The sequence below is a fragment of the Gallinula chloropus genome, assembly GCF_964237585.1.
Source record: "Gallinula chloropus genome assembly, chromosome: 5".
Taxonomy (NCBI): Eukaryota; Metazoa; Chordata; class Aves; order Gruiformes; family Rallidae; genus Gallinula; species Gallinula chloropus.
The window spans coordinates 17,527,824-17,596,672 of NC_140090.1; the positions used below are offsets into that span (position 1 = coordinate 17,527,824).

Sequence of the window (68,849 nt, forward strand, 5' to 3'; positions counted from 1 at the left end):
TATGGCTCCGTGCGCGCAAGAGCGGCTCTAATGGCCTTCGCCATCTGGAGGAGACGGCTCCATGGGGGACCTGCCGCCCGCCTCCCCGCCCACTGCCAGGGCCGCACGCAGAGCCAGCACCTTCCCGGCACCAGTGCCGGGCTGCCAGCACCTGGGGGTGACACAGCGCCACCGGCTCTCTCAGCACAGCCGGCTGTGCTTGGGCCCAGCGGGATCCTGCCATGGAGCAGATGACCCAGACCCGGCCCCGTGGTGGCTGGACCCAAGCTTGCATGGGTTCGCAGCCCTGCCTGTGCCCACGTTGCGGCAGGGTGATGGGAGGGCACCCCCAAGTGCCTTTTCCCCCCACTTGCTGCTCTGCTGCTCCACAGGGCTGGGCTGTGGGTGGGCACTTGCTTTGGTGCTGCCTGCACCTCCAAATGCCACGGCCTCCAGCACGCTCCCCAGCACCTCTCTGCCAGTGCTGTGCCGCAGGGAGCATCCCTTGCGGGAGCAAGCAAGGGCTGCGGGGTGAGGCTGTGCTCTGCACGCCTGGCTGCCCCTGAATAGCCGCCCTGATGCCTGCTGGCTGCTGATTGTGACTGGGACGTGGCAGGGGGGACGTCATGAGGCACTGGCACCAATTAGCCCCCACAAAGGGCTGGTGGCGGTATCACTGCGACCCATGCAGGGATGCTGCTGAGCTGGCGGTCCAGGACCACATAGGACACATCCCCCTCCTCTAGATAGGCGGAGGGATGGATGGGTGCAGGTGAGGACACGAAAACCATCACCTCCACACTGCTAACCCCTGCTTTTCTCTGTCTCCCATGGTGCAGAGCATCCCTCTGTGGGTCAAGCTTCCTGCTGTGGGGAGCCAGAGCAGTGGGTGTGCAGCTGCATGGTGGCTGCTGGTGGGGCAGGGGGGCTCTGGGGTTGCCAGCTGCTGGCCTGGTGCAGCAAGCGAAGGAGCGGGGGCTGGCGCGGGTGCTGCGGCAGAGGATTAGGTTTGGTGCAGGGGAGCCAGGCGAGATGCTTTGAAGTCTCATGAATATGAATCAGTGGCTTGGGGCGGGAGTGGAGGGTCTACAGCTAATCTCTCCCTTGCCATGGTGACAGGTGTGACAAACAGTGTGGGGGCCGGGAGGTGAGAGCAGGGACCAGGCTGGGGGTGCCCTGCTGACACAAAGGGCAGCCTTGGCAAATGGGGACGGGTACCAGGCGGGTGCTGGGACAGAGGTGGTGGCACAGCAACTGGCAGTGCCCAGATGCCATGGCATCGGGGATGATGGAGCTCACTGCTGGCAGCAGAACCAAGAGGGCAACATGGGCAGGGTGCAAGCCCTTGGGGCCAGTCACGTGGGCAGCAGGCAGTCACTGGGTCTTAACCCCACAGGGAGCATGGGCACAGCCGGGGCTGGGACACCACAGCTGGAACAGGGTCCCAGCCCTGTGCCCAGCTCATCCCACCAGCAGCCCAGCTCCTGTATGAGCTGTGGGAGCCCCTGCGGGGCCTGGCTGTGCCCCATCGATCCAGCCTCCGGTGCCATCTGCTTGTCCGCACTGTGTCCCCGCCTGCCGCATCCCGGGCTCCATGGAGATGTCATGTTTGGGTCTGCTCCTCCTGTGACAGCCTGAAGCCCTCAGTGCTCTCCTAGGAGACAGTAACTAGACCGGACGCTTGCTCCTAGCAGGACGTGACTGGGGCTTGCGGAAGAGTCTCGGAGATCGATTTGGAGGTTGTTTTGATGTTCCCCTGGTTGCAGGACTGTGGTGGCAGCTGCTTGCTCAGCCCAGGGGACTGTGCATGGACAAGCACTGGCTGGCAATGTGCAGTGGGGCTCAGTGAAACTGTTTGGGCTCACACGAGCCCCAGGGCTGGCTGTCAGCTTCGCAGCCCCACAAAGGCTGCAGGTGCTGGCAGTGAAGCTGCTGTTAGTTCTGAGGGGTCCCGGGAGCTGTCCTCTCTCCCCCAGCACCCATGGCCTGGGATGCAGTGCCTATGGGCTGGGACAGCAGCGAGCAGGGAATGCCATCCCAGTCTGGAGTGCTTTGTGGCAGGAAGACAGACAAATGCAGAGCAGATGTTTAATTATCAGCATAGTGTTCCTGGATCCCTGGAAATCTCTGCATCCAAATGTAGATATTTTACAAGAGCTCAGGCATCTGTGGAGTGGTGGAGCTGTAGCTTGGTACCCACAAGCTGGTTGCTCCAACCTTTGTGTATCACGGGGGCTGGTGCAGTTTGCCTCTGCTGTGGATGGGGCATCTGTGGGGCTGGGGCTGGAGCTGGGCTGGAAAGAGCCACCAGGAACTGTGTGCACCAACTGGTGATGAAATTCTGCCGCAGGCTCATGGCCCTGGAGGCAAGGCTCTCTGTCTGTCCTGCTGCATCCCACTCTGCAGGAACACCCTTGGACGCAGTGCCTGGGAGCCTGGCTGAACACAGGGGCTGGCAGGGGCTGGAAACTGCCTTCTCCTTACATCCATCACCTCTCACAGCTGGTCCTTACTGGTCCAGGCAACTTGTAGAGAGCTCTTAAAGTCCTCTGAGACCTTTGAGGGCTCTGTTTCATACTGTAAGAACTGTTAGGTGTAGGTGTGTGTGTCATCCCTGTGCACAGGCTGCCTCTTCTGTATCTCACATCGCTCCTGTGGCTCCTGCTAGTTCCTAGGAATGCCTGGGGCAGGCAGAGGGCTCTGCCATTGGCACAGCATGACTTGGGGGAGGCACAGGAAGGTCAGACAGGGGAGCCTCCTGGGGCTCAGGGCTGGCCTGAGCTTTGTGCACCACTTGCATCTTTTCCTGAGCAGGAAAGCCTGTCTTGCCTGCTGCAGGCCATATGTCTCTGCAGGTCACCCAAGACGGGGATGTGCTGCTGTAGGTCCCTTAAGACACCCCAGCTTGAGGCTGCAGCCAGATGTGGGGCTTGTCTCCAGCACAGAACCCAGTGCCATGTCTCCGTAGTAGCATTTCCAGGCCAGGGCTGGCTTGAGGGCAGCCCCAGTCGTCCTGCCTGGGCACGTGGCCATGGCAAATCCTGCTGTGTTGAATAAAGGAGTCGGTGAGAAGATACAAGTACAGGCTGGTCCTCACCCATGGGCTGAGGAGGGGTTTAGCCTAGGTGGAAGGGGTTGAAGAGCCCTCTCTGGCATCACTTCTGCAGCCCAGGGGAGCCCCCATGCCAAGGCTTTTCCTCAGGAGCAGGTTTGGCACGGGGACACTGGGCTTCCCCGAGTCTCCCCCGTCAGTCCTTCAGAACCGCTGGGGAGATGCCTGCGCCAAAGGAGGGATTTCCAAAGGCACATCAGGGATGCTGGCGGTCTTTCCCCAGCATGGCCAGCTCATCCCAGGCAGCCCAGCCTCCCTTCCCTGCTCCGCAGTCACCGCGTCCCCCGAGGCTGTAAACATTTTGGATTCCCTGCCTCGCCTGCTCAGGCACCTTGCAGATTCAGGGCATGTTGCTGTCTTAAAACCTATCAGGTTTCCCATCACCTCCTGGGGCCCATGAATCTGCAGTTGGTGGCAGAGCTGGGATCCAAAACGACTCTGCGGGGGAACTGCTCTGCGCACCCCCGGCACCACCTCCAGCCCCTCAGCCTGCAGATTGATAATTGCCCCAAACCCGCAGGAAACTGCTCCAGCCCTGCGGAGGGGAGAGCACTCCCCAGTCTGCTGAGCTGGCTGCTGTGCCCTGGCTCAGACAGAGAGTTCCCAAGGATCCCAGGCGTTGGTGCTCACAGGGATCCCAGGCATCCGGTACCACCTCCAGCCACCCCCGGTGCAGTGCCTGAGCTGTCAGCTCTGCCTGCAGGCTCGGAGCTGGGGCTGGGAAAGGGCCCATCGCTCCTGCCAGACTAATAAGCCAGGACTTAGAGGCTGGGACGTTTTTCTTGCCGCTGTCATGCTGCTTGGACACACTGGCTGTATCTCTGCCCCTGGGGAGGGGGGAATTAGCGATGCCATGAGTGCCGGAGTCCCCCTGGGCAGCGGCGAACGTGGGCTACGCGCGCAGCCGACAGCCCCAAGCCCTCATAAATCTCCCTCGCATGGCCCGTGGCTCACCTAAGTAGATTTGATTTGTCAAATATTAAAATTAATTTAGGATTGAGTGGTGGCCTGCGTGCGTGCCCCGCTCTCCCGCCTTCCCCCCCCCGCCGCCACCTCTGCTCCTGCCCAATGCATCATCCCCGGCCCCGCGCTCTCGCCCCAGCTGGGGTGCCAGGAGCCGGGATAAATCATCCTGCCGCCGCGCTCAAAGACGAGCCGATTGCTTGCTCGGCAGCCGAGGATCACAGGGGAAATCACGCCGCGTGCCGCCCGCTCCGTGCCGGGGGCGGGGGAGACGCCACGCTTAGGCAGAGATTTATTTATTTGATTTCACTGGGCTGGGATTTTACCTTTTTTTTTTCCCCCCATCTCTCAAACGCCCGCCAGGGAATTGCAGCCCCTGGAATATTAATGCCACGCAGGACGCCGGCTCGTTAAAATGTCACCTGGCTGTAATTTCTCCTGTGCTTATTATTCCCCAGGGAGCACGGGCTCCCATCCCTCTCTGCCTGTGGCGGTCTCGGCACGCGGGGCAGCCCTGCCCGGCCCCTTTGCCGCAGCACAAGCACCGCTCCATCACGTCGCCCGAAATGTTCCTGGCCCTCTTCCACCACCGCAGCGGTGGGCTGCACCGCCTCTGGCATCTCCTGCTGAGTCGAACCCTGGGGAACGATGCTGGGAGACCCTCCTGCTGCCAGCCAGTGATTGGTGTGGTGCTGACCCAGCCTAGCCAGCATGAGGGACGAGGGGTACAGGCGTTGGGCAGGGGTGGGCCGGGCAGGGGGTCGGCCAGCGGGCAGTGCCAGCACAGGCTGGGGGCAGGGTGGCACAGGGAACAGCTGCCTTAAGGAAACTTTGGCTCAGTTCCTGCAAATTAATGTTTTTTTCCCAAACAGTTTCCCGGCGCTAAGCGCGACGCGGGGAGCAATTATCTTTAGTGTCGATGTTATTACCATAAAAATTGCATTGAGGACTTTTCTCCTCCGATTAGAAAGTTAACGATCATCACTGCCTTCATTGTTCCCCGCACCGTGCTCGCTCTAATAAAGAGTCTGTGCACTTTACTTTTCACTTAGCATGAAAATTACCCAGCTGCTGCCGTGTGCGGCTGTGCAGCCCCCGCGCTCGCCTCCCGGTGACGGGCCCCTGGCAGGTACTGCTGGGGAGCACCCAGTGCCACACCAAGGATGGACAGATGGACCTGTGGGTTTCCCTGTGCAGCGGGTGATGGAGGTCAGCTCGGGGCAGGAGATGCTGGCATCCAGGCTGCCTGCCCCACGTGTGTGCCATGGGAGTGCCCAAGGGATGCTTTTCCATTCACTCTCCTCCAGGGATGTGCTGTCAATGGCCCTGGCCCAGCCACTGGACATCCCCAGACCCCCAAAACGCAAATCTATGGGTCACCTCGACAAAAGCTTGAGGTGTCTGGATGGGTCCAGCTTCACCATGGCAGCTGCACACCCAGAGCGAGCCCCTACCACACCTCTCCATCTGTGGCCAAGCTGGGTGTCCCTACTGTCCACATTCCAGCAAGCGGTGGGTCAGGGGGAAGCCCTGGCTGCCAGCTGCTTGCCTGCCCTGGCGTGCCAGCAGCGTGGCATCACTGCTCACAGCCAGCACTGTGCCTGCCTGTGGATGTCCGGGCTCCCGGGCTCACTGCTGGTCCCACCGCCTGGGATTTTCACAGGGAATGTTTTTATTGTTTCACCCGGTGCTGCCGTAGCTCTTTAAATTCTCCAAGCGCTGGAGAAATCTTAGCTAATCTTCAGAGAGCTGCTTTGCCTTTTTTTTTTTTTCTTCCCTCCAAAGCTCTTCATTACTCCCTAATTGTTCAAACTTCTCTTCTTTTCCTTCTGATTAAAAGCAGATTTTAAAAGTGCAGTTCGGTTTCTCAGCTATTTTCAAGTCAAATGGATTCCATCCCCCTCTCCATGTATTAATAACCTGTTCTCGTGCATCCCCCAGTGAGCCAGTAAAAGCCCTTCTGAGCAGAGACAAGGTGACAGCAGCGCTCCGGAGGGAGCGATTGGAAGGGGGTTACAGCTTAGAGGGAGAGAGATCCATCCATCCAGCTATCTATCATCCACCCCGCTATCATCCATCTACCAGAGAAATAACATTTGCAATTCCGCTTTAGCTCTTCCTAATAATCATTAATATTTTTTATGATTTCTTTTACCTTCCCGACTGGCAGCAGGAGCCGCAGGGGTTTTGGGGTGCAGGCAGTGCCGTGGGGCTTGGGAGGTGTGGGTGGGATGGGGGGGTACGGCAGTGGGATGGGGTGCGGAGGCTCGTGTGGCTGCGTGCCGGTGCCGCGCGCGGGATGGCTGCGCCGGTGGGGAGCCAGGTGTGGGGAAAGCAGGAGACCCAGTGTTGGTCCCCAGCACGTCCTGCAGCGGGAGGGAGCGTGTGCCAGGCTGGAGAAGCATTTTCCAAGGGGATTGGGGGGATGTAGGGACTCTAGGGGTGACAAGGCTCTGCCAGGGTGAGCCTGCCACTGGCCCCAGGTGCAAATGGTGCGGCATGGTCACAGATGGCACCCGAGGGTGCAGTGAGTATCCCCCTCAGCATCCCCCAGGACCAGCTGCAGGGAGTCCCGCTCCCTCTGGCTGCTAACACAGACCACCCCCCCCGCAGAGCCCTGTCCCCCAGCTGGGCTGGGCTGCCGCGGGAGACAGGACAGTGATGGATTGCAGTGCTTACACATCTTCCCGGGGAGGAAATGCCAGCTACTGCAGGGCTCCGTCAGCTCTCGCGGTGGGCAGGGCAGCACCGCGGCTGTTCCGGGGAGCGGGTGCCAGTTTCTGATGAGCGATGCAAAGAGTGGAAAGGGGAATCCTGGGTGCCCCTGCCCAGCCTGAGAGCTTCTTCCCTCTCTTGGGCACTTTCTCTCCTTGTAGTTTCCACCAGACAACCTCCCTCAGGCTGAGGCGATGTAACGCACCCGTGCTCGTCTGGAGGTGCCTGGAGGAGACCCCAGCCCCCAGCAGGGCCCAGGGGATGAGCTGTTGTGATAAAAGGTCCCACTCTCCAGCAGGGACCATGTTCAAACCACTTGCTGCTCTTAGATCATCACCTGCCTGTGCCAGTGATGATAAAAGTTTTAGAGATTGTGAGCATCTCTTTGGCCACCAGCATTCCTCAGATCCGGGCTGAGGGATTCCTCTGCAGCTTTGAGCTTTGGTGCCCTCCTGGACAGGCATGCAGCAACCCTGGACCCCAGGGCACATCCATGGCAAGTTCAAGCTGTCTCCTATGCCCCACTGGAGAGATCTCTTCAAAGTCTCCTCATCCCTCTGGATGGCTCAAGTCACCCATCATGCTTGTCATGGAGCAGCGTGGGGCAACAATAGGGAGCTGATAAGGCTGGGAGGTGGGAGAGCCAGGGGCGGTACCAGGTGCTGGCACCTGGGAGAAGCAGCGGGCAGGGTCTCCCACACCAGCCACCAACCTTTGGGAGATGCCAGCAGGCTTGTGGCTGTGGCAGTGTCATGGGTGTAAGAGATGCTGGCAGGCCAGGCACGGGCAGAGCCACTGTGTGCCAGGGCGCTGGCATCCCCTCGGCTGGCCTGTCCCGGCAGATGGCAGCAGGGACACGTCACAGCCTGGCAGCATGTGGGGACCTGCCTTGGGCCCCGACCTTGGAATAATCTTCAGTAGGATTAAGAGCTTAAACGTATCCGTGTAATTGCCAGGCCCCTGCTGAGCTGAGAGAGTGCTCGAGGAGTGCCAGCACAGGGACGCAGCGCCCAGGTGTGCCTGGCTCCCTCCTGCTGCCTGCTGCTGCCTGCTGCTGCCACTGCCACTGCTGGGAGCCACCACCCTGAGCATGGATGCCAGTGGGTTGCTAGAGACAAGAGGGTGCCCAGCATGGAAAGGGCTGGTGCCCGGGCACAGCCAGGGAACGGGCCCTGCAGTGGGCTCCAAAGGAGAATGCCCAGTGTGCAGAGCCCTGGGTGTGCTGCCCACACCTCGCATGGCCTTCATCCTCCCGAGCACCCCTCCGGCACCCCTGTGCCCAGGGATGGATTCAGGGCTTCTCCTGTGCTTGGGTTGGCTGGGGTGCCAGGGGCTGGGGTCCTTGTCCTGACAGGATGAACCTGCCTGGAAGGATTTGTTCTCCTGCCCAGAGGGAGCAGGGCACATGGCAGGCAGTGTCTGGAGCTGCAGGGTGCTTGGGGTGGGTTTTCAGCATCCACCAGCAATCAGAAGACATTCAGGTTTGGCAGAGGTGCCAGGTAGCCTCAGACACCCCAGAGTAGCACCCAGGCACCAGCTAGGGGCACCCAGAGCACCAGCGTGGTCCCAGACAAGCCATGCCAGGGGGGTGCCAACACCCTGGTCCCAGCCGGTCCGGACAGTGTGGAGCTTGGCAGGGAGCAGGGAGCTGCCATCCCAGCCCCCTCCCTGTCTGCCTAATGGTCCCTGACATTTAAATGAGATTTAGTGCTCAGCCCGATGCTGAATATTCATGAGCCCATGCGGCCCTGACAGCCCGGCTGGGGCTGCTCTCATGATTAATAATTTGTTTTTCCCTTTACTGTAAACCTCACCTGCACTCGCTGCTCTCTCTGGCACCACCAGCCCCGGCACTGCCAGGGAGCGCCCGTGCCCTCGCCCAGCGTGTCCTTCACCTCCCTGCCTGCTGTGGGGCACCCACCACAGGGCCAGGCAACCCCCCCTGAGACCCAGACAGGGGGCATGGGGCATCTGCCAGGCACTGGGAACCTTTTCATTGCTCTGAGTGGGCCCAGCCCTGTGCGAGGGGGTGGAGAGTCCTGCCGGCTCCTGATGCAGAGGCAGCCCTGAATGCCCGCCCTTTGCAAAGGAGTCCCAGGGGTCCTGTGTGGGCCACCCCAGGGAGGGGTCTGCAGCCCGCAGCAGTGCTGCTGTCCCAGACTGGGGGCTGGCACAAGTCCGTGGCAGTGGGTCCAGTTCCCATTGCCACCAGATAGAGGCGTCCTGGAGAGATGTAGCTAATCCTGTGCTGCTTGCAGGCTGGGGTCGTCTCTGCTGGCACCAGCCCAGGGGATGTCAAGGCTCCTGGGCCCTCCTGGGTGGACAGGCAGTGGGCAGGCATCCCCCAGCTGCAGCACAGCCAGCATCCCACAAGCCCGGCACCTGGGACCTGCTTTGGCTGCTGTTTGTGTGGTTTGTGGCTGGCAGAGGTGCTCCCACTGCAAACCCAGCACAGCAGTGCCCAGCCCCACCTCGGACACTCTGCCTTCCTCTGCATTCAGCCCCAAGGTCGCTGCTCCCAGGACACTCACTCGCTCCCCATCCCAGCTGCAGCACGGAGGTGTCTGCAGGGGCGCAGCCAAGCCGGACCAGCCCTGGGGAGGTCCCATGGGACCTGGGGGGGAGCCAGGGGGCCGGGATGCCGCCTCCCCTCAGGCTTGGCAGCTCTCAGCTCCGGCAGCTCTGCACAAATTGCATAAATATTCATGGCAAACCAGAGGAAATGTGACTGTCCCGGCTGATTACGCGCGCCCGTCCTGAAGACTGCGGCTGCTCCCCAGGTACTGCTGGCCAAGCGCCTGCCGCATGGCAAGAAGCAGCCAGGGCACCCTGCGCTGCCCACCTGCGGCATGGCGTGGGGCACGAAGCCTCTGGGACCCCGCACAGTGCTGGACCAAGGGCTTCAGCCTGGGGACATGTTTGTCCTCAGCCCTCCTGCAAGCTCAAGCCAAGGATGAAGTTTTTCCAGGGAAGGTCCCAAGACACCCAAGGCTTTCCCAGGCTGTCCCACCAGTCTTACTGCTGGGCTCAGAGACTGTCCTGAGCGTGGTTATGGGATGCTCGCACCCCAGTGACGTCACACCCACTTTGGTGACCCTGGCATGTTCAGTGCTGCCTCCGCTCCCCAGTGCTTTGGGCAGGGAGTGGGATGGAGGTGCTGGGAGGAGCCCAGGGAGGCAGCCCGGCCGGGATCCCTGCATGCTGCAGAGATTAATCCCCTGCAGACCTGAGCAAGGTGCTGGGCTAATAGCCTGATTTATTCCTTCCCGTCTCCTCGGAGCACGCGAGGTTCCCCACTGTGTCCTGAACGACCTCATGCATAATACCATGCACAATCCTATTAACGCCGCCCCGCCACGCGCTCCCTGCTTAGCGCCGCCACTCGCCAATGCAATTTCCCCATGATATATGGGAAAAATAATTGAACTATATTTGAAAATATATTGAGAATTACGGCTCGCACCCGCCGGGATTTATAGGGGCCATATTTCACAAAACCACAGCCCTGCACACCAGAGCGCCCGGTGCTCCCGGGGAGAGACCCATGGTCACAGTGGGTGGGTGCCCAGGGCAGGCAGCGGGGACAATGGGTCCCACCGCCCTTATGGGCCTCAGTGCGTGCCCGTAGGAGTGTGTGCTGGGCACATGGGTGTCTGGCACAGCCCTCTGCCATGGGAGCAGGACGGGGGTACCAAAGGAGCAGGCGGTGGGTGCAGCAGGCATAGAGCACCCAGCTGTGCTGGAGCCAAGGCAGCAGCTGCAGCCGTGGGTGCAGCCGTGTGGGCATGGCTACTGCCAGCCAGAGCCAGGCTGAGCTTAATCCCCTCCCGGTGGGAGGGAGGAAACGCTCCTGGCATCATACTGCCTGCTCAGCTGCACGGCTCTGCTCACTGTGCCAGGCAGCCGGTTTGCTGGGCCTGCTGCGGGGTGTCCCCTCAAGGGGCTGGTGGCTCCCTGGCTGGGCCAGCCGCTGTGCTGAAGGAGGCAGGGAAGGGGATGGGTTCTCTGTGCAGAGATCCGAGACCTGTGACCCTCCACAGCTGTCCTTCTAGCGCCTTTGGCCCAGTGCTGCCCTGCTTGCTGGGTGGCATTTCCCTGCCCGGCTCTGCATGCCTGATGCTGGGACAGTGGGTCAGTGGCCAGGGGACACATTCCTTTCCTCCTCATCCTCACCTCTGCTTCCCACACAGCCCCCCTGCTCCCTGCCCACATGGCCCCCAGCTCCCCCAGCCTGGGTTGCCATGCCGGGCACGTCCTCAGCACCCTGGGTTCTGCTGGAACCAGTGCCACAGGGAACATTAATCTTTAATTTTCTGTCGAAGCCTCTTGACAGAGAGAGCAGTGCCTGGCACGGGGGTGCAGCAGATGCCTGCTGCAATGGGGGGTTGGGAGGCAGGCTGCCCTGGGGCATGTGGGACTCATCTGGGGTACCCAGGCCTCTGCCACATCCTGCAGCTGCACATCCCTATGCCTGAGGCAGCGATGCTGACAGATGTGCGTCTGCCTGCGGGGAGGAAGAGGAGAGAGGCAACAATGCTGCCCAGATGGAGAAGCTCCCACAGGGACATGGGCTGCTTGAGCTGACCCTGGGGAGGGCGGGGGGAAGGCCACCGCCCACTGTCTCACAGGCCCTGGCTGACCTGGCTGCCCTCACAGCTGATTCTGTGAGGGGAGTGTGCCAGGGGTGGGACATCTCTGGGAGCAGCTCCCAGGGCAGTGGGTCTGGAGAGCCTTCATCCCTGCGACCAGTTGGAGGGATCCCAGGGCATCTCTGTCTGGAGGAAACTCCCGGCGTGCCCTGGGAAGCAGAGCTATAAATAGCCACCCAACGCAGGGCGGAGGGGGACTGTTTGGGAAGCCGCTTTGTGATCAGGACAAAGAAGCAGCGTCTTTGCACTTGCTCTTCATTAGCTGCCTTCCTCTGGCTGGCCGGGCCAGGATGCGCTCGCATCGAACGACAGCAGGATGTAGCTGCCGGTGTCAAGGACGTGAACAATAAGGGCTTTAAATAGCAGCGCTGCCTTTGAAACCCACTCGCCTGCGCCACAGACAGAGCCCGGGAAAACTGTGCAGCATGAGGAGCCGGGGGATGCAGGAAAAGGGGTGTCCTTGTCCCCAGGATGGGCCCACCCTCCCCCTGCCACACCTGCTGCCGGTGGGCAGGTGGTGCTGTGGCTGGGACACATGGACCCTTGCCCAGGAGCAGTCTGGGATGCTGGTGCAGATCCATCCCGGCCCCTCTGGCAGCTCCTGGAGAAGCCGAGTTCAAAGCTCCCCCTGCACGGATCCCTGCAGCCCTGGGCACGCGGTTAATTAGCAGCACCTCCTCGCACTGCCAGAAAGGTGCCCCTTGGTTGCCGTCTGCTTTCCTCTCCCTCTGGCTCCAGGGCTCTGATCTCCTCCCGCCTTCCCCCAAGAGATGAAAAAGCCCAGCCAGGGCTGCCGGCAGCTCCCGCTCCCCACGCCAGGCGTGGAGCCACCTCTTCACCCCTGCCAGGATGAGCCAGGCAGCCCAGCCGCATCTAGCCGTGCTGGTGGGGATTTTGAGATGGAGAAAAGAAGGTGCTCTGCTGGCTCAGCGAGCCCAGCTCCATGCTGTGGCGGCATGGGACGGCCCCGATCCTGAGTCGGACATGGGGTTGGGCGTCCAGGATCTGCACATCAGGCTGATGGAGAGAGATCGGAGCCAGCAAGCCACGTGCGGGCACGTGCATGTGCACGGGGGGGCCCGGCTGCGCGTATTAGCAGGCCCTTAAATCAACACAGCACTTCAGACAGGAAGGAAATAGGCTTTGCCGACGGCAGGAGCGGCACTTGCTTTGTGCACATTACAGAACATCAGGAAAATGTCAAATTTACATAAAAATGATACAAACTCATTGGAAGAAACATGCATCCAATTATCGGCCCCAGCGCTGGCACGGCTCCGCAGCCAGAGGCTGGCCAGCCGGCTGGCTGTGAGGGACCCAGCCCCGGGGCAAGCATTTCATCTCTGGGTGTTTAACATCAAAGCAACAAACAGCCTCCGCTCCGCTGGCTGCCCTGCTTCCCTGCTCCCTCCCGCCAGCTGCCCGCCTCACGCAGCCCCGACGCGCCAGATGCTGGGTGGAGGGATGGCATTGCCTAGCTGTGCCTGGGACAGGGTTTGGTCCAGCTCCTTGCTGGGGCACGATGGGACAGGGGCGTTGTGGGGAAGGTGGGGGCACTCACGAGCAGTCTGGAGTGGCAGCGATGGAGAGCTTGTTCGTTCAAAACCTGTCGGAGATTTTGCCGGCTTGGGGTCAGGATCCTGTTCCTGGCTCTGTGCTGGGCTGTCCCAGTGGCTCCTTTCCACCCTCCTGCTCCCAGCTGTCCCAGAGAATGTTCACTGGCATCCCCAGTGCTGGGAGAAGCTACATCTGACATGTCCTCCCAGCCAGACAGCCTAGGGCTAGGAGCACCCGGGGGGCTGGACATAGGCAGGGGTGTCCCCCATGGGTGCCCTCCAGCCGTGTCTCCTCCCTGCCTGCGCTGGCACCCCTGTGCCCAGGATTGATGGTCCGTTCTGCGTCCCCTTCCCGGCACGCTGAACACTACGTTTCTATTCCTGCTGCCCGCCGGGATTGATGTCTCACTGAGCACAGGCAGAGCTGTAACTCACGCCTGGGAGCTGGGCTCCCGGCTCGTTACTCACTGGGCACCGTCACCCCGTGAGTTACGGCTCTGCCTCACACTGGGACACCTCAGCATGGAGAGATCAGGTCAGGGGGGACATAGCTGAGGCCAGGCTTGGACAGGGGGCAAACCTCTCTCTCCAAGCATCCCATGGGCTGGAAACTCCAGTGCACCCATGTGTGACCCACTGCCTGCCCCTATCCCTGGCAGCAGGGTGGGAGGTGAGCACATACTGGCTCCAGGGAGGAACGCTGGGGTCCTTGCTGGGGGTGGAGGGTGACACTGCAGCTGGGATTCCCCGCGCCGCACCCGCTGGCTGGTGCCCGGGGGTTGTGGTGCGTGGGGGATGCTGACGAGCTGTTAATTACAGGTGCTGCTTGGCTGGTGCAGCGCGTCTCTGCTGCTCGGCTGGCAGAGCCGTGCGGCGGGTGACACACTCCATGATAAATTGATATCCCGTTTAGCATCAATTTTCCCTTCTCTGGTGGCAGACAGCTGTGCTAATGGGATGGGACAAGTGAAAATGAAATAACAGGCCCTGAGCACACCGGCACGCGCCGCACCACCGGCCCTCCTGCATGGCTGTCGCTCCCGGAGAGACAGGCAGGACCCCACGCACCTCAGGGTGGGAGAGTTGGGGCCGGCAGCCTGAAGGCAGGCCAGCCTCCATCCCCTGGCAGCGAGCTCAGCCAAGCAAGCTGCTGGCTGTGTTGCTGTTGCACACCCAGGGCAGGTTCATTACACGCTGTGAGCCAGCGCCTCGTGTCACTGCCGAGCGTGATGTTTGCAGAGCAAGAGGTACCTGGGGGGAGCTGCTGTTTGGGGGCTTTGGGGAGGGCATTGGAAGAGGTCTGGGTGCTCCGCTCTCAGCGGTCAGCGTGGGGATGCCTGCATCTGTTTGGTGTTCACAGTGCATTCAGAAGGTGGTGCCTTGGCATGTTTCCTGTTTAGAGTGCAGCACATAACAAGGAGCATGAAAAGCCTTTGGTTGGCATTTGATGCCCACGCCATGCTGGGTATCTGCATCCCAAACTGATGGAGGCAGCACCCCCAGCGCCTGCACCAGGTCTGGCGTGTGCGACAGCCCTTGGCACCCTGTGCCCACGCTCACACAGCTCTTTTCAGTATGCTCAGCACCAGCCACACGCTTGTTATCAGGAGTGTATTTGTCAAATTGGTGCCTGCAGTGTGTTTGCGGGCATGGCATATGCAGTGCTTGATGCCCACGGTTTGCTTGATAATTGCAGAGTGCTCAGCACTTAGTACCTGTGGCATCATTGTTGTTACCACAGTGCTTGTACTCAGTGTCCGCAGCGCTCGGCACACTCGGTGTGCTCGGGGTATGGGACCTGCTGCCACTGATATTTGCAGCGCCTTCAGCATTTGGTGTCAGCTGTGGCTTCGTGTTTGCCAGGCACTCAGCAGTCGCTACAGGGAGCATTTCACATTCAAGGTGTGCCTGACACCTCTTAGATTTGGCATTTGTGGCATAGCCAGTGCTCACACCGGTCCACTCCCTGCGGTGGGCTCAGGGTTATGGTCCCCATGGTGTGACTGGTGTTGGCAGCAGACTCCTGGAACTGCGGCTGGTGCTCAGTGCCAGCGCTGTGCGCAGCGGGCTCGGCCTGCGACGCGCTCCCCGCTCGCTCCCGTGGGCAGGCGTGCTCGCTGCTTGCCCCACATCCAGCCCCCGGTGCCTGACGCGCTGCTCGCTTGCTGTGATCGCAGCCCGCAGAGCGGTTGGTACAAGCTTCCTGTTGCTTCTGCTATTTACAGAGCTTGCTGCACAGCGTTAGCGGTGTGCCTGCTATTTAGCCTGTGCTCAGTGCCAGATGCCAGCCCGCTCCGGAGCAGCAGCGTGCTCTGTGTGCACTGCTAGTGCCAGCTCTTGCATTAGCGGTGTCGTCAGCCCGTGCTTTCCCTGCTGAGCCTTGCTCTGCAGCACTCACAGCCCGCCACGCACCCCAACTTCACGGTGCAGTTTTCAGTGACCGTGGCACACGTGGTGCTGGTGGTGCCCTCAGCGCTTGGCATTACCCCCTTTGCCAGGAGCCGGCACTGGGTGCATCGCGTTTGCTGCCGTTCAGCTCATGTTTGGGAATAACACTTCCAGGTCTCTTGGTGGTCAGACACCATCCCTGTTCACAGCACACCCGGCATGTGACCCAGCAAGGTTTTGGGCGTGTGCAGTGTGTTCTGTGTTTGGTGCCAGCAGTGTGCCCGGGGTTTGCAGCACATGGGGTGCCGAGGGCGCCCAGCTCCGCAGTGCCTGGCACAGCGCACATGGCATGTTTGCTGTTAGCTATGTGCTTCGCAGCAGGCGGTACCCATTGTGCTGTCAACGCTTGCAGCCCGCGCTGGGGCTGATTGATGTGGTGTGCTTGGTGGCCATCAGTGTGCCATGCCCACAGAGCACTCGGCTCTGGGGTCTGCTGCCAGGCTGGATCGCAGCCCCAGGAGCTGGGCTGTGGAGCTCAGGGCATCAGAACTCCCTGGTGGCATCCTCCGAATTACTACCTCCCCCATGCAGAGCCGGCCTACCCACGGCCTCTCCCCCAGTTGACAAAGGGCAGGGCCAGTGCTGGGCCTGGTTCCCAGTCCCTTCGGCCCATAGCCTGGGGGGTCAGGCAGGGTGCCCCCCGCTGCACATGGTGTTGGTGAGGCCATGGCATTAAGGTTGAGGTTTTAATCACACAGATGTCAGGAAAAGGGGAGCAATGGTTCCCATGGTAACACTAACTCTGCCCCTTGCCCGCGGCACAGCGGCTGTGCACGCACCAGGCCGTCATGGGCACCACGCGGCTGAGCTACGGCTGCTCAGGGACCCATAACTTCCCATCTCCTGACTTGGGTGCATTTAAAACCTCAGCCCTGTCACTGCACTGAGGCAGCTCTGCTGGCGGTTTATGGCTCTGTTGTTTTTAGGAAAGGCAAGCGGCAGGCAGGAGCTGCCTGGGCGAAGCGCTGCGGGTGGGGCGGGAGGGTGCTGCCCGGGCATGGGTGCCCATGGATGCAGGGGATGGGGCAGGACAGGCCCTGCAGGTACAGCCCAGCGTGAGGCAGCAGCTGAGCGATGCCTCTTGGAGCATGAAGAGCAGATCCGCATGCTCCACTGGCTGGGCACGTTCCCATCCGGCTCCTCACATCCCCTGGGGCCAGGGCCGAGATGGAGGAGCCACAGTGGGTGTAGTGCCAGCATTACCTGTGCCTGCACTCAGGCTACTCACAGGCTGTGCCTCTACAGAGGTGCCAAGAGAGCCTGGTGATAGGCAACTGGCTGCTGTGGCATCCATCGTCCTTCTGCTCCCGTGCCAGTGCAGGAGAGACCTGCTCCTGGGTGCAAGGCTGTTCAGGGTGGGATGAGGCTCCCATCCTCCCTGTTCACCCCAGCGAGGCCTCACCCACGGGCACCCTGCCCCTCTGGTGTGGCACAGCTCTGGGCATCTCCCCTTGGCTATAAGATGCCCCCTCCCAGATGTGCCAGATGTGCCCACCTGGCTGTGATCAGCAGCACCCGTACCAGTGCATGCAGCTGTACATGCTGGCATGCCAGACCTGATGAGTGTACACTTTGGCCCTGGTGCCGTCAAAGCAGGACAAGGATGCCTGGTACTCAAGGGCAGCATGAGGCACCTGGGGCTCATCCCCTCAAGGAGCCCAGTGCAGTGGAGGGAGGCTGCCATCACTGGAAGCAGGGTGGTCTCTCAAGTTCAGCCCACTCCATCCCTCTGAGCATTCCCTGCTCATGAGACCGCAACTGTGGGTAGGCTGCCTTGGGGGTCCTGCTTCCCCCAACCCCTTTCCCTCTGGAGGCCTCCTGGCCTGGCTTATGATCAGGGAGGACCATGACCAAGGTGGGCTGACCACACTTGTCACCTTTGCTCCCAAGCTGTCGCTTGGGAGGGCCAGGGGAGGCTTGACCATCTCCCACAGCGCTGGCTGGAGTGTCTCCCAGCCCCGATGCTGCCCTCCCTGCTGAAGTGCTGCAGCTCCTGTAATGTATTCATCCCAGGGTGCCTCAGTGCAGCTGCAATATCATTATTGGAGTTTATTACACCATTAGCTTTAAAGTTTTATAAACCACCAGGCAGGTGACGAGTGGTGTGTGTGTGGGGGCTTTCCCGCCGCGGGCAGAGGGGATGTGCGAGGATGGTGCCGGGGACCCTCCTGGCAGGGTGCTGAGCCCAGCTTCCCTGCTGTGCCGGTGCTTTCGGTCGCCGTGCAAGCCCAGCGGCACCCCAGGCACGTGCCCCACTGCTGAGCTGCTCGGCACAGCGCAGCCACGTGCCAGCCTGCCCGGCTGCCCTCCTCAAGATGGCAGAGACCGGGGAGGATCAACCAGCTGCAGCAATAAAAGGCTATAAAACCAAACGAGTGTCTCTGCTTGCTGCAGCGATGGCTCCCAGGACACCTTCCCCTTCCTGCCGGCGCACAGGGCAGGAGGAACCGTGCTCGCCCCAGCGGCCTGTGCTCAGAGCCAGGGCTCCTGCTGCCACGCAGCCACTCTCCGGTCACGTCTGCGACGCCTTTCCAGCCGCGGGGGATGCTCGGAGGGCACTGAGGCCAGTTCCTCCACTCCTCCCGCTCAGGACTGGAGGGCAGCATTAGCTGAGCCTGACCTCCTGCTGGTCACAGGCCGGCAAGTGCTGCCAGACCCGGAGCCTGGAGATAGGTGCTGGGCTGAGCATCCCCCTGGAGATGCTGAACACCTTCTGTGCTGAAACATGTGTCCATCCTGCTAGGAAGCAGCTCTGCTTTGCTCTCCTTTGTGGATGCAGGAGGCTTTCAGATGTGTGTTTGCTCAGTGAGGATGTTTGTGCAGGAGGACAAAGTGACTGGCTTGGTTTTGGGGTGGTTTGTATTGACAGGGTCAGAGCGGAACACGGGTAGGGGACACTGGTCACTGCTGCTCCTCTTGCTTTCAGCCTGGCAGAGCTGGGGTGGTGCAAGACTGTGGCATGTCAGGTGTCTCAGGTGGAGAGCAGGAGCAGGGGCTGCTGTGCACACATGGGCAATCCAGAGCAGCCACTGCCTGCTGCCTCTCCCTGGGCATGGGGGCAGCAGGGACTGGCTGGGGTGGGATGGGAGTATAGTTGCACATCTCTAGGTGAAGGAAGTCAAAAAGGCAACCAGCAAGCTCTCAGCAATTCCCCAGGGTTAAATACCATGGAATCAGCCTGGGCCCAACACAGATCCTTTTCTCCTATGAACCGGGCTGGGATTTTACCCATTATCCCTTCGAGAGGCCATGGGATCTAGACCTCTCTGACATGGGCAGGCATTGTCCTCTCAGCCATGCTGGATGCTCCTACACCCAAATCCTACTGAAACCCACTCTTTAAACAAATCCTGGAGGCTCAGCAAAGACTGCAGGCAGCGAGGGCCATATAAACCCAGAGTTGTTTTTCTGGCAACAGCAAAAGGTGTCCGGGGCACCTTGTGCAAGCTCATGCTCATAGCTTACAAAAGAGACTTTGTAATTGAGGTTTTACGCTTAATGAAGGAATAAATCGAACGGGAGTGTTGTCCTTAATTGGGGTGTTGCATTAATTAAGGTGTTGCACTTAATTGGGGTAAAGCATTTAATACGGTATTGTGTTTAATGGGGGTAGTTTACGTAAATGGGGTCAGCGCGTTAATAGGATGCTGCATGGCCAATGCGCCTGTCAGCCCCGGCAGATGCATCATCTGCCACTGTGGGCTAAAGGTTCCCGGCACCTGGGGGAGCCCAGCCCGGACACATCTGCCCAGGGGACCAGGACCACCACTGAGCTGCAGCACTGGAGCTGCCCTCCCCATCACAGCGCCATGTGCCTGGTAGCAGCATTCCCAGGGACGGCTCCGCTCCCTGCCCGGGTGCGTACGGCTCCCTCCCGCCATTCCCAGTCCTGCCGATCCCCGCGGCCACAGAGGGATGGAGTGGAGGTTTGGGTGATTGGGGTCGATTACCGCTCCTGTGGCCACCCCACAGCCGGCTCCATGGCGGGCAGCAATGCCTGGCATGCTCGTCACACTGTCGCCAGTCCCACTCTCCTGTAATTGGAGTGGACACCTTGTCATCCCACATCTCCCCACAGCCGAGGTGCTCGCTGCAGAGCCCGACCTGCCAGGCAGCGTGTCAGGGAGGCCGGGGGAGGAGGCTGTGCTTGTTAAGCCGACGTGTTTGCAAGGGTCTCGGAGGATCTGACCGGTGCAAGGCAGAGCTCAGCGCTCTGGCCAGCTGGGCTCTGCAGTCACGTTTCCTTCAATTAGATCAAAATTAATGATCGCCCCAGATCCGCTTCCCTCGGGGCACAGGGCTGCAGCCAGCGCCGGCTCCAGAGCGTGTGGAGCTGGCAAGGAAGACATGGCAGCCAACTCATGGGCTTGGCCTGGCGGCATTAATGCCCAGCAAGCAGGGTCTGTGCCCCGGCCAGCCTGGACTGGCAGGGGATTGGGTGGGGGCTGCCTGATAGGTTTCCTGGTGGGTAGATGCCTGCTGCCTGCCTGGGGCTGTAACTGTCCTGTCGCCTGTGTTCTCTACCCCCTGGGCTGCCTGAGCCACAGCACCTTTGGTGCCCAGGGCTGATCTCCTGTGCCCATGAGCTGCAGCCTTGCAGAGTGGCTGGGAGGCCTTCATGGTAGCACAGCACCAGTGCTGGAGCGTGGTAGGAGGTCACATGCAGGTACAGCAAGGCTCAGTGACAGGGTAGGGAAATCACAACCCAGCCCTCACCCAAACTGGCCTAAGAACAGGAACAGGTAGCATCGGTGTCTTGTGAGGATGGACCTTCACGAGGGTGTTGGAAGGCACCACGACAGGATCAGTCCTACCAGCACCCCCCAGGCTGTGGGCCAGCTTCTCCTCTGTAGAGACTCCACCTAATCCCTGTTGTTGTCTGTGGTGTGTCAGGGACCTGGTCTTCTAGAAAGTCCCCCCTCCTCATGTGCTCACAGCAGTTATTTTGTCCTGCAGTTGCCTCCTCTGCCCTCATCCAAACCCTCAGTGCCTTCAGCCAGTCTCCAGCACTTCTCTCTGTTATTGCCATCCCCTCTACTCTTTCCAATTAGTTTGGATTTTTCTTGACGTGTGTTCCTGGACCAGACATAGGGCTCCCACTGAGGCCTCGCTGCCAGCAAGTCCTTCGGTTGCCTTGTGAATGATGCTCCTTCTCATGCAGCCCTGAGCAACGCCCTCCTTTCCACCTAGCTCAGAGCAGTTGCAGGGCAGCCAGACATCCCATATTAAACTGGCAGATCCCATATCCCAAATGAACTAGGATTCTCCTCTTTTTTTTTTTTTTTCCTGGCTCCTGGCTGCTTTTCCTATCAGCTGCCTGGCTGCTGGGCATCTGGAAATGTCTGGGCACAGATAACCACACCTGCACTGGGCATCCTGCCCAGGGATCCTACCCTCTGCACGACTTGTTTATCCACCTGGGACCGTCCTGGGTGTCCATGTTAAACTCGGACAAGCCGCCCCTGCTGCCCACTGCCAAGCTGGGGCTCAGCCCTACCCTCCCGCCCGCTCAGCAGCCCAGCCCTCCGGCTGCTCACCCTCCGCTCACTGGGCAGATTTGCTTCCCGCCCCAGCCCAGCTCTTGGCGCTTGTCCTTTTGAATTGTATCTGATTGTTTTCAGGCCATTTCTCCGATTTGTCAACATCATTTCGAATTCCAGTCCTGTCTTCCCCGGCGCTCACAGCCTCCCCCTGTCATCTGAGCGTAGCGCGTGGGCCCTGCGCCAAGCCCCCGCCGCTCAGCATCCCCCCAGGCTGGGGGATGTGGGGACGAGCAGGGGAGACTCTCCTTTCCCGACCTACCGGTGAGCTCTTGGCTGGCTCTCCCATCCTGTCAGCTCGCTTCCATGGCAGCTAGTGAAGCTGGCACCCAGGAGCCCAGGGCACTGGTGTCCTCCTGGCTGTTAGTATCCAGCCCAGGGGCTGCATGAGGGAGCATCAGCAGGCAGACAGGCTCTGCAGCTGCTCGTGGCCCGGCAGAGGGGCAGATGAGCCCCATTGCATGCTGCAGAGTCCTTCCTCATGGCCTCATGCCCCACCCTGCACAGGCCTGCGGTGCTCAGCCACAGGTGGGTGGCTCCGGTGCAGAACCATGAGCTGTAGGTCTAACCATTCCCAGCTGGTGCTGTACTTGCTGCCTCTCCCAGGAGAAAGCAGTTCCCAAATCCTGCTGTCTCCCCTCTCAGCACTGCTGCTTCCCTGCTCCCTGCCCCTCCAGCCCAGTGTCTCTTCTGGCATCTACTCTCCTGAGAGCTGGTGGCCATGAAGCCAGAGCTCACCCCGGCTGCGTGGCTTGAAGGAGCCTGCAGCCACAGCTGGGGATAGGACTTGTGCCTCGGGTGCTGCTCACTTGGGCACAGCTTGGTGCCAGCCCTGCCTGGCTGTACCTCAGCCCTGTGCCTTGGGTTATCCCATCTGCCCTTGCCAGGTGTCTAAGCAGGACCAGGGCAATGCAGAGAAGGAGAGGAGGAGAGGAGAGAGGACACATCTCTTTGGCCATGCAGAAGAGGATCACGCTGCGGGGAGTGTGCTGAAAGGTGCTCACAGCCCAGGTGGCACTTGCTAATGGAGCAGAAGATGCCCAGAGCAGGAGTCTGTGGTCCCCACGGTATGAGGGCCAGGGCCATGCAGGGGGCTAGACACAATGCTGCTCCTATGTCATGGCTGCCAGCACACAGAGGACACCGGGCTCCTTCTGGTCTCACACTCACAAAGCCGAGTTTGCCCTGTACCTCAAGGTCTGCACTTACAGGGTGGGCTTGCTTGGCAGATCCACCATGCCATCATGCCCCTCACCCCCACTGCGCTGAGCGATGCAGGCAAGGACTCCACAGCGGGCTTTGCAGACTGAAAACCCAATGCTGGCCATTGCCTTGCAGGGCAGAACCTCCTCACCACAGGCACAGCCCTCACTGCCCACAGCCTTTGCGAGCCAAGCACCAAGCATCCCCCCAGCCCTACAGAAGCAGCTCGGGACCTGCGCCAGTGCGGCTGGGGCCATCCGTGGTGGCAGCAATGCTTTGGCCACCTGCCCAGCCCACTGCCCACCGTGCCTCTTGGAGCAGGGGATGTGGGGCTGGCACGTGCGTGTTGCATCCCCTGGGCAGGGTGAAGCAGGCGGCTGGGGCTGTGTGTGCTCCCTGCCGGAGGCAGCCTATCATGCTGTATTGACCTGCACAGAGGCAGGAACATGTGTGCCATGCACAGATCGATGGGAAGATTGAAGATGTGTGTGTGCTTGCCGGACGGCTGGGGAAAGCTTTGCCGTTGGCATCAGCAGCGCAGTGAAGGTCACGCTGACCTGCGGCGCAGTCCCTGAGGAGAGGCGAGGCATCTTGTCGAGCTCTTGGGCGGCTGTCTCACCACTTGTCCTCCGGGGACCCCGGTTTCCCAGCCAAGCATGCACCTCCCCAGCAGAGCTAAGTCTCCTAGGGAGGGTACCCAGTGCTGGGCTGCTTCTGGAGGCAGGGAGCTGGTGTTTCCCTCCCCTCTGTGCCACTCGGCAGGGTTGCAGAGGGTTGTTTGACTTGCGGATATGGGGTCCAGCTCAGCCTTTCTAGTAGAGCTAACCCTCCATCACCAGCTGGGGAAACTGAGGCAGGAACCTGAGCGAGACCATGACTTGCTGGCAGAAGGTGCTGCGCATGGGGAGCAGCCAGACCCGGGTGCATTGTGGTTCTGTGGCAGGTGCCACTGGGAGAATCCATAACCTCATCACAGCTTTGACCCCCGCTGAGCGTTGCAGACTGAGCCCCACTGCTGTGGGCAGCTGGGGCAGGAGGACACCTCACTTCCCCTGTTGCACGTGTGATAATTCTGCTGCGGGAGCTGGCTCCTGCATGGGGCTGTGCACAGGGACAGACGAGGATGTGCCGTGGTGGGGGGACAGAACCAGACCTGAGGAGGGGCAGGAGCTCAGCAGGGGAGAGGGTGATGGTGACCCCGGCTCAAGCCTTTCGAACAGAGCCGGGGTGACCCCCAATTCTCGAGCACTGCTGTGGGGAATGCGGAGCCCGCCGTGCAGCACAAAGGGGCGCAGGGGCAGGAACGGGGTCAGGGGAGCCCAGCCCGGCCGCACAGCAAGCGCAGTGAGGATGGGGGCGGCGGTGATGCCCCCTCCCGACTCCGGGGCACCAAGGAGCCTGGGGTCCGGTGGAGGAGGTGCACCCCCTGCGCCCCGTCTTCAGCCCCGCTTCGTCTGCGGCTTGCCTGCCGGGTCTCGGTGGGGCCGGGGCCGGGACCAGAACCGACGGGGCTCAGCGCCCGCCGACTCGGGGCGCGGCGGGCCGTGGCAGGGAGGCAGTTAACGGCCAGGGAGCCGCCGAGGCAGGAGGAGTCCGCAGGCGGGCGAGCAGGAGGGGGCCGCCGGGCGAGCTGCCCGCAGGCTGCCCGCCCCCGCCGAGCCGAGCCGCGCCGAGCCGCGCCGAGCCGCGCTCTGCCCCGGGGCTCACGGGCCGGCGGGGCACGGCGGGGCGAGGCGGCGAGCGCGGCGGCGGCAGCGGCGGCGGCGGTGGCGGCGGCGGGGGCCAGGCTCCGTGCCCCGCCCGCCTCGGCACGGCACAGCACGGCACGGCTCGGCTCGGCGCGGCTCGGCATCGCACGGCGCGGCACGGCGCGGAGCGGAGCGGCGCGGCTCGGCATCCCACGGCGCGGCTCGGAAAGGAACGGAACGGCACGGCTCCGCTCGGCACGGCACGGCTCGGAACTGCACGGCACGGCACGGCTCCGGCAGCTCCCGAGCCATTCAAACAAGTGGCTCCGGCAGCACTTGGGAGCCAGGGCTGGGGAGAGGGCGCAGAGCGGCTCCCTGCCCTGGAGGCGCCGGGCCCTTCACACTGCCTCTTTTCTCTGGTGCTCGCTCTTTATTTGACGATGAAATAATGTTGACATGTCTTGAATTATTAAGTATTCCCTGGATTTTATTAGCACATGATGCCTAAATGCTGCCTGTATCTGCTGGGGTCTTAACCAGAGAGAAGCGAAGGAGAGAGGCAGAGAGACAGAGCGAGGGAGAGGAGAGAGAGGGGTTTTTGACAGCTGTATTTGTGCTGATAAGCGAAGGCACAAGGAGACGATCGACTAGTGAGACAAGAGGGAAGCAGCGGCTCGGAGCTGCTGAGAGGGGCTGCGCTTCCCTCCCGAGACGGCTCGGCCCTCCCGGGACCGTGCTGGGGCTTGGGGGGGACCTGAGCCCCCTCCCAGCGCCTGGCCGGGCTCTCGGACGGTGCCTGTGCCGGGGGGCAGCTCGCTGGCTGGGCACGCCGGTCGCGCGGGGCAGATGCCGATTGAGATCGTGTGTAAAATCAAATTTGCCGAGGAGGATGAGAAGCAGAAGGAGAAAGAAGAAGGGGATAAGGAGAGCCTGATTGAGGAGCCCGCTCGGCCCCGGTCCCGGGACCTGGCCACCTTCGCCAGCGCCAGCACACTGCACGGCCTGGGACACATCTGCCGGTCGGGACAGCTGGGGGTGCGCCAGACCCTCTGGGCGTTCGCCTTCCTGGTCTCGCTCGCCTTCTTCCTCTACCAGGCGGCCAAGTCAGCGCTGCTCTACCTGGAGCACCCCCACGTCATGGCCCTGGACGAGGAGGCCATCCGCGAGATGGTCTTCCCCGCCATCACCATCTGCAACATCAACCGTTACCGCCACTCGGCGCTCACCGACGCTGACATCTTCCACTTGGCCAACATGACCGGGCTACCCCCCAAGGACCGGGATGGCCACAAGGCCACGGACCTGCTCTACCCTGACCCTGACATGGCCGACATCGTCAACCGCACCGGCCACCAGCTCGACGACATGCTCAAGAGCTGCAACTTCAGCGGCGAGAACTGCTCATCCCGCGATTTCACTGTGGTGAGTGCACATCTGGCTCAGCTTCCCTGGGGGCCCCCACCGGCGTGGGGGGCACCCCCCCCCCGCTGGCCGCGCCTTGCCAGAGCAGTGCTCTCTGGCTTGTTCCGGCTGCTGAAGTTTGCATCTCTCTCTGTTTGAGTTTCCCTCCAAGTTTCTCATGGAGAGAGAGAGGATCCTCCGTGGGAGCTCTCGGTTAGGGCACTGAGCTGTAGGACCGGACTGCCGGAGGGGCTCGCAGGCAGGAGCTGGGGTGGGGGGGAAGCGGCGCTGAGTGGTCCCTGGGGTGGGTGCACAGCGGGCAGAGGGAACACTGGTGTGCAGAGCCCTGCTCCAGCCTCTGCTTCCCCCTGGGTTGAAGTGCTCTGTCGCAGGGTGCTTTGCACAGCGCGAGTGCCTGAGCGGGGTGTGTGTGTGTGTGTGTGAGGGGAAAGGGACAAGACCCCATCGCACACAGGGGAGCCGTGCTGCGTTTGAGGTGTATGTGTGTGTGACAACTGCTATGTCCGTGAATCTGGAGACTATCAGAATTGCACACGCACGTGTGTTCACACATACATGCCGGAGGCAGGGTTACCCCTGGGCGAGGAGCGGGGGGGGGGGCTGCCCGGGATGCCCACTTCCCCCCCCGGGGCTTGCCGGCTGGCCCTCTTCCCCGCTGCCCCGGCGCTGAGCTCCGGGGCCGGGAGCCGCCAGCGTGCAGCTCTCGCTAATATTGAGCCTGGAATCGCAAATCCCCGCTGTGGTTTGGGAAAATAAATGTGCTGAACGGGCGGAATACCTGATGGGACCCTTTTCAGACCGTAATGACTCTGGAAATGAGCCGCCTCTCTCCTACGGCTGCCAGGGGCTGCTGCTCGGCTGGCTCGCTGCGCTCCCGGGAGCGGTGCTGCCAGCCGGAGCCCCCAGCCCGCTCCGCGCCGGGGTGGGAGTGCGGGATGCCGGGGGGGTGGGGGGAGGGTGGGGGGGAGAGGATGTTCCGTGGGGCTGGAAAGAGCTGATGCAGCATGTCCTGTCTCACTTTGTGCCCAAAGCTGGCTCGCTGCGCAGGGTGATGATGTCCCCAGGAAAGCTCCGTTTTGGGGGGGCTGCTGCTGGGGGGGGAAGGATGGCATGGGGTACTGCAGTGGGGTGAGAAGCAGCAGAGGGCAGCGGGGTGGGGGGGGATACATACAGCCCCACTCCTCCCGGGGTTTTGCTGGGCTCTGTGCCTGAGTTTGAGGGGATGAAGTGCAGTTCAGCAGGGCTGGGAGCAGGGAGCTCCGGTGCTGGACAGTCCTGCACAGAGCTCGGCCATGCTGGCTCCTGCTCCGGGGTCTTTCCAGGGGATCCTGCACAGCTTTGGCTAGCTGCGGAGGCAGCGAGCCCAGCCTTGAGCTGGGCAGCTTCATGGCATGGCAGTGGGATTTGGCGTGTGCTGAGCCACACAGCAAGGCTGGCAGGGCAGAGCTCAGGTGGATGGGGCTGGGTACAAGCTTCCCACAGCGTGGGCACGGTGTGTGGTGTGTGTTGTGCTGTGTGGCAGCAGAGAGTGGCTGCCAAGATGGTCACCGGGACCTAGTGTCTCAGCGGGTGGCTGTGCAGGACCAGCTGGGCTGCCTGTCTCAGCTGTGCACGGGTCTGCCCTGGGGATGCCCATGCAGCTGGGCTCTGGTGTGCCAGCACCCTGCGCAGGAGCTGGATGAAGGCACGAGGATGGTTAGTGCCAGCCAACCCCCAGCTCATGGCCCAGAGAAGGGGAGCCTAGGGCTCCCGCAACCACCACCTTCCTGTCCCCAGCTCAGCCCTCCAGCCCAGCCTTCAAGGCATCAGGAGCTGTCAGCTTCTCACTTGCCTGGAGCAAAGGGGTGAACCTGGGCAGGAGAAGTGGCAAGCTATGGGTACGGGAAAGGATGGGGGAATATGTGACCTCTCCCTGCCACATGCCATGTCCCAAAGCCTTGCCAGGGAGCAGTGGGACCTGTCGAGGCATCACACCATTTGCAGCTGGAGCCTCCTACTCCTGTTCCCCAAGCTGAATCGGTCCCTCGTGCCTCCTGGGAATGACTGAAACACAGCGCGAGCTGCTCAGTGGCAGGCATGGTGATTCCCAGCTGTGATGTGTGGGCTTGGGCACTCCTATGCCTCCCAGAAGTGGCCCTGACACAGGGCCACCCTGCACCCAGCCGTCATGTGGCAGGGAGCTCCAGGCTTCATCTGTCCCAGTCCTGGGTCCCCATGCGTACCTTTATGTTCAGAAAGCTCTTGTACCCCCGCTGCAGTGGGTGGATACATGAGTCACAGCATGTCCCAGCAGTGATGGAGGGCTCTCAGACTGCAGTGCACTCCAGTGGGGCCAATGGCCTGGGGTCGCAGGGTGCCCAGCCCACGGCAAGCAGCCCCTGGAGCAGAGGTCATGTCCCCAGGGATGCTGGAGAAGGGAAGGAGCTTTTCCTGCTGCCATGCTTGCAGTACTGCTGGAGTCCTCCCTTCTCTCTGAGCGTGAGGTGGACTTCATCCAGAGGCTGGAAGTTTTACAGCATGAGGGTGGCCAAGCTGTGAGGCCACCACAAGCTGTCCGTCTGTCTGGGAGCAGGAGCAGTGCCGAGGCTGGAGCGTGTCCCCTCGTGCTGCCGCTTGCAGCCCGCGCTCACGCAATAAATAACTCGCGCGGATCCTTTAAGTAAGAGCCGCGAGTGGTAAATGATCTTCCCCTATTTAACGTCACAAATCCACGTTCTTTATGGGATAGCAAATTAAGAAACTATGGGGGGAAAAAAAAAAATCCCCAGCGTAAGCATCTTCTGTGCAATAAAGCCCGGGCGGGCTGTAAATCTCCCCAGGCGGCAGGAACAGCCCTGAGCCGCAGCAAGGCTCCCTGCAGCCCCGCTGACAAGCGTGCCCCCTGCATCGCCTGCCAGGGGGCCGTGCTGAGCCCCGGCGAAGCCTCTTTCCGAGCCCCCCAAGCCATGCCCTGCCCCGCAGCCCCCCTGACCCCCACTCTGCCCAGTGGTGTGAGGCTGGGCTGCCCCCGCTGCTGCCCGGTGCCCACCGGCACGCTGCCCGGTGCCTTGGCGAGGGCGGCGGGCGCGGAGACTTGCCGGCTGGGCGAGCGCAGCTGCGGTGCCGAGGGTGCAAAGCGTGCAGAGCTAGAAATCAATAGCGCTCTTTACGTGCCATTAAGCAGGAGGTTGGGAAGCGTCCCCATGGGGCTGGGGCTCAGCTGCGGCAGGTGGCCCACGCCTGCCCTCGTCCCCTTGCCTGGCACTCCAGTACGGCCACAGCCCAGGGCTAGTCTTGGCCACATCTGGGGGCACTGTGGGAAGGGAGAGCTCACTCTCCTGGTGGTGCTTTGGGGATGGGGGGGGACAGACAGTGGGGGTGGGCAGGGGTCTGGGGGCTATGGGAGGAGGTCTGTGGAGCTGGTTCACCCTCGGCTGGCAGCAGTGGCTGCGGCAGGAGGCTCTGCTCATGGCCGGGTGTGAGCCCCATGCCTTTCTCAAAACCTCATCCTCTGTCAAAAGCCTTTTGTTTCTGATCTGTAGCTGCCGAAGCCAGTCTTGCCAGGGCTGGAGGTGGGGGAGTGCAGGGAGGATGCTGAGAGCTGGCAGTGACGCTCGGTGTTGGCACGGGCCCCAGCTCTCAAGGCAGGGCCTCCCGCCTGGTTGGGACACGGGTGGCACAGGGGGTCTCCCCAGCACCCCGTGCAGACCGTAGGGGGAAGCTGAGATGAGGGGAGTGTCCTTGGCTGCACCCCAGGAGCTCCCTGAGAGATCCCACACAGGGAGGTGGGGTGGGCAGCAGGTTATCACCCGTGCCTCCTCTCAGCAAGTCTCTGCCACAACCCCCCCCCAAACCACACTGCTCCCGACGCAGGGACTCGCTCTGACCTTTCCACCAGAACCATACTTAACATCACATTTTCAGCCTATTTTTACGCTGGGTGAAAGAGCTGAACTCGTTGCTCCTCACCTGCCCTGTTCTGCCTGGTGCCTGCTCCATTCCTGGTGTTCTCCCACCTCATTTTCCCTCTCCCCCGAGCAGGTCTGAGTGTGTGCTGGGACGGGGTGGGGGTGGGAGGGCTCACCAGTGGCCCCTCAGCCCCTTACTGGGATCCAGACACTGTAGGACCTGCCCCATCTGGGTTACAGAGGGGCTCCAGGGACAAACAGTGCCATGTGGATCCCATGCACACCCGAGGGTGGCATGGCTGTGGCAGTGCTGGGTGTCCTGCCATGCCCAAGCTGGGCTGGCCGTGTCAATGCTCAGGACAGTCTGTACCATCCCTCATCCATCCCATGCCAGTGAGCTGCTCGGCCGAGCCCAGCCGTGCCCATCTGGGTCACCACACTCACCAGACCCACATCCTGCAGCTCCAGCCCAGCACCCTGGCCACCTCCCTGGGGGCTTTCAGCCCACCCAGTGCCCACGGTCCTCACAGCCTGGCCGCCGTGCCTGGGCATGCCCAGGTCTGTGTCCGGGTGGTGCAGGCGTGCTGTGGGTTGGTAGCACTACTGTCCGGAGCGGCAGCATCTCCAGCACTGTTGTTACACATGAGCCGCCCAGGCACGGCTCGAGGCGCTGCTTGTGCCAGAAAACGGGGGACTTTAATGCAATTCGTTGCCATTTAATTTTACACAATTCCTGCTGCTTAATCCACTGAGAAATGCTAATTTATACAATTCACGTCTAAAAATAAATGTCAGTCCAGCAGCTCCCAACAGCGGGTAGCTGCTCCCACCAGCCCTTGTCAGAGCCTTGTATGGGGACCCCATCACAGAGCCCACCCTGCTGCTGGCCAGCTGGGCTATACTTCTCCCCACACAGTACCTGGGCTGTGGCAGCACATGGGTGGATAAGGGGTTGATGAGGGTTTGGGATATCAAGGTGGCACAGTGAGGGGCTGGCTGAACTGAAGGGTGTCACCACAAAGCCCCTCAGCACCGGGCAGTGTGCCAAAGGGACACCGGATGTCCCAGTGATCCAGATCTCTTTCAGGTGGCTGGGAGGTGTGAGGGACCTGGGTCTCCTGAGGTGTCCTTGGGATCCCTATCGCTGTCCCATGGTTTCCCACAGGAAAGATGGGCTCAGCCCTTCACGCAGAAATACCCTGTGCTGTTGCTGGGAGTGCACAGGGTGAGCAGGGGTGCCCTGGTGTGAGGGGCTGGTGTGGGGTCATGGGGCTGCACGTAAGGGGTCCATCCACAGGTTGGGGTAGCCTCTGCCTGATGGAAAGGTATTAATTGGTTGCAAAGCAGCACTAATCAATGTGGGAGATGAGGGAATTGCACACCCTGCCTGCTTGGGGAGCAGGGATGCATCATTAGGTCCCTAAGGAGATCGCTCTGCAGGGAACGGGGAGGGGGTTAGTTTCTGCAGGGAAGTGGATCCACAGCTGGGAAGATCCCATGCTCAGCTCCCCGTAAACCCTCGCTCTTGCCTCAGCCTATCTTCATACCTTGCTGTCCTCCTCCCTAACCCCACCAGCCTTTATGACTCACCCCCTTATCCCACCCTTCTCCCACCCTTTTGCTGGGCAGACCCCCACGCCACCCCCATTCGAGTGGGGTGGCACTGGCACCTGCAGCAGCAGCGGGGAGGGGGTGCTGGAGCAGCAGGGCAGGCGGCGAGCGCCATGGCCATGGGTGCCAGCTCCCTGCGGGTGCGGGACAAGGCGGAGGCACAGGGGGGTGCGGAGGCGACACGGCGGGGGAGCGGAGATGCTGGAGGAGCCGTCGGCTTTCCCACCGTCTCCCTGATTGAGATCAGATCACTGTGAGCATAAAAAAGCTCTCTTCATAATTATATTTAATGAATTGACTTTAAAAGCTCTTACGCTCTTATCTGGGTAATTTAATATCACACACTTAATAAGCCTGTCTCCGATACAGGGGGGAGCCAGCGGCCAGGACGCCAGCGCCTGCTGTGGCTCCCCGGGGACATGGGACGTGCTGCAGGGCCAGTCCCACGTGCCGGGCTGGGTGGGTTGGGGGCACTGATGCCCCTTGGAGCCAGACCACCCATGGGTGTCTGTGAGGCAGTGTACCCCCCTGAGAGGGGCAGGCACCTTGAATGGCTGTGGGAGGGATGGGGATGGGGCACCCATAGAGACTTGGCCCTGGCAGCGGGGATCCGTGGGGCTGTGGGTCTAATTGGCAGTGGGGACACAGGGCTGTAGGGCTGATGGGGAATGGGGTGTTCACGGGGTGCAGTGTGGCTGTGGAAGGCTTGTTGCCATGATCTTTGCAGCTTTGCCCCCCCGACTCCTGTGCTTCCAGCCAGGGTGCTGGCTGCCTCCCTGCAGGCAGGCATCACTGCAGCCTCCGCAGGAGTCCCCAGCCCCCCCACGAGCCATCGGTGCATGCATGCGGGAGCCTGCGGCAAGCTGGAGGGGCTGACTCTGCCATATGGAACCCAGGCCCCGGGGACCACAGGAGGCTGTGTGTGGGCTGAGACCTGTGCCCTTTGGCCATGGGGCAGCCCCCATCGTCCTCTGCACTGAGCACTCACTGGGCAGTGGGGTGGAAAGCCACTGTCCAGGCTTGTGTCCCCTGTGTGTTGGAGCCAGAGCTGCTGGGAGCTGGGTGATACCCCCAGCCTGGCATCACTGGGAGGACCCGCTCGGTCCTCCATCACTTGGGAATCAGGGATCCAAGGGCATCCCTGTGGAGTGGAACCTCCCAGCATCCCTGCCTGCACTGCCCCAGGACCCATGGCAGGGACAGGGAGGGTGACAAGGGCAGAGCGCACGGCGCTGACCCGCAGCCGGCCATCCCCGGGCGCCATGGTGCCTGGCAGTGCCGGCTGCTGTGCCAGCGCTCCGTGCCAAGGCCGGGCGGGCTGATGGGAGGCGTGTGCCAAGGCAGAGGGGTGGGGGGTGTGTGCAAAAACACAGCTGCCACCTGGCTCTGCGTGTGTGTGGGGGATGTTGGGGGTGTGTGGGGGGCAGCCCCGGGTGTAGCAGGGACCCCGTGCTCCCCGCCGGCGGCGCGGGGCAGCCGTGTCGGGTCTCCCTCCGCGGGGGAGCGGCTGGAGCAGGAGGTTTACGGAGCTGCACTAAGTGACGCAAATGGTTTGAAGCCCATAAAGAGAGACGGTTTTATGTAAGACGACTATATAAAGCGCTGCTGTTCTGCCATTGATGAGATATAGGCCTTTATTTATAGAAGGCAATGTTTGCGGTGCGAGCACTGAAAGCCAGCCAGGGACCCGCAGATAGTGCGTCGAGTCATTTCACATGCAGCTGCCGTCGACACTGTTCACACATTAAAGAAAAAAATTAACAAGTTTGCAGCCAGTCAGGTGGAAAAAACAATAATTGTCGAAAACCGTATTTCCCCCTTTTTCCAATAACAAATTGCTGGAACGCTGCTGGGGAGGCTTGGGCTCGCTCTGGGGAAGGATGGGCTGAGGCTCCAGCCAGACTGGGGGATGGAGCTGGGGTGGGGGGGGGGCAGGCAGGGGCAGGAGGAGAGCTTGGGCAGGGATGGCAGGGCTGTTGCCAGCATCCAGGTGGCTGGCAGGCAGCAGACACCCCTGCCTCAGCATTTAAATGGTTCTGTAGGCTGGGGTGATGGTGCAGGCAGAGAAGCAGGGCCATGTGCGTGCTGGGGGGCTGAGGGGGGGGCGTCAAACAGCAGGAGCATATGGCTGAAGGTGCTCACTGCAAGGGGGGCTCTGGACCAAGCCCCGCTGGGGTTTCCTGCCTGCCCAGCATTGCCTCTCCCCGCCTGTGCACACAGGGATGCTCCGAGGTTATTTCTTTGCCAGATGTGGCTGGGATTTTACTGGAGAGCAAGCAGTGAGTCCCTGTGGTCAGAGTGCCCTGCCAAATTTTGTTTCATGCACGAAAGGAGGAAAAACTTCTCATGATTAATTGTGCAATAGGGGAGAACATGCATCTCTCTAACCTGCTCCTTGCCGGTCGCTGGCCTTTTCTCCCAGGCACTGCCCTGAGACGCAGCCAGAGAGGACGTGGTAAGCTAGTCCCCTGCATGGCTGTGCTGTCAGGGTGTGAGGGCAGGAGGGTGCCGACACCAGTGCCACTTCCCAGCTCTGCAAGGACTCTGAAGGAGAGGAAAGTCAGCCAGGGCTTCACAACAGTAGAGCAGAGTTGGGCTGGTGCTTGAGCAGCTTACCTGCAGCTCCCTGTGCAGTTCTGCAGGCAGCTGTCCCCTGCTTACACTGCAAAACCTTCCCCCCATGCTCCAAGATGTGCTTCGGTGCGTGTGCTGCACCAGCCATGGGCACAGGCAGGGTGATGCCAGCCCCGTGTGTCTGCAGGTGCATCGCCATGTTGGCAGCAAGCAGGAGGTGAGGACAGCCCTGCCACTGAGCCCATGGCACCATGCTGCCAGGGTTTAGGGACTGGACCCGCACCCCAACCCACTGGGACTCAGGGCTCTGGAAAATGCCTGCCCTGTCCCTGGGAGACATCACTGCCTGCACAGCCGGTCCTCCCCAGCCACCCTCTCACTGGGCCCCTCGACAGAGGCACCCCCACCTTTCCGTGCCCCTCCCTGGGCACAGACACAAGGTGGGGAGCATGGTTTGCCCCCGAGCAGGGCTGCTAAGCACTGGCTATGCTCAGCTGGACTCAACAGGTTTTATTCCAGCAGAACAAAAGGTTCCCTCCTGGCTGCAACCCAGGGAAGGCAAGTACAGGAGTGGGGCGAGTAGAGGAGTGGGAGGATCTGTGGGCACTGTGTTCCAGTGGCATGAGGGTTGGGGACCCCTCTTTGTGTCAGGGAGCTCAGCTGGGTTGGAGACCCGCGCTGGCCCCTGCCCGCAGTAGCTGCGCAGGTGGGGAGCGGGGGCTGGGGGCACCCACTGGCCTACTGCCTGCCACCAGCCCCTGGGATGTGCAGGGCGGAAGGGGAGAGGAGGCACACGCCTCGTCAGAGAAGAGCCCCTGATTAATCACTAACCGCTGGTCCTCGAGCCAGCAGCTCATTAGCAGTTTAATTCCTGGTGCGCTGGAGGGCCACGCGGCGCTGATTGAGCCGGCCGCACTCCTCTGGGCAGCTGCAATCAGGCTGGGCCCCCCCTCACCCCCACCCCATCACAGGCACAGTGAGTGGCCATGGCCATCGTGCCCTATGGGTGGGCTGGGTGGCGAGCGCTGCAGGTACAGGGGTGATGCGAGTGCTGCAGGTACTGGGGTGCTGCAGGTGCTGCAGGTATGTGGGTGATGCAGGCGCTGCAGGTACAGGGGTGATGCGAGTGCTGCAGGTACGGGGGTGATGCGAGTGCTGCAGGTATGGGGGTGATGCAAATGCTGCAGATACGGGGGTGATGCAAGTGCTGCAGGTACAGGGGTGATGCGAGCACTGCAGGTACAAGGGGGATGTGGGTGCTGCAGGTACAGGGGTGATGCAGGCGCTCCAGGTACAGGGGTGATGCAGGCGCTGCAGGTACAGGGGTGATGCAGGCGCTGCAGGTGCTGCAGGTGCTGCAGGTGCAGTGGTCAGGTGCGAGTGAGGCACATTGGTGACGGTGGCTCTAGAGGGCTGGCGGGCATCCCCAGGGGCAGGAGATGTGCCTGCATCTCCTCCTGTATCCTGGGGTACCTGGAGTGTCATGGTCCCCGCAGTGTCACGGGGCCGTAAGCAGCTGTCAGCAGTGTCAGTGGCGGTGGCGAGGGGCTGCGCTTGGCTGCACGGGGATATCTCACCAGCCTGTCATCCCTGGGGACAGTGGCACCCCACACATCCCTGTGCTGCCCCATCCCTCCACCACTTGCACCTGCACCCACACAGCAAGGGCTGTGGGTGGCACCCGTGTCCCTGCCTGCACCCTGGTATCCCTGCCACCACCTCAGGCTCTTTCCTGCCCTACATCTTTCTCCCCGGCTGGGAATCAGCCTGGGGGACCCCTCCAGGGCTGGACTGAGGGTGCTTCCTGGGACCAGAGGAGCAGGGCAGGGGCAGGAGGGAGCTGGATGCCCAAGGGGAGCAGGCACCAGCCATGCATGCTACACATGGACATCATACTCCATCCTGGGCATGTGGAGGTGTATACCACCGTGCATCCCAGCTTCAGGGGGTGTTTGCAGCTCAATTGCCCCCCTTTGTCCTCCAAATCCTGCTGTGCCCTTCACTCCTGAGCTGCCATCCCTGCAATTTCTTTGTAGCCCAAGGAGGGAGGGAGGGAGGGACTGTGCGACAGAGGGAAGCATCTCCATCTGTCTTCAACGCTCCAGTGGCTGGAGCGGGCAGGGCAAGGGCCTTCAGGTGTCCCTGCTGAGGGGCACAGCGGGGCCAGAAGGGATGGGGTGCATATGGGGGAAAGTCGAGGGCCACACTGGGTCTGTGACCCCTGCAGAGGAGGCAGGGCCAGCACCGCATCTGCTGCTGCTGCCCCCAGGAAGGGCATGGAGCATCCCACCTTCCTGGGCAGCACGGGACAGAGGGCACTATGCAAATCCAGCCTAGATTGATGCAGGTATTAATTATGTCCCAGCAGCTCAGCTCCTGCCCAGCAAGGCAGGGTGCTGGGTGCCACGGCTGCTCATGCAGGAGAGATGGGTTCGCTCTGGCAGCGTGTCCCCTGTGCCTGTCCCCCCTGTTCCCAGCCTGCCTGTGCTGTGCCAGGCCAGCCCTGCTCTCCCGGCCCCATGGTGCTGCCCGGCCCAGGGGCCAAAGTGGGCACAGGGAGAGGGCAGGCAAACACTCTGAGGCAGGAGCACTGTGAGTGCTGTCAAGAAAGCTGGCATGCTCACCTCTGAGGTCCCGCTAATCAGAGAGTGTCTGCAATTACACGTGCTAATTACGGGCAGAGGTTCACATCAATTCCTGCCCTGCCAGCACGGTGCTGGTCTCACTGGGGCACGATGCTCCTGCGCAAGAACAGGAGCAGAAAACCGGGGCTGCACAGCCAGCTCCCCCTGCCCAGGCAAAGTGTGTCAGAGCTGGGCCCCCTGCCCATCCCTATCCCTATCCCTATCCCTATCCCCATTCCCATCCCCATTCCTGTCCTGTACTGGCCATGGGTCCCGCATGTGTGTGCTGCCCTTGGGGCCCCTGTGTGTGTGTGCAGCTGTGACAGGTGCTCCATCCCTGAGTGCCTGACCGATCACTTCTCAGTGGAGTTGCTTTTCAGAAGGAGTTTTTCAGGCTCTGACCCCCCTGCGCTTCTGCCGCTCTGACATCCTGTTTCCTTATCGCCTGACATGACCTTAATTAACTCCCCCAGCTGATAACACTCTGGGCTTCTCCTCCAGGAGCTGTATCGCGGCATGATGTCCTGCATCACCCGCTCAGGGACCACTGCAGAGACCACACAGGCAGCCTGGACCAAGGGAGAGAGGGGGCTGCGTGGTGCCGGCGGGGCAGGGCAGTGATGGTTGGGGACACTGGGATGACGTGGGGAGGATGGGTCACTACCATCAGGGCTGGGTTGGTGGTGTGTTGAAAGTTGCAGGGGAGATGCTGACGAGGTGGAGATGGCTGTCCTGGTACAGAGGTGGGAATGAGGGGGGTGTGTGTGTGCTGTGCTGATGCCTAGGACAGGGTGGCAAGGGCAGCAGCGCCCATGGCAGCAGCATCCATCCCAGGCAGCCCAAGGTGCTGTGTAGCAGCATGGAGCGGTCCTGGCTCTCCTTGAACTGCCACAGGCAGGGCACGGAGGGTGTTTGGTCAGAAGCTGGGGCAGGGGGCTCAGGGGGCTGAGCTGTCTGGGCCCCCCACCCCAGGGGGTGCCAGCCCTCCTGGCTGCCCCTCGGGTGCCGGCCCAGGTGGATGGAAATGCTGGCACTGATGACTTTTGTAGCCACTTTATCTCCCGTGCTCGGCAAATATTGGCGGAGGGGAGCTGATTCAATAGCAAGGTTTGCAGATGGGAATCTCGGCCTGTGATCCCGCCAGCTCCGTGCCGCGTGGCATCCCGCTGCCCGTGCAGCAGCAGCTGCTAGCTGGGGCTGAGCCTGGCCTGGGCACAGCCCAGGGCATGTGGGGCTTCTCCCAGGACCTTCTTCCCACAGGAGTTCCCACGGACTGATTCCCAGGAAGGCAGCAGTCTGAGGCAGCTTGTGTCTTCCAGAGCGGGGTCCCTGCTCAGATGTCCTGTCACTCAGATGCCACCGGACCAGGGGGATGCTGTGAGCCCTGCAAAAAGCAAAAGGTGCAAAATGCTCTCAGCCTGTCTCCTCCCACCTTGCAGCCAGGGAGCCCTCCCCACAGGTCCTAGTTCTCAAAACCTTATTCCTGCCCATCTCAGGGGCTCAGCTCCTATCCCCCAGCCCAGGCAGTGGGTACGATGGGGGCCAGTTGTTCCTAGGCCATGCATGGACAGGGTGCAGGTTGTCCCCTCTGCTAATGCTGCCTGCAGATGCAGTGGGAATTGGATTTTCCTGAAGCTGATCATGTGGTGGAGACCATGGGCATTATGGAAAGCACCACAGCATGTGATGTGTGGACTGCTGCAGGCAGCACATAGTCCTGGGAATATGGTGCTGTCTCCGAGCAGGGGCAGGGGGAGACAATTTGAAGGACAGAGGAGATGGGAGCTGCCAGTGCTGCTCCCCAGTGTGTGGGAGGTAAAGAGGGCATGAGGAGGTGGAAGGACACCCCAGCTGAAGGGGCAGGTTGTCCTGTCCCATCCCATCCCATCTCATCCCATCCCATCCCATCCCATCCCATCCCATCCCATCCCATCCCATCCCATCCCATCCCATCCCATCCCATCCCATCCCATCCCATCCCTGCCAGGACATGTCCCTGGTGCCATAGCAAGTGCTGAGAGGGAGACACACAACTGGGAAGCTTCTGCAGATACCAAGGATGAGCACAACAGTGATGTGGCCCAAACATACAGGAGGGGCAGACACCCCAGGAGTCCCAAGACCTCCCCAGCCCATCGCTGCCTGCCTGTCAAGCAGAAGATGGGCATACAGGGATACGGAGATGCGTGGTGCAGGGTCGTCCCTGCTCGCTGGTGCTCGTGCCTCCTTCCCTGCCCAGCAGCCCCAGGAAGGGACCCCCTGCCAGTGCTGGGGTGCGGGGACTCTGCTGATCAGCCCTTCTGCCCGAGAGCACGCAGGCTGGGGAAAGCCAACCCCTATCATGTTTGTTCCATTGATTTAGCGCCGCGGAGAGGGTTTAATCAGCCTTTAGCCTGCACGCTCCAGCATTAAGAACAAATCCATTAGCCACGAGATAACCACAAAGGGTTGCGCTGAGGCTGGATGAGGTCCCAGCGCCTTCAAGATGCAAATTGGCAATCAAAGATCAAAGCTGCGCAGCTCCCTAATCTCTACTAAAAGGGCTCAGCTATTAACGAGCCCTTTCCTGCTGGGCTGTGATCACCCCACTTCACTTGGGCTCCCGAAGTGCTGGTGGGGTTACACCATCACCCCGACTGGCCCCCCCTGGCCCTGGTGGCCCTGTGAGCAGGCCTTGGGGAGGAGGGTGCAGCCAGGGCTCAGGCTGTTTGTTTACATGTTGTTTCCTTCAGTTCTGACATGCTGGGGTCAAATTCATGTTGGCAGAGAGCAGAGTCCCCAGCATCTTCAGGGAATCGGCGGCTGGAGGGGAGGAGAAGGGGAAGAGGCAGGAGCAGGGATGGAGTAAGGTGGTGGGGAGGCTATGCAGGGCTTATGTGGTGACTTTGGGGACAGGGAGGGATGCTGGCAGGCAGCTGCCCCTCCCGCTGCTCAGGGATTTAGCCTGGTTCAGCCCCTGCCTGGCCGCACCAGGTGGCTCAGGGCAATCCCTGCTGGCCCCAGGGAAATCAATGCTGGGGACTGCAGGATGGGGGTGGGGAGAGGGGCAGGCAGCAGGGTGTGGGTGAGGGACCAGGGCAGAACAGGGTGCCTTGGAGCATACTTCCCTTTCTTGGGGTGCCCACCCCCGTGTCACCCCGGGGCAAAGGGTATCCAAGGGCTGGGCTCCCAGAGCCACCCTGCTGGCTCCTGCACAATGCTGGGGTCAGACTGCAGATTGGGGGGCTTCCCCCTGCTTCCTGCCCAGGCCATCCCGCCTGCAGTGGCTGCACACATAGCCAGCAGTGCTGTGAGTCCCAGCTGCCCTGCACCATGCAGGAGAACTGTGAAGCCACCGAGCTGTGACAGGAGCAGTGCTGCCAGCACTGTCAGCAAATCTCTGGCAGCACAGATGTGTTCTCTGCTCTGCCTGGTCCGGCTTGGGGACCAGCATCCTCCTGCATCCCACTGCGATAGTGGGAGGTTGGGTGAGGCACCCTGGGATGGGCAGGCAGGGCAATCTTCAGCCCTGGCAGCAGGGAGCACAGGGTCATGCTCAGCTCTCCTCTGTCTGCAGACCCCCTGTCCTTGGCAAGGGGCTGCTTGTGACTCTCACAGCACCCCCAGGCAAGAGGAGAAGGCAGCGAGGTGATGCCAGCACCTCAGCCAGGGTGACAATAAACCTTATCAGTGTAAACCCATTCGTAGGCAGCAGGATAACCTCTGTGACAACCCTTCTAGCGTTGAGCACCACGTCAGAGCTGTGGATTTATAGATAAATGTCACGGCTGGAGGGACCGTGTCTGTGACAGCACCTGCTGGCTCCTGGGAGGTGACCCCCTGCTCCTGCCCACCCTGCCCTGTGGCCACAGGAGCTGCCATGGCCAGGCTGGGCTAACCCAATGACATAGGCCATGGTGTCCCCAGTGGGATGAGCAGAATAGAGCTGGTCTGATGCCTGGGAGGGAAGCACCTGGGTAGGTGAGGATGGAGGGAGTAGGACATGCAGGACAAGGTGGGATTGCCCTGCTTGCTGTCCTGGCCCTGCTGTGTCTTACATGTACCATTCCATGGAGCCCTGCATCCCCCATCCACCCACGGGGGGCGTGGGCATCGCGCGGGCCGGACCCCCGGAGCACGTATGTGCAGTCAAAGCCTGGGCAATGTGTGTGTGCATGTGTGTCACCGGCAGCAGCGTGTCCTGAGGCTGTGTGACAGCGCCGTGCCTGCGTGACCATGACAGCACTCTCCGTGGGCTCAGTCTCTGTGCGCATCCCTCTGTGGTTTTATGTCCCCCCCTCCCCGTGCAGCCTCCCCGCTCCAGCTGGGCAGCGGGGGCGGGTGGAGGGGGGGGTGAGGGGGGATGTGTGGGGGATGTGGGGCTGTGTGCGTGGGGTGCCGGTGCTCCCGGCGGCGCAGCGGCCCCGGCGGAGGCTGCCGAGCGGGGCGGGCTGGCACGGCACAGCCGCGGCCCCAGGCCAGCGCGCCCGGCTCAGCTCTTACATCTCCTGGCGGCGCAGCCGCGGGAGCCGTAATGAGATGGAGCAGCAGAAGGACGGCGAGATAAGGCTGCCTGCGCTGCCCCAGCAGATTAAACGCTGGGATTAAGCAGGCGGTGCCAGCTCTGCTGCCTTTTTATCTCGCTGCTTCTCCCCTCTTATTCTCCCGCAGTCGATAGAGAACGGTCTCGGAGCTGTCAGCAAAGGAAATTGCCTGTTAACCCTTTGGGGACGGGCGGCGTGGAGCTCCCTGCGCGGCTGCTCCCAAAGAAAAGCGGCCCCAGGGACGGCGCTGCCTGGAGATCTCTGCCCGGGCTGGGCGGCGGGGCCCCCCAGGAGCTCACCCCCCCCCCGGAGCTCACCCCCCCGCCCTGCAGCGCCCCGGGACGCGGCAAGGCACGGCACACGGGATCCGCACCCGGCCCGGAGCCCCCAGCACCCGCCCTGCCCCGCTGCGGGCCCGGCGGGGTGGCGGCAGCCAGGGAGCAGAGGATGATCCAGCTCTGAAAAGCAGACCCGGGGACACTGCGGGCGCTGCTTTTGGGTACCATGGGTGTTCCCTGCTTCCTCCAGCCTGTGGGATGGACGGGCTCAGAAACCCAGCACTGGGAATCCTTCCCTGGTCCTGGGGAAGCGACAGAGACCAGCTGTGGCCGCACAGCACCGTGCGTGGTGGTCTCCTCCAGTGGCCAGGGGGAGCCCGCTACCCAAACCCATGATTATGGCTTTGTCTGTGCGTTTTGTTGGGTTTGCAGGCGCGAGACTGAGCCGCAGCCCATCCCAGCGCTTATCCATAGCGTACTGTGCTGAGCTGAGCTGAGCTGAGCTGTGTGCCTGGGGTGCTGTGCTGGGCGCGGGGGTGTCTGAGGATGGAAGCCGTCTGGAGAGTGCCAGAGGGTGCACAGAGTGATGACAGGATTGCTGCTCAGCACAGCCCAAACCCAAACCAGGGCGCATGTTGGCAGCTCAGCACGCTCAGCCTGGCATGTTTAGGGGTGCAGCTTTGGTGCACCTTTCCCATGGGGACCCTGAGTGCCTCCTGAATCTGCCCCACGGCTTTACCCATCTCCCTCCCAGGGGATGCAAGAGGCAGAAGCATGGGACAGAAACCTCCTGTGGCCCCTGACCCACATGCTTAGAGAGAGACCGGGGTAAGTAGGTGGTGAGCTCAACATCTCAGAGAGGTTTGCTCACTGCGGGAAGGTTGAAGTGAGCTTCCCCAGCTCCTGTCCCTCTGCCTCTCCGTGCCCCTACCCTGCCATGAAGCACACCTCCACTCCACTGCAGGTCCCTTGGTGCTGGTTCCTTCACCTGCCCGGATGACCCTTTCGGTGGATGCTTTAAAATACTTAATGTAGGCAAACCATGTGAAAGCACAAGCCACCGGTTTGTGAGGTCTGCAGGGAGCAGGTTAGCCCTGGCCAGGTCCTGACCTGGGCGGGACGTTGCCCCAGGGCCACTGTGGGATGGAGAAGACAGAGTCATGCATCTGTGTGAGCCGGGGACCTTGCCAGAGCAGTGTGTGAGCCCTGGGCAGCTGGAGCTGAGGAAGCTGCTGGGGAGCTGGAGCAGATGCAGCGCCAGGCAGCCGGGCTGCTCAGGCAAACAGAGTCTGGATCGGGAGAGGAAACCGGGAGCGATTGGCACGTGCAGGCTGGCAGGCTGGAGGCTGCGAGGGGATGGGATTGCTGTTTATAAATACATCAAGGGAGTAAACACCAGGGAGGGAAGAGAGCTATTTAAGCTAAGGGACAATGCTGGAATGAGAACAAATGGTACAAACTGGCCGTGAATAAATTTAGGCTGGAGATGAGGAGCTCAGTGAGATTCTGGGACAAATTCCCCCCAGTAGCAGGGGGAGGGGAAAACACAACTTTGCTATGGCACTTACACTGGGGTCCCCAGCCCCTCACCTCTGTGCCACGGCCACCCTGGCTCCATGCGGCACTGGCAGCTCTGTCCCCCCCAGCTCCTGGCTTGGCTGGTGTGGGACTTCTGGGGTGATGGCTGGCAGGGAGAGCTCCTGGCACACAGGTTTGGGTGTGCCATCACAGATGCTGCTCCTGAAAGCAGGATGGTGCCAACATCCCCCTGCTTTACTGATGCCACTGGCAGTGCTGGGGCAGATGTGCAAGGTCTCCTTGCCTGCATGAGCAGTGCGTCCCCCTGCCATGCACTTCATCCCTGTGTTCCTTACCCACCAGCAGCAGAGAGCCCTGGTCTGGATCCTGCCTGCTCCTGGGGTCACTGGGTTGCAAGCTGGGCCCAGTGCAGAAGCTCGCTCACCCTGCCAGGCACTGGGGCTTGGTTGCCTCCCTCCACTCTGCCTGGCTGGTGGTGCAGCCCACAGCACAGCTGAGCATTTGGTATTCCAGCAGCGAGCCTGCTTGGCACGAGAGGGACTCTGCCAGCCCCACACACCCGTGTCTCTGCTGCTGGCTCAGGCCTGGCCAAGGGGGCTCAGCTGGCACAGGCAGGCCTTGTGGCACAGAGGGGCACATCTGTGGTGGCAGGAGGGGTCCCAGCCTCTGCAAGATGTGCCCACAGCATCCCCTGACCCCTCTGCCATCCTGCTGTGTTCTCCTTCCTCCTGGGGAAGTGGGTTGGAGCGCTGCGGAGTGGAGAACAGCCCTTTGAGGGACAAGGGGAAACAAAGAGCCCAGCCCAGTGCTGCTGTGCTCTGCCTGGGGGCCAAAGGTGCCCTGGTCTGCCAGGACTCATGCTGCAGAGACGGGTGCACCATGGGAGCCATCCTGGATGCTCTGTGTGGGGCAGGGGGCTGCACCGAGGGGCTGCCAGTGTGGGGGATGGTCATGCCTCTGCCGAGCTGGGGTCGAGCCAAACTGGCACCGTTCCCCAACCCCCTCCTGGGAGCTGGGAAAGGAAATGGTGCGACCGTGCGTGAGAGGGGACGTTTGCAGAGGCAAAACCATCCCACTGGCTCAGAAAATTGCTGCAGAATCGGGCTTGAAATGAGTTGAAATTGCTGAATCCAAGCGGATCTCATATCCCGGGCAGTTGCAATGCTGGCGTCAGCGCTGCGGCTTCCCTCCCGGGGCACCCAGGCGGGGCCTGGCCGTGCCACTCGCGGGGAACGGGCTGCTGGGGACACAGCAGAGGGCTGCCACAGTGCAGGCGAGGGACATGGGGAGGGGCTCCAGCAGAGCTGGGCTCTGGGGCCTGGATGGCTGCAGTGGGGGGCAGGAGCAGAGAATAACGGGGCAGTGGCGTCGGTGTGCCGTTGTCCAAGCTCTGTCATCCCAGTTTGGCTGCAGCTCCTGTGCTATGGTGCTGGAACAGGCTGCCCAGAGAGGTGGTGGATGCCCTGTCCAACCAGGTTGGATGGAGCCCTGGGCAACCTTGTGTAGGTCCTCCACCTGGAGGTTGGTGGCCCTGCCTGTGGCAGGGGGGTTGGAGCTCTATGATCCTTGGGGTCCCATCCAACCCATGCCATTCTATGATTCTATGATTCTATGTCTCCTGGCCCTGGGTATCCCTGTACCTCCAGATCTCTACTCTCATTCAGGACACAGCATTTTCAGCCTGTGAGGCTGCTTTCCTTTATACCACAGCTGTGCCTGGGCTGATTTGCTCCCTGGGCTGGGGTACCTGGAGATAACCCTAAAGGTTACCCCTGGACTGGTATCCCTGTCAAGGGTGGGCAGCACTCCCATGTCTTCACATCCCTGTCCCCCATACCCCTGTGGTGACCATTCTGAGGGGTGTCTCTGTGCTGGGGTGCTCACTCCTGCACAGTGTGCCCATGCCCAGGGCCTGTCTGCCAGCTGCGTGTCCCAGAAGGGATGTGAGAGCCGGGCTGTGTGTGCCAGCAGAGATGTGGGAGCAGAGCTGAGAGCCCTGGGCATGCAGGAGCAGGACACACCGGCACCGCACGTGCCGCAGCCCGTTTCCCTTGCATGGAAACATTTGGCTGGAAGCTTAGCACGGCCTCTTGTCTCCTCGGAGCAATCAGGATTTGTCGCTGCTTGCAATGTTTAACGTCGTCTTCCAGAGGCTAAATACCGTGGGGAGCCGTGTAAGCCGCGGAAATACCTGCATGAGCCGGGATCAGCTGGAGGCTGGCACAATGGGCTGACAGCAGCAGGGATGGGGCACTGGGAGTGTTGGGCTGGTCCTCGTACCCCCCAGTGCTCACGGGTGGGTTGGCGTAACCTGGGCTGAAGATGGTGGGGTTCAGCACCTTGTTCCCATGGGTCTCCCTGCAGCAGGGGGGCAGGACAGTGAGCCCGAGGGAATGGGGGGGGGGGGAATGGGGGGGAGACAGGACACCTCAACGTGTGTGGGATCAGGAGGAGGATGCCAGGGCCTCCAGCGATCTCTGGCTGGGATCTGCCTGCTGAGGCACAAGCAGCTATTTCTGTCAAGGTCAGCATGTCTCCACGGCAGAGAGCAGGGAAATGAGGAATCGTGTTGAGAAATTACCTCCCTAATGGGGTCTCCCCTGCACGTGAGCGCGGCGTGGGGATGCCGGCATGCGGCAGCTGAGTGGGGAGGCTGACACACAGTGCGGGAATCCTGCCACCCTGGCCCTGAGGCTACGGCACCCATGGGTGCCCAGTGAGTGAAGTAGGGTGCCTTGGGGCTCCTGCCCCAGGCACCATCCCTGGCTGGACACGTGTGCTCCAGCCCTGCAAGGCACTTTTCTGGGTCAGCTGCAGGGAGGAAATCATGTTCCCTGTGCACGCAGGCTCTTCTCTGCCCTTCCTCCTCCTCCTCCTCATGCGCTCCCTTTTATCTAATTGGGTTTGTCATGCTGGAAAGGCAAAGCCCTTCAGGACTGTGCTGTGCTCTCGCCAGTGCGATTTCACAGCTGGCCTTGGCACCCTGGCAGCCGACAAGTAACTCAGCCGGGTGCCACAGGCACCCCCTCCCTCCCCATGAGCCCCTCCAGCTGTGCTTGCCTGCCTGGCGCTGCAGGGGACAGGGGACAAGGCCACCGCCGCTGCTGGACTTTCCCCTCCAGCCCTAGCCGACACCGCTCCCCAAGCAGTCTGTCCCCACATGCCCCAGCCTCTGCATCCTGTCCCCATCCCTCGCCCTGCTGCAGGGTTATTGCGATGCTGCCCGGAGATGTCTGAACCAACACGAGATGGAAGCGTTCAGAGAAATGACATTTCCTCCAGCCTAGGAAGCTCATCCTCCGTTTAAAGAAAACTAATATAAAAGCTGCCCTGGTGTGCGAGGGGCTGATGGTATCAGGCTGGCAGCCTCCGGCTCTTGGAGCCACAATAAATCTCAGCAAGGAGCCGAGCCAGCTCGAGTAGTCCCACGCAAACGCTTCGGCACTGAGGGGGGGTGTGTGGGGGGCAGGGTGGTGATGGGGGTGGGGGAGCTGAGCCGTGTGCCAGGCCTGCTGCAGGGACACACAGTCTGGGGGGGGGACACAGCTCAGGGTGGTGTGGGGAGACCCACGAGGATGCTCCCGAGAGTGGGGAGCGCACACAGCGGTCCTGCTCACACGGGCACTGTGCCGCAGCAGGGATGGTGTCAGGATCCGGGAGAGCTTTGGGGCGTGGGGGCCACGGGAGCGGCCCGGACTGCTCCACAGCCTCGGCCCTGCGTCCCCGGGGAGCTGGGCTCTGTCCCCCGGGAGCGCTGCGGCCCCGCCAGAGCCTTCGCTCCTCCGGCAAAGCAAGCACCCCGCGGCGGGACCGGCCTTCCCCGGGACACGTCGTGCCGCGGGGCTGGCTGCTCCCCACCGGTACCGGCGGCGGGGCTGGGACACTGCCCTGCGCTGAGCCGGGTAGGACCGGAGCGCAGCTGGTGGGCCCGATCCCGCCTGGTCCGGCACTGGGCTGGGCGAAAGGGTGCCGGGAGGGCAGAGAGGGAGCGGGGGAAGCAGGGAGGGAGGGAGGGAGGGTGCCCGGCGAGGCCGGCGCTGCCCTCCCCGTGCAGCCCAAATGTGGGTCCCTGCTGCCCCCTGCCGGAGCCCGGCCCCTCCGGGCCCACCGGCTGCCGGCAGCCGGGAGAGCAGCCGGGATGCTGGGAGCCGGGGTGCCGGGAGCCGGGGTGCCGGGAGCAGGGGTGCCGGGAGAAGGGGTGCCGGGAGCCGGGATGCTGGGAGCCGGGGAGCTGGGAGCCGGGGAGGCCAGAGTTGTCACCTCGGGTGCCCTTGGGCTTCACTGGACGTGCAGTGGAGGCAGGGTGGGAGGGAAGTGGCCTGCCATCCCTGAGAACCAGAGACGCTGCCCGCTGTCTCTGCTCCCCTCCCTCTGCCCCTGAGGCCAAACACCGCTCCTGACCTGCCTGGTGTTGTCCTGTGCCTGTCACCAAGTTACTGGCTTGGATCCTGGTCAGGTTCCAGGAGTGGCTAGAGTCACACCTTGATCAGGTGGCCAGGCTGGCAGCATGGATGGTGCTGGGTGTCACTGCTGAGGAATGAAGGAGCTCCTCTCTTTCCAGTCCCCACCTTTTACTGCTGCCCTCCTCCTGCTCAGCTGCCATAGAGTGATGGGGATGATGACCTTGATGGGGGGCACAGCAGGCCTGGCTCACCCTCATCCTGGGGCTGTGGAGGTTGCAGAAACCCCCTGGGGCCAGCCCACAGCTCGGCAGAGATGGTGACGAAGGCGGGTGCCTGGGAGCGGTGGCAGTGGGAGATGAGAGGCTGCCAGGGAGTGCAGTGCTGAGCTTTGAAGGTACCCTGACAAGCTGTCGGGGCCTTGCCAGCTGCACTGACAGCCTGGTGCAGAGACACCCCCCCGCCGCCACTGCCATGCTCTGATCACAGCCTTGCCATCACTTCAAAGCACCCGCCAGGCTCAGGTGGGTTCCCATGCAGCTTCCTGCCCCACGACTCTATTCTGCTTGCCCCACAGCCCTGCTTCTTCTGCCCCACATGGCCTAGATTCCCTGGCCTCCCCAGCTTCAGGGTGGGGGTTACCAGGGTACAGCATTGGGGACCAAGGTACACATGTGGTTCTGAGCAGCACTGCAGGAGTCATCAGCCCCCCAAGCCTGGCACTGTCTTGCCTCTGTGGGGCAGGGCCCCCAGCCCCAGAGCAGCTGTGGCTGGGAACCCTGAGGGACCAGGCAGGGGTCCAGCTGGGGCTGCAATGGCAGGGCAAGGGACAATTGAGATGAGCCAGGGTGCAGCATCCCTTAGCACAGGGCTCACACAGCACAGCTGGGACAGGACATCACTGTCCAGATATGGGTGCCCAACATGCCAGGTCACCGGGTGCTGCCAGGTCACCCTGCCTGGGGTAAAGCAATACAACTCCCCCCCTACCCCAAACTCAGCCCGGCTCAGGAAGGAATTTTCCATTCCCGGATGGGGGTTGGGGGAAGGCGTGTGTTTGCAGCAGCCCCCTCCTCTCCCTCCCCTCGCCCGTCACCTGAGCTGCTTGGGAAGGCGCCTGCCACGCTCATCTCCAGGAAGGTACAGAGCAAAAGCCTCCCAGGAGGGAGAGCTCCCTGGAGGGGACCAGGGACCCCGGGAAGCCTCAGTGCCAGCCTGCACCCCGCTTTCCGGAGGAGCCACCCTGCCTGCAGCCATGCCACTGCCCCTTGCCTGCTGCCAGGACGGGGAAGCCCTGGCAGCGGCTCGGGATGGCAACACTGCCCAGCTCGCAGTCGGCATCCTGCGAGCCACCAGGATCCCTGGGCTGCACTACATGTGCGTCCGGCCGCAGTCCCGCCTGCGCCGCCTGCTCTGGAGCCTGGCCTTCCTGGCCTCCGCCGGGCTGCTGGCCACCGGCGTGGCCGACCGCCTGCAGCACCTGCTCTCCCGGCCTGTGCACACCCGGGCCCGCCTCGCCTGGGCCCCCCAGCTCCGCTTCCCAGCCGTCACCCTCTGCAACCCCAACCGGGCCCGCTTCCTGCACCTCACCAAGCCCGACCTCTATTCGGTGGGGCAGTGGCTGGGGCTGGCCCAGGAGAACCGCTCGCTGGTGCCGGAGCTGCTGGCCGTGCTGGGGGAGGACCGCCGCGCGTGGCTGACGCGGCTCGCCAACTACTCGCGCTTCTTGCCGCCCCGCCGCTCGGAGCGCACCATGCAGAGCTTCTTCCACCGCCTGGGCCACCAGATCGAGGACATGCTGGTGGAGTGCCGCTTTCAGGGAGAACGCTGCGGCCCTCAGCACTTCACCCCTGTGAGTCCCTTCCTGGCAGGGGCAGGACAGCTGGGCTGCCCCATGGGTGCTGGGAGCGAGGCTTCATCCACCCCAGCAAGGGCAGTGGGGCAGAAGCAAGAGGGGAGCTGAGCCCTTCCAAGGGCCGCGCAAGACTGTACCACCCTTCCAGCACCTCTGTGGGGTCTGAAAAGGGTCCCTGGACCTAACCCTGCTTGCAGAACACTCTGGCAGAGACCGACCTGCTCCCTCACACCCTCCCTTTTGCCATCCCCAGGTCTACACACGCTATGGTAAGTGCTACACCTTCAATGGGGACCGGAGGAACCCACGAGTGACCCGCCAGGGTGGCATGGGCAACGGGCTGGAGATCATGCTGGACATCCAGCAGGAAGAGTACCTGCCCATCTGGAGAGAGACCAGTGAGTGGGGCTAAGGCATGGGCAGGGCATGGGAAAGGGATGCTGGGAGGGAGGGTGCTGGTCAGGTCACCCCAGGGGGGTATGGAACAAACAGGGCACCAGAGGGGAGGCTGGGCCACAGGGTGCCAGTGCTGGGTGAGTGCAGGTATGCAAACATGTCCTTCTCCCACAGACGAGACATCATTCGAAGCTGGCATCCGGGTCCAGATCCACAGCCAGGATGAGCCACCCTACATCCATCAGCTGGGCTTCGGTGTCTCTCCTGGCTTCCAGACCTTTGTGTCCTGCCAGGAGCAGCGGGTAAGGCAGGATGCCCCACGCTCCCCAGGGAGGTGCCAGCGGGCACCCAGCCTGGTGCAGCCCCTCAGTGATGCCCCTCTTGCCCTGGCAGCTCACGTACCTACCGCAGCCCTGGGGGAACTGCCGGGCCAGCGTGCAGGGCGAGCAGACGCTGCCCGGCTACGACACGTACAGCATCGCTGCCTGCCGCCTGCAGTGCGAGAAGGAGGCTGTGGTGCAGAGCTGCCACTGCCGCATGGTCCACATGCCAGGTGAGGGGCATGCATGGGGGCACCCCACTGCCCTCAGGGTCCTGCCTGGGGCTGTCCTGGCCGCTTAAAACCTGCCCCCAAAGATCACCCCTGCCCCATCCCTCTGCACCCAAGGGACATCCCTGCCCTGTCCCTCTGCACGCAGGGACCACCCCATCCTCCCTGCATGCTGGGTCAGCCCCTGTCCTACCCTCCGTACACCCCAGGTCAGACCCTTCCCTGTGTGCCTTGTACCCAGGGGTCACCCCTGCCCCAACCAACCCGCACCCAAGGGCCACCCACCCCAACACCACTACACACAGGGGCTGCCCTGCCCCACTGCCTGTAGGGGAGTGTCAAGGGTGGGGGGGCCAGAAGCCGTTCATATTCCCCCTCCTCAAACAGCCGCTTCCCTGCAGGCAACGAGTCCATCTGCTCCCCCAACGTGTACATCGAGTGTGCTGACCACACGCTGGGTAGGTGCAGCCGCAGGTGGGTGGTGAGGACACAGCCGGGTGTCCCCGGGGAAGGAGCTGGGGAGGGTTGTAGCCAAGCCATGCTGATGGGTGCTTGCCCCCAGACGCAGCAGTGGAGGACAGCCAGGAGCGCTGCAGCTGCCCCACGCCGTGCAACCTGACACGCTATGGCAAGGAGATCTCCATGGTGCGCATCCCCAACAAGGGCTCGGCGCGCTACCTCGCCCGCAAGTACAACAAGAACGAGACCTACATTCGGTGAGCTGCCAGTGCCGGGGTGTGCGGGGGGTGAGAGGGGGTGGGAATACGGGGGACCCCCACCTCACTCCTGTCAGTGTGCGGGGAGCAGGTTCTGCCATGTGCAGTCCCTGCAACATCCTCTGCCCAGGGGTGGCTGCAACTAGGGCATGTTCCCAAACCATCTGTGTCCTCCCAGCCCTCCTGCAGGCATTTCCCCACCCAACCTGGGACATACCCCTTGTATATCCCCACTGCACCAGCCTAAACAATTCACCAGTGCCCTGGGATCACACAGAAGTGGGGGGATGGGGACAGGGTCACGACCTCTGGGGGCAGTGGGGGTGGGAGGGTTGGCGACCAGTCCTTGCAGAGCGTGATGGTGTTCTTACAGGGAGAACTTCCTGGTGCTGGACATCTTCTTTGAGGCACTCAACTACGAGGCCATTGAGCAGAAGAAAGCCTACGACCTTGCCGGGCTTCTTGGTGACTCCCCCCACCTTCCCCCGGGACCCTGAGACGTGGAGCTCTGAGTCCCAGCCCAGGAGGGTGTAGGGTTGGTTGGGTGTAGGGATGTACGGGGCAGGAGCCTGGCAGAAGGGTGGCACATTGCCGGCTGTCCCCTGTCCCCATGACTGCTGCCCCCTTCTGTCTGGCAGCCCTGGCACTGCCTGCAGCTCCATTGGCCCACCCTGGGCTCCCAGCAGGTTGCACAGCAGCTCCTGGTCACAATCTCCTCCTCCTCCTCCTCAGGGGACATCGGGGGACAGATGGGTCTGTTCATCGGTGCCAGCATCCTCACCATCCTGGAGATCCTGGACTATGTCTATGAGGTGCGCTGAGCCCTCGGGGCTGCTGCTCGGTGGTGGGTGGGGGGTGGTTGCACGGAGACAAAGTGCAGAGCAGGGACTGGGCTCCCCAGGGAGGATGATCCCAGAGGGCTACCTACAGCCCCCAAATTGGGCACTCCCAGCAGGAGGCAGTGGGAGGAGAGCAGGTCCCCCAGCATCCCTCTGCAGCCTGGGGACTGGGGCAGGTGGCAGGCAGAGGTGCTGTCCCCACTGTCCGCCCCATGTCACCTGGGCAGGCAGAGGAGCAGCAGGAGGGGCTGTGCAGAGCAGAGTGCCCCTCCTACGGGGTGCTGCCTGCATGTGGGTCATGGGATGACCTCCCCATCTGCATCCAGGTGATCCGGGACAGGGTGAGTCGGGTCCTGCGCCGCTCCAAGCCGCCACTGAAGAAGCCCTCAGGCAGCATCGCCACTCTGGGACTGGAGGAGCTTAAGGACCAGGTACATTCATGGTGGGAGAGGGGGTCTGCCTGGGGGTCTGTGAGGACAGGGCTTGTGTAGCACTCACCCCTCACTCCTAGGAGGAAGGGACATCATCCCAAGAGCAAGGCACAGCGCAGCTCCACATTTGGTGACCTCAGGCTGCAGAGCTGCAGCAGCCCTGGGATGCTGGGGGAGTTCCTGGGGACAGGCTGGGTTGGCTGGGTTGAGTTGGTCAGGTTGCGTGGGGCCTGCACCCACCCCACTGTCTGCCTTTCCCGCAGAGCCCCTGCGAGACCCTGGGCCGGCACGTGGAGGGTGCCTACAACGCGGGCATCCTGCCCAACCACCACCACCGCCACCACTACCCTCACCAGGGCGTCTTCGAGGACTTCGCCTGCTAGGCCAGCTTGGGACTGGGGGGCAGCCCCCCGGCACCTCCCTCCCCACCATCAGCATGGAGAGGGACTGCCGCAGCACCAGGCGCAGTGGTCGCAGGCCCCACCTCCCCCCACCTCCCCACGGGGACCAGCCGCACTGTTCGCCCCTGGCGATGCTGCCAGAGCTGCCTCAGCACTGGCTCCCCAAGCCCTTTTGCCTGTCCCCCCCTCTTGCCCCCAGCGTGTGGGCCCGGCCTTGTCTCAAGCACACACCATGGAGGGGGATGGGCACACTGCAGGAGGGGTCGGGGGTGCAGTGGGGTGCAGGGCAGAGGGGCACAGCAATGCAGAGCACGCAGGGGGTAAGCTGGGGATTCTGCCAGCCCCTCCAAGCCCTCCCCTGATGACCCCTCCTGGGTGGAGGTCTCTGCCCTGCATGTTTCCCCCCGCCCCCCAGGGGAGAGATGTGTCTGGAATAGCTTCTGCCAGCCCCAGGGACCATGATCTCCCCTCCCACACACCTGCTGCAGGGCAGGGCAGCTTCGCAGGGCACCCCTCTGAGCAGCACGGACCCCGGCCAGCCCAGGGACACCCCACCTGCAGCCACACCTGCATGGTACCACCCTGACCCCTGGCACCACCACCACTGTGACACCCCCCCCAAACATCTGCCCACCCCTCCCCAGCCTCATGCAGCCTGCCAGGGCTGCAGCCCCTCATTGCTGTTCCCAGCCAGACCCCTGCACTGTGACTCCCCACCACTCCAGTGTTGGCCCCCAATAGTCCCCAGTCATTGCAGCACTGCAACCCTACTGCCTCCCCCCTCTACTGCCCCCAGCCCGCCGTGCTCCCCAGGACCCCCACCCCAGTCCTGCCCATCCTCTTCTCCCCCAGGTATTGCCCAAAGTGGCTCATCCCTTGGTGCAGCCACCCAGCACAGCCCAGGTGGTGTGGGGAGGGTCTGCCCTTGCTCCCCTGCCTGTCACCACTCTTTTGCACCGTGCACGTTCCCCTTGCCACACTCCCACCCCCTCCCAGGGTGCTGAGCACCCGCTGTGCCTCCCCCAGACAGTACATCATTAGGAGGGTGCCCCATGCCCAGCACTGCCTGGACTGTCACAGCCCGACCCACCAGCCGGAGCCTTGGCCAGGATCGGCACCCACAGGCCTCCTGCCTGCCCTGAGATGGCAGGACCCACGGCAGGACCCACGGCAGGACCCACAGCGCTCCCCCTGTCCCGTCGGACATCGCCTCCTCCCCTCCACTGTAGCAGACACCAGCGCAGGGCAAACCGCCCCAAAATATCTCAGGAGGGGGGTGGGCTGGCAAAGCCCCCCTCGACACACACAGTAGAGAGGGGGACCCCAGAGCAGGAATTCGGTACTGCTGGGGGAGGCTGGGGCTGAGCCAGGTGGCCCCTGGCCCTGCCGGCTCAGTGCCCATCACCAGTGCCCGCAGGGACGCGGCCGTTCCGTGGCCAAAGCCATAGATGCAGGAGGAGCCATGGTCCTCACAGCCCCCAGGGCCCCACACAGGGACAGGCAGGGCAGAGGCTGGTGCACTGGCCTGGTGACATGCTTGGCAGCCCTGCCTCTGGGGACGTGCAGCCCAACAGCCCCCCCAAATACGCACCCGCACAGAAATGTGTTCCCCATTGGTGCAAGTACTTGGCTGCAGGGTGTCCCGTGTACCCCTGCACGGGGGCACACAGCAAGCATCCTGGCAGGGCAGGCACAGTGCTGCTCCCCACGGAGTTGTTCCAGAGCACCCCAGGCCAGCTCACCACAGGCCCCCCCTGCACCCACCCAGGCGCAAACAGGGGTGTTCCTGGGGGGGGTGCCATGCGTTAACCTGGGGACACGCCATGGCCGTGCCAGCCAGCCCTACACAAAGGTCTCCTACGGTGGGTGGGGGGTGTGTAGGATGCAGCCCCCTCCCTGCCAGCGGGAGCGGTGAGCCCTGAGCAGGGTGGGCATGGGCACGCGATGGGAGGGCTGGTGCCAACGCCCTCGTGCTGGTGAACGTGAGAGATGTGTGTCACTGTTTTATAAATGTACAAACGCTCCCTAATAAAGAGGCACAAGTAGATCCAGCGTTGCCCCTGAGGGGCTGGGGGGCAATGGGCAGGGCAGGGGAAGGGGGGGAAGGGTGGTGGTCCCACATGGGGAGGAGGTGGTGGTGGGACTCAAGGAGCACTTTACAGCCCTGCACCCATGTACTGGGCTGCCACAAGAGCCAGCATGGCGCGTCACCTGAAGGTGAGCATCTCTGCCTCATTGCCTGCAAGAAGCCTTGCCCACTGCCCAGCTCTCTGAGCCTGGCTGGGGGCAGAGGTGCTGCCTGGGCACCAGCTGGGCACGGAGCTGTGCCCCAGCCCTCCAACCTGCTGGGATTGAACAAGGGATGAAGATGCCTAGGTTAACTGGGTGCAGCTGGGACGTGTCGTGCCCCGCAAGGGGATCAGTGGAGCTGGGTCCTATAGGGAAAAGTGGGAAAACAGCTACATCCTCCACAACTTCCCATCACCTGGTGAGAGGATCAGATCCTCCTTTGGGATGAGGGAGTCCCCGCCACTGGGTCCTGACCCATAGAATCATAGAATCATAGAATGGTCTGGGTTGGAAGGGACCCCAAGGATCATAGAGCTCCAACACCCCTGCCACAGGCAGGGACACCAACCTCCAGGCCTGGATCTACACAAGGCTGCCCAGGGCCCCATCCAACCTGGCCTTGAACACCTCCAGGGATGGGGAGCATCTGTCGCTCCAGGGTGCCCCGCCACAAAGCCACCTTAATCCAGGCCAAGGCTGTGACTGGGAGCTCCTGGTGCCTCCTGCTCTGCAGTGAAGATGTGTCAGAGGAATTAAGCAAGATGGGGAGCAGGATCATGTAGCAAATCCAGTGCACAGGTGCTGGAGGACATGCTAAGGAAGGACCAGGAGTCCTGATACAAAAGCTGAAAGCCACAGTGGTGCTGGCTGGGGAGGGTGAGGACTGGGTGCAGAGCTACACCGTGTTCACCAAGATGCTCTCCGACACCTTGTCTCTCAGTTCTCTTCAGCAGGAGTGAAGGTGGCTGAAGGAAAAGGGGAGCCTCATGCATGGTCCATCCTGGCTCCTGGGGGCCAGGGAGCAGCCTGGGGACGGGTCCTGGGACACCTATAGCAGTGAGCTAGTGAAGGTTTGATGTAAAGTTATTTGTATCTATTGCTCTCTGCACCTCTGTTCCTTAATTTGGCAACTTCCCTGTGGCACCTGGGCATGACACATCCCACCACCTCCAAACAGGACTGGCAGGTGAGGTGACCCCAGCTTCACCCCCTGTCTGGGCTGCACTTGATAACCTGGTGCAGATGGCACTGGGCTGAGGAGGACCAGTGGGACAACCCAAATTTAGCATCTCAGGGCCAGCCCCAAACCCCAGTGCTGTGGCCCCTGGCTGCCCCCTCCCACACTGTGCCTGTCCAAGTGTCACCAGGGGTCTGGTCCTCCCCAGGGACACCGGCTGCTGTCACCCTGGGCTGCAAAGCAACATCAGCCCCACACTGCTTGAATCGCCTGTAATGAGCCACATGAAATAGTTCGGGCATAATTAGAAGGAGATCCACCACAGCGAAACAGGCCCTTAATTTTAATGAGCACAGCCCTCTGGACAAATGCCAGGCACCTGGCTGTGGCAGGACTGGCTGCACTGGTGATGGCTCCTGTCACAGTGGGGGTAACAACCCCGGCAGACCCAGCTCCTGTGGGATGCAGTGCTGGCCTCGGGGAGGAGGCACCAGGGTGAAGCAACTGGCAAGGATCCTTTCTGCCCATGGGATGGGCATCACCTCAGGTACTTCCCACTCTGATCCCACTGTCATACACCACAGTTTCACCTGTTTCCACATTTCCACAAAAAAACAATGCTGGCTTGGGAGTGGAGGGGCTGGGAGTGAGCCCCAGAGCACAACATGGCCTCGCTGCTGTCACCTCCCCCCCATCGCCTCCTGCCCTGAGGTGCTGGTGGACAGGCAGGAGAAAGGAGTGACCCTCAGCAAATCCTGATGACCTGAGTGTGCCAAGCTTGCTGCTTTGCTCCTGGCCATTTTCTCATGACCCCCTTGCTGGGACAATGCACCAGCAGTGCCCATCAGCGGGGACAGGCCCCGGACACAGGGCCACCACGGTCCTGGCTGGCACTGCCCACATTCATGTCTAAATGCACCACCCGAGCTGCCTGCCTCTCCCCACAGCCCTGGAGCTTCGGGCTCCTGCAGCGTCCCCGTGCCAGGGCTGTGTGTCCCCAGAGGGAACATCCCCATGCACAGCTGGGTGTGCTGACACCCCGCTCCATGCAGGGAAAGCCCCGTGGACAGACACATGCCCCAGCAGCCCTGCCTGCACTCACAGCTAGCAGCTGTTGCTCTCTTCATCTAAAGGCTCTGGTTTCCCCATGCTTGGCTGGTAAAGCCGCTGGCTGAAGCCCCCTGCTCCCCACACCCTCTGAGGGGCTTGGCAGCATGTCCAGGCTGTGACTTGGGGTGCTGGGCACAACACATCTCCCTGCCTGCTCCTTTGTAGGCAGCACAGCTTCTCCTGCCTTCACTTGGGGCCAGCAGGAAATGTTTGCTGGGGCTGGGTCCCACTCCACGCTGGCAGAGCTGCTCCAGTGGGACAGGCAGCAGAGGCACCGCTGGCCCTTTCCCAATGAAAGCACAGGGATGGATGGGCACTGTGCTTCCTGGTGCCCTCCAGCTCTCTCCTGGCATGGCCTCGCTTTCTACATCCTCCTAAAGGTCAGCTACTGAGCTGATGAACATTGATGGGCCTGAAGTGACCTAGCGTGGCCGCAAGTGACCCAAGCAGGAGGGGAGGAGCAGGTTCTGCCATCCCCACTCGCAGGATCCCTGGGGCATTTGCAGAGAGGAAACTGCATGACTGTGCTGGGGGAACAAATCTGGGGGCAGAAGGGGCACAGAGCAGCGGGGTGGCAGCTTGGGCTTTCCCCAAGCCGTGGTGCAGGAAGGAGAGGGGATGCAGGTGCCTGCCCAGCCCTGCTGTGCCCAGTCGGCCTCCCTCGTGCTTCAGAGCAGAGTCAGCCCTTCTCACCCAAAAAGGTCCCCAGGAGGAAGGAGAGGGGATGCAGGTGCCTGCCCAGCCCTGGTGTACCCAGTCGGCCTCCCTCGTGCTTCAGAGCAGAGTCAGCCCTTCTCACCCAAAAAGGTCCCCAGGAGGAACTTGCACCGCTCTTCTTGAGGGCTGTGGTGAGACAGTAACACTTCTGGAAAATACTCTCAAGGGAAGCAGAAGCCTGAGGAGGCTCCGGACATGTTTCCTCCTGCCCTGTGGGGAAAGTTGCCCTCTGCTCCTGTGCCAAAACCAGCACGTTGTACAGAGGCACCTCTCAGACCTGAACAGGGGTTGCAGGAAGTCCCTGTCTGCTCCACTGCCCACATCAGCACCCAGGGCCGCTCCTCCCTGCCCCTCTCAAGGGTGCCATTGTCCTGGTCCAGCACCCCTCCTGCACCTGCCAGCCCTGAGCAAGCAGGATGGGGGGGTCAGCATGTTCCAATGCTGCAAATAACTCGGTAAACATCAAAGCAGCTCCCAATGCTGCCAGCTCCCTTTAGAAGGGAGCAATAGCCGTGCTGGGAGCGCCCTGGGGACTGGCATATGCTGGGAGCACCGGGGAGCCTTCGTTGGCGTTGCCGGTGCGGAGTGCTGGGAATGCCAATAGCTCCGACTCAGTCTCAAAGAGCGACCAGGAGACAAGAGCATCTTGTGACAATTAAATGACAAGTCAGCATTTCCTCTTGCAGCCCACTCAGTTTGAAGACAGTTCCCTTTATTGCCGTCTGGATGCTCTTCTTATGCCTGACCACGTCCAGCCCCTGCGCCTGCTTTTCAGACGAGAAACAAACTCATAGCACACCTGCATCACCCCGCTTCTCTCTGTCCCAGATTCACGTTTAAAGGGAATTCAGGATGCGCTCGTGGAAGATCAAGAATAGAAACACTGGGAGCGAGCCAACACTGCTGCCTGGAACACAGCAAATTATATTTAAGCAGATTCGTTCCTCTGCCGTGGATGTGCAAACTGGAGCAGGAACACATGAAGTATTTTGGGGAAGGCATGCCACAGCCCCTGTGCACCAACAGCCCCCTGAACCAACAGCGAGTAGGTTCACTGAGTCTTATCCAGGATGTCTCTGTAATACAGGCCTCTTGTCAACAAGTGGCCTGTATCACAGAGACCAAACATGAAGACCAAAGGACCAGTGGGAAGAGCAGGCAGAGCCGTGAAAATCCCACCCAGAGCAGTCAGCATGGGTGGGAACACAACCTCCCCCTGCTCGTAACACAACAGGAGCTGCAGGTGGTGAGACAGTCTGGGGCAGGACCATGGTGCTCTGCTCGACCCAGTGCTATGGCAGCGGGGAACTGAAAGCCACAAGAAGCCTGAGATGCAAAGCAGCCTGCAAAGGTAAAACCAGGGCAGGGAGTGCAAGTGCAGCCCTAAAGATTCCACACAGTGCTCTGATGAACTTTCTGGCCTGGGATTTGCCTTTGCAGGCGATCCCAGACACTGGAGGGCAGAGCTCACCCCACTTGGGAATCCGCCCTCTGCTCTGATGTGAGCTGAGTGTCCCCCATTACCCCCCTACAGCCCTCAAGAGATACTCATGGATGGGGACAGCGCCTGTGGGAGGACACAGGGCTGCACCAGCCCTCACTGCAGTGCTCTTCCACCTGCAGCGCTCTTCCACCTGCAGCCAGGGCTGAGGAGAGCTGGAAGCCTGGTCAGTGGGAACCTGCAGCACCAGGAAAACCAGAGCAGCGCTGCCCCGAGCTCCGTATGCTGCACTGGTGCTCCCCATGGCAAAGGGCAACTTGTCCTGAGGCACCACCTGCAACTGGTATCAAGTGGTGACAGCAAGATAGATGGCCTCACGGACAGTGAGCATCAGGGGAGGTACAGGAGTCTTGCTGTGAGCCCATAGGGTTCAAGCTGTGGAACAGCCCCAGGGAAGAAATGGCCAGAGACACTAGTTCATCTCTCTATTTTATTAGTGTAAACGCACCCCCCCTCCTCTCCCCACCATTAAATACAAATCAGGAGCAGAGAGTGGCTCCTCAGTCGCTTTCTCCTTAGGAGATGCGCAGCCAAACCCTCTGCCATGCCCACCACGCTGGGCACCTCGTCCCCCACCCTCGAGGGCAGCCCTGCAGCAGGGAGGGCTCCCACCTCTGTCGGGGGGCTCTCGTCTGAGGGCTGCAACCTCCAACGTCCTATTGATACTGCAAAGGCCGAAGCGGCCTGGGTCACGGTTCCCATGGGGAGCAGCTCACGGTACGTGAATACAGCAGGACCCCCTCTGGCACCCCCTGTGCCTACAGGCCCTGGGGTCCAGGACCCTCCACCCCAAGTCACCAGGAGTGCTCTGGCTTGTTGCCATGTGGCAAAACCCTGAAACCAACCACTTTATTGCTCTTTTGGGGTGGGACATACCCCATCCTGCTGTCCCTGCACCACCAGGCTGATGCACCAAAAGAGTGAGGGACACAGCCCTGTCCTGGGGTGCTGGGGGAACGGCATGGGATCACCCCCAGCCCAGCAGTAGTCACGGCCCTGCAGGAAGGGGGGCCTTGGGCTCTGCATGCCCCTGGTTGAGGGGGGCAGTAAGGGACAAGGCCGCCCATCACCTCCCTGCTGGGTAGTGGAGCTGGGACAATGAGATAGGGCCAGCGGCCAGCAGCTCTGGGGTGAGGAGCTGGGCATTGCAGCTCCCAACTCAGCAACTCTGACCCCACCTGGCCCTGGGGTCTGCAGAGCCACGGCTGCTCTGGAACAACCTGGGCAGCAAGCAGCTAGCAGACCCCAGCCCGGGCAGCCCTAGAAGGGCAAAGCTCAGGCACCGGCGACCCTGCAGCCGCCGGGAGGAGGAAGACATATCTGGGCAGCAGAAGAGCTGGGGTGGGCAGGCAGGGCAGGGCCAGCCCCTCCGCGCCCTGGGCTTCAGGTGCTGTTCCCCTGTTCCTGTTCAAAAAGCACCATGGCCAGCTGGGAGCGAGAGCCTACACCCTCCAGGCTGCTCTGCACGCAGCGGTGGTAGATCTCCTCGCTGAGCCGGGGGTTGCAGGCCTGGTGACGGTACCGTTGCAGCAGAGCGGGCTCCACGGCCCGGAAGACGTGGAGGTTGGAGTACTTGATGAACATGTCGTAGATGTCCAGGGTCTCCAGGATGTCCTCATTCTCCTGCACGTCACCTGCCATGCGGGTGCGTGCCGCCATATAGTCGGCATTGTAGAAGCAGGCTTCATGGAAGGCGTTGCGGTCGAAGCGCCCCGCGTCCCGCAGCAGGTCCAGCATGGTGGGGGGCACCTGGTTGTGGTAAGCGATGGCAGGGTTGTAGCCTTGGAAGTGGATGGGGAAGAAGACCTGCCAGTTGTTGATGGTGTTCATCCGGCACCGGTTCAGGAAGTCGACAGTCACCTCAGTCCCCACACCAGCCACGAAGAAAAGCGTGTCCACAGGATGCTTCTTGGAGATTATGTCCATGACCTTGATTTGGGAGGGTGCGTCTGTCTTAACGCTGATCCATGGGATCTTCACCTCTGCATACTTGCGCTCATACTCGGTGATTTGGGCCTTCACGGGGGCAAAGATGTCATTCTGGGTGACCTGCTGGGCCTCGAAGGGGTCATAGATGAAAAGGAAGGTGAGAACTGCATTCTCGCTGCTCTCAAAGGCAGCTGCTGCATAAGCCTCCAAGAAGTGGGCAGCGTAGTCCCGGTCGTGGGCCGTCAGCGGCAGGATGACGTTGATGCGGCTGGCCTCTGTCACGTAGGGCATGGGGATGATCTCCACCTCGCTGAGGGGCCGCACCAGGTGTACGCGCTTGGTGACAGAGCGGCTGTGCCCCTTCTGGGTGACCACCTCCACCTGGAGGTCCAGCGTGTACTCCATGCCACGCGTGGGGTCGAAGCGCCGGTACCCGTTCACCAGCTGCTGCTTGCGGACGTGAAGCACTGGCTGGTACTTGCGGTTCAGCTCCTCCATGGCCGTGGCCACCACGTCGGCCATGTCGGCCAGATCTGCGCCACGCAGCTCGCACTTGGGGGAGCCATCCACGCAGGAGTAGACCTGCTCCTCTGTGAAGTAGTCCCAGTGCAGCACCTCGAAGCGGGTTTTGGGCTGGAAAGGGGGTGGGATGCCAATGGGCCACGTGGCACCATGGTCCCCATCAGCAGATAGGCTGCTGGCATTCTGGATCTCCAGCTGCAAGAGGAGAGAGGGTAGAGTGAGAGCCAAGGCAGGTGCAAGTAGATCTTCCAGCTCTGGCTGCAGGCGAGCTGACTCAGGTTTCCTCTGAACAGGACCCCGAATATGGCGTGCCACCTCCACAGTCAAGGATCCGTGTCCCCTCCCACCCTGCCCAGCCTTTGCTGGTGGCGATCAGCACACTGCTGGCTCCATAAGCCTGAATCACCACCACAGCTCCAGGACCCACCCGAGTCCAAAGATGCTTTACAGCCAGCACCGCTGCCCCTGCAGCCAACAAGGCCTCAGCTAGTCCCATCCCACTGCATGCTTAGGTGAGAACCCTCACACCTGACTGGAGAGGTGACACAGAGCAATGAGAAGAGATGACAGGGATTACAAGAGGAGCCCATACCCTGCCAGCCAAGGCCAGGTCTCACCTGGAGCTGCTGGATCTCCTGGTAGGTCCTCTCAAGCTCCACCTGCGCAAAGTACTTGTGCAGCCGGTACATCTGGAGAGGATCCAGCACGGGGTGGACAGTGAAGGCGCTCTGGAATCGGAGGTCAGTCTCCCGTTCGGGGTCCGCGTTCTTCCCCAGCTCAAAATAGTGGTAACGCAGGCCCTGTGCCAGTCAAGGGAGACACATCACAGCCAGCCACAACTCACACTCCCACCCCACCGCCTACCAGCACAGCAAGCTCAAAGGACAACAGGGTGCAAGGGGCGGTAGCCCCAGGACCTGGGAGCCCACAGGGCAGTGGGGAAAGACATCAGGAACAGGCTCTCAGAGACCAGCTCTGAAAGACCTACCTCATGCTCCTCGACACAGTTGACAGCTGTGTAGTCGATGATGCAGCGGCCCAGCCACTCATCAGGCCGGGCGCTGAGGATGTCATTGCGACAGCTCTCCAAGTGCTGCTGCAGGAGCAGGAGGAGGCTGCGGGACAGCAGGTAGCCAAACCCCCCATAACAGTAGCGTCCCTCAGTGTCCCCACCGATGAACTCCTCAGGACGGCCCAGGTAGAGGTGGGTGTCAATGCTGAGGTGGGCGACCAGGCGACTGATGCGATGTGCCTCTGTGTAGGTATCATCCTGCACCAGGAAGAACCAGTCGAAGTCGTTCACGTAGTGGTCCAGAAGGTACCTGATGGTCTGGTACATGTTCCAGATGGGCCGCTCGTCACTGTGCGTCACTACTGTCATGCCGTGAGGCACCTTGCGGCCCCGTGTGCCCGTGAAGTACACCAGCCGCTCCAAACGGTGAGCCAGAGTGCGGTTGACGGCCACCCCCAGCGTGTTCAGCGTGGTCTTGGAGGTCAACACACCCACAAAGAGCCGCTGCCGCATCCCCAGCTCCGTGCTGATGTACCGGGTCCTGCAGGAGGGAGAGAACATCTGGTCCCGGGGCACTGCACCCCACCTCAGCCTGCACCCTTCCTGTGTCCCCTGATGGCATGGACCTCAGTTTCTCTGCAGGAACTGCTCCCAGGCCTCAGCCCTACACACAAGACATCACCCCAGTGGTGCTGGCTGGGCCAGAGGCACTCTGCTGAGGTCCCACTTGACCGGAGGCCACAGGAACCCCCCCTTCCCGTGACCTGGCCAGCCCAGCTCAAACACAGAGCTTGTAATAGGCTGAGCACAGGTACAAGAAGGAAGTAGGGCTGCTCACCCCAGCCTTAGGGTGACGTGACCTACCCAACACCCCAGGGTGCTGCCAGCTCCAGCCAGGACAGCTGAGCTGGGAAACACCTTCACGCCATCCCTGCCAGATGCGCTTCTCTCAAGCAGGTGGGCAGGAGAACCCACACTGCCCTCCCCGGGGAAGCCAGGCTCTGCTGGGAAGGGAGGCTGAAGCCAGTCTGGAGCCGGCTGTGCCCCCTCCCCACGGCAGCCCCCAGCTGCCCCGCTCACAATGACTTTCAGGTTTAATTCTCCCAGCCCAGCGCGGCAACAGGAAGCGACCCCCCCCCCTCGGCCCTGAGCCACGGCCTGGCACACACTGGCTCCATTCAGCCCCCTCCACCCGCCCACCGCCTCGCTGGGACAAGGAGGCCCTTTGACTGCCTACTCCCCGCCATCCCAGGGCTGCCGGGACGGGCTGCTGCCGGGCCCGGGGCAGGCTCCATGGGGACGTGCCGCTGCGGCAGTGCGAGGGCAGGGCGGGAGGGGGGCCGGGCGCCCGGCGGCATGTGCTGCGAGCAGGCAACCTTTGCACGGCAGGCAGCAGCGAGGGCGTGAGGCGCTCCGGGCGCTCCTGGGGCAGGCAGGGGCAGGGAGTGGGGGGAACGGGGAGGAAGGGGAGCAGCAGGGAAAGGCCCTGAGTGGCTGGTGGGGGTGGGGAGGTGGTTGTAAGCACGACGCTGGGTCACCTGTAGAGCCCCCCAGCAACAGCCCAGCAGGCAGGCAGCCCCAAGAACCCACCCGCGGGCAGGCAGGTGGAGGCAGCCCCCCAGTCCCGTCCTGGCAAGGGGGGGCAGGCCGGCAGCCCCCCAGCACCGGCCCCACGGACACACACGCCCACACTCCCGGGCAGCCGGGGCTCGGCCGCAGCTATACCCCCGCCGGTTAGCACCCGCTGCCCTTCCTCCGCCGGTGTCGCGGGGGCCCGGCTACCCCAGCCCGCCCCGTCCCGGTCCCCGCCGCTCCCCCAACCCCCCCGCACCTGACGGCCTTCTTGGCGGCCCTGCCGGGGCTGGGCGGGCGGTAGGGCACGACGCGGGGCTCCCAGCTGTCGGCGCCCAGCCCGGCGGGCACGGCGTTGGGTTTGCGCGCCGCGTTGCCGTTGGTGTTACCGGGGCCGGGGGGCGGCGCGGGGCCGCCGTCGGGGCGCGGGCGGGCGGCGGGGTGCGGCGGCGGCCCGCAGGGCTCTTCCACCCAAGTGACGCTGAGCAGGCTGAGGGTGAAGCCCAGCGAGACGCCGATAGCCACCGGCCCGGCGGGCCGCAGCACCGACAGCAGCAGCGACAGCCGCATGGCCGGGACAGAACCGAAGACGCGGCCGGGACCGGAGGCGGCTCCGGCTGCCGCTCCCGCTGGCGGCGCCGCCGTCCGACGTGTCACCCTCAGGCCCCGCCCCGCCGCGCGTCACCGCGGTGGGCCCGCCTCGGCCAATGGGGCGCGCTCGCACCGGCGCGTCACGGGGCGGTGCGGGGAGAAGCGGGGGACAGCGGGGGCGGCGTGGAGGCGGGGCGAGGTTGCTAGGAGACCGCGCGGCCGGCCCCCCCACCCCCCCATCCCCCCCGCAGGCACCCCTACTCCGGCCCTTCCCTGTGGGGCTGGGGCCGGGGTGGGACCGTAGGGCGGGGAGGGGAAGCGGCGCGGGGGTCCTGCTTCCTTGCTCCGCTCCCCTCCGAGGTCCGGAGACGTGGCTGCGGGGCTGCCCGGTGCCCCCAGCGTCTGGCACCGGCCGGACCACGGCGTTGGCCGCCGGTACCCGGCGCTGTGGGGCTGTGGGGCTGCAGGGCAGCACCCCCGGCTCCCGCTGCCCGCTCAGAAAGCTCCCTCTGGGCTCACAAAGCCCGTTCGCCCGGGCCGCGGCGGGGCTGGCGCCGGGACGTGGCGCCTGAGCCGGCTTAAGGGCGGATTTCCCCGGGCGGGCGCTGCGGGGCTGGGGCACAGCCGGCCCTTTGTTCCCGGGGCTGGGGCGGGGGGGACACACACGCCTCGGAGCCGGCCGGGCACAGCCGCGGCGTCCCCTCCCTGGGACAGCCCAGCCCACGACGCTGGTGAACGTTGGGTGTGAAGAACCGTGTTCCCTTCTCAAACCGCTGCCGGGCGTCTTCAGAAAGCACAGACAGTGGTGCTGGGTCTGCCTGGGCATCCCCAGGAGGTCACCCACGACGGGTGGGTGGACAGGTTTGGGAGCAGGAGCAGCAATGCAGGGGCTGCGGACAGCAGAAGGCAGCTGGGCACACCGGGTACCTGGGGAGCAAGCGTGCAGAAGGGCGATGGCTGTGAGACCTTTGGACGCAGAGCAGAGCAGAGTGGCAAACCGTCCCATGGCAGGAGGGTGGGCAGAGCAGCATCAGGGACTGCGAGTCAAAACGGGACCAAAGAGGGGGCTGATCCAGCTGGGGCCAAGCCACTGGCCCCCTCAGAGCTTTCTGCAGGGCAGAGCCACCATTCCCCCGGCTGTTGGAGAGAGTTCCTGGGCAGACAGAGCTGGAGGAAACGGCTTGGGGCAGAGTTTGCCATAAACACGGAGCCTCCAGCACGGGAATGATCCAAGCCAGAAGCTGCAAGGCCAGCAGCCCTACATGGTTGCTCGGCGGCGGGCATTACTGAATAAGGACAAGGAGGAGGGCCAGGCCTTTCCCAGCCCATGGCTCCACTTCCAGCAGCCTCACAGCCATCAGGGCTCTCAAGGGCCCCTGGATTTACTCTTGCTGGGGGGCAGCCCACCCCATCCTCCCCACAAAACATATCCCGCTTGCCTTGGGGAGTGCTGGCAGCCGCAGAGCATGGCAGGGCACTGAGGGCAGGCAGGAACCTGCTTGGCTCAAGGGTCTCTTTCATTTTCTTGAACAAAGCAGCCTGTTTTCATCAGGAAGTGGTTGGCAGAATCCCCACCCCCTCAGAGATACAGGACCATCATCCAAGCTCAGCTCGTTTTCATAGGCCTTTTTCTCCTGAATAGGCCAAGACAAGCAATAAGCAAGGATGGTCACGTGGACGGCAGTTTAATGAAGAACATATAAAAACTAGAAACAGAGGGAAACGCGATGGGACAAGGAGATGCCGGAAGGGAAAAGATGCAGAAGTAAGAAGGGAGTGGAGATTTTCCATGGACAAAGGCCAGAAAGCAGGCATGATCATAAACAACCCGAGTTGCCTGTTTTCTGCACATGGAGAAACGCATTAGATGTATTCAAATTCCTTCACAGGTTGAAATATTGAGTATGGGTGACCTTATACAAGCCCAGGTGACTTTACGTGCCCATCCCCAGGAGATCCTGCAGGGGAAGCAGCCGTCGGACACGGCGCCGTTCCTCTGGCAGCCCCTTCGCAGCCCCCCGCCAGCTGCAGCTCCCGCCTTTGTCTCCCTGGCGCTGGCATAGGGCTGGGAAGGGGCTGCCAGGGGAACGGCCGCCCGCTGCCAAGAGGCTTCTCCCTGCCAGGATTTCCCGGGGGTCTCCGGGTGCTGCGGCCGGGAGGTGCCAGCTCCGGAGGGGGCTGCAAAGGCTCCGCAAACTCCCGCCCACCCGCCCGCCATCCCGCACCTCGGGGCCGCTCGCAGGGGGACGGGTGGGCAGCCGCCCCTTCCGTGCACGCCTGCCCGGCCAAACGCAGGCTGTGCCCCGGGCCCACCGGCTGTGCCCCAGCCCCGGGCGCGCCCCCACGCACGGCTCTCCCGACACTTCCAAGCCCGCGCCCCTGCACGTCCTGGTCCCGTTGCACCGTGCCCAGGCGGCTCCAGCCGCACGCACACGGCCCCGTTCCGGCTCCCGGTGCCCGCCCCGGTGCCCCCGCCGGTGCGCACCTCGCGCCCCCGCCGGGCCGCTGCCCCCCCTCTAGGCTCCGCCCCCGGGGAAGCCACGCCCCCTTTCTCGCCGACAGGCCCCTCCCCTCCCGGCCGGCGCGGTGACGCGACGCGGTGACGTCAGGCGGAGCTGTCCGCTCAGCACCGCGCGGCGGGCCGGGCCGCCAGCATGCGCGGGGGCCGGGGCCGGGAGCGCCGCGCGCCGCGGGGCCGCCGCCGCTGCGGGGCCGGGAGCGCAGGTGGGAGCGGGCGGGGCGGGGCGGGGCGGGGCCGCAAGGGGCGGGGGCGGCACGGCACTGGGGGGGTCTGGCAGGCGGGGCGGGGGGCGCCCCGGGCCCCCGGGGAGAAGCGCTCGGGCAATGGGCTCCTGGCCCCGCGTCTCCGGGAGAGAGCGCGGTGCTCGGGCCGGGCGTGCGGACCTCGGGGGGGCGCCCCCGGGACCCCCGCCCCGAACAAAGAGAGGGGCGGAGCGGCCCCGCGCCCCGGCGGCCCTTGCGGCTGTCGCTTAGCAACGCCGCGCCCGCCCCGCCGGCCCGGGGCCCGGCAGCCCGCCGGGGGGCAGCGGGGCCGGCTAGGGGGGGGTGGTGGGGAACACACTGGGGCGGAGGGCGGCGGGGCCGGGGCCCCAGCGCTGTCCTCGGAGCCCCGCCGCGCTGCGCTCGGGAGCGCGGGGAGGGGAGGGGAGGGCGGGGGGGCCCGGGGCAGGCCGCGGCGGGGAGCCCGGGGCTGTGGGGAGGGCGGCAGCAGGTGGGTAAGTCCCGGCGCCAATGAGCGGGCGCTGGGCTCCCCTAGCAACAGTGCCCGCGCCAATGGGCGTCGGGAGCCGCCTGCAGCGCCGCCGGCGACGCTGCTGGGGACGGGGCTTCCCGGCGCCCCTTCCCCGGTGCCCTGGCGCGGGTTAGGGGGCAGAGGGCAGCGCCTCGCCGCTCTGCCCACGCTTTGCCAGCCGCGACGTGCCACGCTCCGTGCCGGCCCCCCGGGCGCAGCCGGCAGCCCGAGCCCCGCGTCCTCCCCACGGGGCAGCCGCGTTGCTGCCGGGGCTCGGCGGTTAAAGTCCAATCCTACTTAGCATCCCGCCGGGGGCTCGGGCAGGGCGGGCAGGGGCCCAGCGCTCGGCTGCCCGCTGCTGCTTCGCCGGGATTAGGCGCCGCGCTCGGCTTCTCCGCGGGGATTTGCCCTGGCTGGTGCTGCCCTCCCCGTCCGTGGGGAGCGAGGGGGCCGGCGGTGGGGGAGAAGAGGCCGGTGGGGCCGGGCACGGGCAGCAGGGAGGTGCTGGGCAATAAGAGGGGCGACTGCAGCCTCGGACCTCTCCCCTGCCCTTCTCTTTGTGAGCTGTCCTGAGCCAGCTGCTTTCATGGGGCACTTGGAAAGACTGGTGCTGGCACGGGGACAACCAGTGACAATAAACCCATCCTAAACCAACTGAGCCCAGAAAAGCACATGGGGAGCAAAGGAACCGGCTCCAGGTGGGAGTGACCAGACGGACGCTGTAATTAGGTTTAAGCAGGAGCTGGATCAGTCTTCCCAGGGGATTATGACCCCTCCGTCTGTGTAGGCGCTGTGGGGGGCCTGGTGACAGCCTGCTTGGTGTCCCAGCACAGCCACGGCATTGCTGCTGAGCCCCAGGGTAAGGGGCAGCACTAGCTAGAGCCAGTCCCCCCCCTTCCCAGCCCTGTGGGTCAGCGTAGGAGGGCTAGATCCAGCACAGGGCCCAGCTTTGTTTTTACAAGGACACTGGGAGCTAGAGTAGGGATGAAAAATAGCCAGAAATATGATTAGAGGATTGGAGAAAATGCCTTCGAGTACAAGCTCTAAGAGCTCAATCTGTTTAGCCTATAAAAATAGAAGACTGGGGGGTGACTTAATTACCAAGCATAATTACTTCACAGGCAGAAAATACCAGGTAGTGGAAGTCTCCCTTTAATCGAGCAGGGAAAGGGCGATGGAGAGCCAGGGGCAGGGAATTGAAGCTGCAGACAAATTATAAAGTGCCACGTCCCAGCAGCCAAGCTCACCGGGGGTGCGGGTGGACTCCTCAAGGACACTGCATCCCTGCAGCCGCCCTGAGGGTGACCGTCTGCACCCCTGAAGCCCCCACGGGCCAGGTCGGGTCGGATAAGGCTGTTCCCCCATCCTCTTCCTTCCCACCCGGGTAGTGAGGGGCTGGAGTGGGTTTTTCAGCAGCTGGATGCCTTTGGGTGGGCATCACGGGCAGTGTCTCTATCCCTCTTCTCTCTCACCAGCTGAAGTGGGTGCCGTGGTGC

At 62.6% G+C, this 68,849-nt stretch overlaps 2 protein-coding genes across 2 annotated transcripts; one reads left to right on the forward strand and one right to left on the reverse strand.

Moving 5' to 3' along the window:
- Positions 1 to 24,699: 24,699 nt before the first annotated feature.
- ASIC4 (acid sensing ion channel subunit family member 4) lies at positions 24,700 to 51,881 on the forward strand (the record flags this gene model as incomplete). The annotated part of the gene is made up of 10 exons (XM_084265372.1): positions 24,700 to 25,275; positions 48,820 to 48,964; positions 49,137 to 49,264; positions 49,356 to 49,515; positions 49,914 to 49,970; positions 50,075 to 50,228; positions 50,602 to 50,693; positions 50,961 to 51,040; positions 51,394 to 51,498; positions 51,762 to 51,881. 10 exons carry the CDS (start codon positions 24,700 to 24,702, stop codon positions 51,879 to 51,881), a joined length of 1,617 nt encoding a protein of 538 aa, XP_084121498.1.
- Positions 51,882 to 59,786: 7,905 nt separating this feature from the next.
- Positions 59,787 to 64,079, reverse strand: CHPF (chondroitin polymerizing factor; the record flags this gene model as incomplete). Its single annotated transcript, XM_084265574.1, has 4 exons — positions 59,787 to 61,120; positions 61,543 to 61,725; positions 61,914 to 62,478; positions 63,769 to 64,079. 4 exons carry the CDS (start codon positions 64,077 to 64,079, stop codon positions 59,858 to 59,860), a joined length of 2,322 nt encoding a protein of 773 aa, XP_084121700.1. The 3' UTR covers positions 59,787 to 59,857.
- Positions 64,080 to 68,849: the final 4,770 nt, after the last annotated feature.